At 41.6% G+C, this 72,089-nt stretch overlaps 3 long non-coding RNA genes and 1 pseudogene across 4 annotated transcripts; 2 read left to right on the plus strand and 2 right to left on the minus strand.

Moving 5' to 3' along the window:
* The first annotated feature begins 5,672 nt into the window (after positions 1 to 5,672).
* LOC129843382 (lysozyme G-like) lies at positions 5,673 to 7,764 on the plus strand (annotated as a pseudogene).
* Positions 7,765 to 14,496: 6,732 nt separating this feature from the next.
* On the minus strand, positions 14,497 to 18,050 carry LOC129843375 (uncharacterized). Its single transcript, XR_008757828.1, has 3 exons — positions 17,821 to 18,050; positions 15,135 to 15,353; positions 14,497 to 14,876 (listed from the first exon to the last, which is right to left on the minus strand). It is a non-coding gene; the product is annotated as an uncharacterized LOC129843375 (long non-coding RNA).
* A 250-nt stretch (positions 18,051 to 18,300) lies between these two features.
* On the plus strand, positions 18,301 to 28,442 carry LOC129843374 (uncharacterized). Of its 2 annotated transcripts, none has more exons than XR_008757827.1 (3): positions 18,301 to 18,460; positions 27,561 to 27,779; positions 28,057 to 28,442. It is a non-coding gene; the product is annotated as an uncharacterized LOC129843374 (long non-coding RNA). The 2 variants fall into 2 exon arrangements; XR_008757826.1 differs by lacking the exon at positions 18,301 to 18,460 and adding an exon at positions 24,600 to 24,674.
* Positions 28,443 to 49,163: 20,721 nt separating this feature from the next.
* On the minus strand, positions 49,164 to 52,421 carry LOC129843376 (uncharacterized). Its single transcript, XR_008757829.1, has 3 exons — positions 52,341 to 52,421; positions 49,820 to 50,038; positions 49,164 to 49,542 (listed from the first exon to the last, which is right to left on the minus strand). It is a non-coding gene; the product is annotated as an uncharacterized LOC129843376 (long non-coding RNA).
* Between the last annotated feature and the right edge of the window lie 19,668 nt (positions 52,422 to 72,089).

Here is a 72,089-nt window from a genome sequence, read left to right on the forward strand (position 1 = left end):
TCATAATATTGAGTTGCACCCCCTTTTGCCCTCAGAACAGCGTCAATTTCTCGGGGCATGGACTACAAGGTGTCGAGTGTTCAAGGATGTTGGCCCATGTTGACTCCAATGCTTACCACAGTTGTGTCAAGTTGGCTGGATGTCCTTTGGATTGTGGACCATTCTTGATACACACGGTGAAACTGAGCGTGAAAAACCCAGCAGTGTTGCAATTCTTGACACAAACCGGTGCACCTGGCACCTACTTCCATACCCTGTTCAAAGGCACTTACATCTTTTGTCTTGTCCATTCCCCTTCTGAATGGCACACACACATAATCCATGTCTCAATTGTCTCAAAGCTTGTAAATCCTTCTTTAAAACCTCTTAAGGATCGGACCTTTTTTCCAAATGTTCGCCTAAAATGACATACCCAAATCTAACTGCCTGTAGCTCCAGACCTGAAGCAAGGATATGCATATTCTTGATACTGTTAGCAATTTGTTATTCTTCAATAACACAAACTCCAAAGAAAATCAGGGGGAGAAAAATAGGTTTATTCAGAGGACAAATCCAGATGTTATGCTGGGAGGTAGATGTTCAGTCTCCCCTGTCCTCAGCTTTTCCCCACTGAACAAAGGAACAGGATGCCATTTATAACCCCCCACCCTGGCCTGGTTTGACCAATCAGAAATCCTTGCAGTACAACTGACCAATGGCCGAATAAGTATCCTGCCCCCGACTCAATGTACAGAACGTAGCACATGTCACTGAGTTCAAGAGTGACATTCCACAGATCCCAAACAGACGTTGAACTGAAACCCAACTCCTATTTACAATTCGCTATTGACCATTAGTACTCTAGTACTCTCGTCCACTCATCCTCTGTGTTGTGTATTTATCTTCAAAATATTCTTATATTCCTAGACCATTTAAAAATATATATATACTGTAGATAAAACGTCTTTTTAGAAAACATTAAAAATAGACAGAATAAAAAACATTATCAGCAAGCATAAAATCATTTACATTAAACACCTACTTGCCGTTGCAATAAGAAATAGATTTCACACAAAGTTATAGAAAAGAGGTATTAACAAGTGTGATACCACATCGGAGAGAGCATGGTTCATTACAGCACCGAGGACAGTTACCACGGGCACATTGACCACAATCCTGAGGCTTCGTGCGATGATGAAGACCCTTATGATCCCCACCACATTCTGGTCAACACCACTGACACCCATCTCCAAAAGGACACGGTTGATGAATCTTATGATATCCACTATCACATAATCGTCAGATTTTAGCAGACAAACATCGGGCAATAGCACACTTGATAACCTGAATGAGAATAAGAAAAATAACCACAACTCCCACTATTGGAAGTATCATGCTCACCAAAAAAACTTCCCCATGTACCGAATGTTGAAGACAACCACATGACTAAGCCTAAATCATCTGGATTGGAATCATAATATTTAGCGCCCTCAGTCCTGATCTTTTGGATTAGGTCAGTTATTTCCTCAGAATTATCAGGAATGTAACTACAGCATTCAGCACCAATAACAGCACATGTACCCCATTGAGCTGACAGAAGATAATCAAGTGCCAAACGATTTTGCATCGCCACAGTCTGAATGGCAACCATCTCAGCTGTAATTAACTCAACTATACTATTAGCTACGAGTTCCAAAGGGTTAGCCATATTAATAACTGTTTTAGAAATACCACAAGATAGAAAAGCAATCGCAAAGAATCTCTCCGTTTCTGTAATCACACGTTTATGATGGTGTGATAAAGGAGAATTAACTGAATGCCTTACATATCCCAAATAACACAATCCTTGTAGTAGAGTTCTTAAGCTATCTAGAACAGTATAATTTTGGGGGTGAAGACAAGTGGATGGTTCTATAAGGTTTTCTGGAGAGCACATTTTCAGAAAGTGTCCCACTTTGCCAAAACTCAACCTACTTAAAATGAAAAAATATCCTTCACATATTTAGTGGATGTAGATTCTCGTGTTATACATAGACTAATAAGTGGTCCTTTGGAAATGTGGAATAATACTGAACAAAAATGTACTATGCAACATGCAACAAATTCAAAATAGTTTACTGAGTTACAGTTCATATAAGGAAATCAGTCAATTTAAATTAATTCATTAGGCTCTAATCTATTGATTTAATATGACTGGGAATATAGATATTTTTTATTTTTTATTTTTTATTTCACTTAATTTCATTTTATTCACTTTATTTCATTTAACCAGGTAGGCAAGTTGAGAACACGTTCTCATTTACAATTGCGACCTGGCCAAGATAAAGCAAAGCAGTTCGACACATACAACAACACATAGTTACACATGGAGTCAATAATACAGTAGAAGAATAAGTCTATATACAATGTGAGCAAGTGAGATAAGGGAGGTGAAGGCAAAGAAAATATATATATAAATAAATAAAAATATAAAAAAGGCCATGGTGGCGAAGTAAATACAATATAGCAAGTAAAAACACTGGAATGGTTGGTTTTCAGTGGAAGAATGTGCAAAGTAGAGATAGAAATAATGGGGTGCAAAGGAACAAAATAAATAAATAAATACAGTAGGTAAAGAGGTAGTTGTTTGGGCTAAATTATAGATGGGCTATGTACAGGTGCAGTAATCTATGAGCTGCTCTGACAGCTGGTGCTTAAAGCTAGTAAGGGAGATAAGTGTTTCCAGTTTCAGAGATTTTTGTAGTTCGTTCCAGTCATTGGCAGCAGAGAACTGGAAGGACTGCATCTGTTGGTCAGATTTACCTTTAAAAAAAAGTAGGGGAGTGGATCAGAAAAACAGTCAGTATCTGGTGTGACCACCATTTGCCTCATGCAGCGCAACACATCTCCTTTGCACCGAGTTGATCAGGCTTCTGAATGTGGCCTGTGGAATGGTGTCCCATTCCTCTTCAATGGCTGTTGCTGTATATTGGCGGGAACTAGAACCCGCTTTCGTACACGTCGATCCAGAGCATCCCAAACATGTTCAATGGGTGACATGTCTGGTGAGTATGCAGGCCATGGAAGAACTGGGACATTTTCAACTTCCAGGAATTGAGTACAGATCCTTGCAACATGGGGCCATGCATTATCATGCTGAAACATGAGGTGATGGCGGCGGATGAATGGCACAATAAAATGCGATTGATTCATTGTCTGTAGTTTATGCCTGCTCATACGCAACATGAGGTTAAACAATTTTATTTAAAAATTAACATAAAATACCATAATTACCGCCATCATAGTGCACTTTGTTCACAACATTGACATCAGCAAACTGCTCGTCCCCACACGAGCACGCAGATGACCTTCCCTTAGACCGTTTCTTACAATTTGTGCAGAAATTGTGCAAATTCTCTAAAACAAGGTTGGAGGTGGCTTATGGTAGAGACATGAACAGTCAATTATCTAGCAACAGCTCAGGTGGACATTCCTGCAGTCAGCATGCCAATTGCACGCTCCCTCAAAACGCGAGACATCTTTGGGACTGTGTTGTGACAAAACTGCAATTTTAGACAGGCCTTTTATTGTCCCCAGCACAAGGTGCACCTGTGTAATGATCATAATCAGCTTCTTGATATGTCACACCTGTCAGGTGGATGAAATATTTTCGCAAAGAAGAAATTCTCACCAACAGGGATATGAACACATTTCTGCACAACATTTGAGATAAATAAGCTTTTGTGTATGGAACATTTCTCCGAGCTTTTATTTCAGTTCATGAAACCTGGGACCAACACTTTGCATTTTGCATGTATATTTTTGTTCAGTATATATATATATATTTTAATAGTGGAAGACATCTGAAATCTATGATCATAGTGCCCTCTACTTGTGACAGGCAAAATTGAATCTGATATATTCTATAGTTTTAAGACAATAAGATGATTCTGTAAGGTAATTTCAGAAAGTGTCCCACTTTGTCAATACTCACCCTAGTTAAAATGGAAAAATATCCTTCATATATTCAGTCAGTTTATCTACTGTCTACTCTGTCATCTTGTGGATGTAGATTCTCGTGTTATACGTAGATTAATAGGTGATCATTTGAAAAGGTGGAATTATACTGAACAAAAATGTACTACGCAACATGCAACAATTTCAAAGACTTTACTGAGTTACAGTTCATATAAGGAAATCAGTCAATTGAAATAAATTCATTAGGCCCTAATCTATTGATTTCATATGACTGGGAATATAGATATGCATCTGTTGGTCACAGATACCTAAATAAAAGGTAGGAGCGTGGATCAGAAAAATTTCTGTTTGAAATATTGAGGAAATGAAACAGGGAAATGAAAGACAACAAAAAGCAGAGTGAGACAGTAGCTGTGTAGATTGATACACCTGTCAGAACAAACCCTTTGAGTCATACATACAAACAGCCATGGAATTGAAATAGCCATGGAAAAAGTACACAATTTCCCCTTGTAATAAAGCAAGTCATGCAATACTGTGTTTAGAAACCCTAGAGAACAAGCAAATGATTCTCTACCAAAACATTTTAAAACAGGGGTTCCACCTCACTTTCAACTACTTACTATTTTTGAGCAACTTTGTAATTACTTAGCATGTTAGCTAACCATGCCTCTAACCCTAACCTTAACCCTTTTAGCTAGCCCTCCCCCTAACCCTAACCCTTTTAGCTAACCCTTCTCTTAGCCCTAACCCTTTTAGCTAATCCTTCTCTTAACCCTAACCCTAGCCTAGCTAACGTTAGCCAGCTAGTCAGAATTCGTAACATATGTTTTCCAATTGTAACATATTGTACGTTTTGGAAATTCGTAACATATAATACGACTTGTAATTCATAACATACGAAACGTAACATAGCATACTAAATGGGGACATACATAAATTAATACGTACCATACGAAACGTAACATTTCGTACTAAATGGAGTGTCTCGGAATAACGTACAGAATAATACGAAATGCTCTGAGACCAGGTTGCAAATATTAAAAGTATGCTAATCAGGCAGCCAAGTGAGGCTCTTTTCACCAAAAAGAGCCTTTCAAAAAAGGCTGTTTGTTCGCGAACGACCCATCACTAGCAGCTATCCATGCTTGGTTATTTCTGGACAGAGCTGTGACTTCCTGTAAATCAAGCACACAATAGAGAGAGGAAATCCTTGTACACTATATATATATAAAAAAAACTCTAGCAGAGTTTACATTGCACACTGTCCATGCACAAACAGATTGGTGGATATAATTGAGGCTTCAGTTTCAGGGAGAAAGAAGAGGTGCGACTGTGTGAGGAGGAAGTCATTAACTGTTACATTTTTGCGACAGGTTCTTGCAAAAGCTCCCGGCTGCGCTTAGTATATCATTTTGAGTATCCAGTTTTAAGAATTTCAAGAGAAAACATAAAAATGGATAAGCTTTATTCAGTGCTGTCAAATGGTGCAACTGTGTTTAATATTTGTAAAATAGCTTTAATAAATTTGTTACGTGAAATCTCAATTGGCCCAAGGGGGTCGCTGCATCATTCGTGGGGGATGACATGTTTACTGTTGCCTTGTTACTTTACAATCTCTATTTATATAAAGTGATAGGTTTGGTTTCTGAGCTTTAACTATTATTAATCATTAGTTATAAAAGAGACATGAGGGGTGCCATAATGAAGCTTAGGAGGGGCTGAGTGCAGGGAAAATGATCACATGTGGCACTACTGATAAGGGTAGGAACCGTTTAAGGCCCATATCACTCAACTCCCTGCCTAGCAATAATGATGCAATGTTTGGCGATAACGAGGAGACTCCACCCAAAGTGGGGTATGTATACTACCACGGATGAAACCATGTTTTTGTCTAATACAAAAACATGTTCATATTCCCTCTGCGAAGAATAAACTTGGTTTAAGCTTTCATAGTGTCTGTTGAGTTTTTACTCTGAAAATTAGAACCTAACAAAGGGGTGCATGCATCTGAGAGAATGTCTGATGATGATAAGAATGACGTAATGAAGTACAAGGCCATTATCAAGAAGGTGGGGCAAAAGTATGAAATAGACCCAGCTGTCATCTGTGGCATCATCTCAAGAGAGTCCAGAGGTGGGAGAGCAATATGGGACAAGAATGGTTGGGGGGAACTATGGAAAATCCTTTGGGTTTATGCAGATAGGCACTCAGATTATAATTAATTGATTGGCCAGAGAATTCCAGTCACTTGGGTCGTATTCATAAGGGCAGGCAACACAAAACATTTCAGAAAACAAAATAAAAGGCAGCTTTCTTATTGGACAAATCCAGGTAGTCCCTCTGTTTTCTTCCGCTTGGTGCCTAATGAATACATCCCTGGTGTCCAAGGTATGAATCAGGCCCTCGAAGCCCAGATTCGAGAGCTATGAATGGAATTTATAGGTTAATAAAGTTGTTAATCTTATTTCCGTTCGCTTTTTTGATCCTGAGTGCCATGTTTGAATGAGATTACAGTGGTGGCTGGTGGAGGACCTATAGGAGGACCATTGTAATGGCTAGAATGGAATTAATGGAACAGAGTCAAATGTGGTTTCCAGACGTTTGACACCGTTCCAATAATTCCATTCCAGCCATTACAATGAGCCTGTCCTATAGTTCCTCCCACAATCCTCTTCTGATTACAATGTAAGTGAAGTGCTGTTCATTGATTTCCATCATATTTCCTAGGTTGATGTTACTCCAAACGGTGGCAACCACACTCCAAAGGGAGAATGGGACAATCAGGAACATCTCAAACAAGGCACTGAGATTCTCATAAATTTCATCAAAAAGATCCAGAGAAAGTTTCCTGACTGGACCAAGGAGCAGCAGCTGAAAGGTACGACGTTTGATACTTCCTGGACTAACCAAATTTGTGGCCCTTGTCAAGAACATTTTAGCCTCTTATGGAAAGCATTGCTAAAACCTACCTTGTTTTTACCCTCAGATGACGTGTTATTTTGACTAATATTATTGTACTGCCAAATCTCATGAGAAAATGGACACCTACACTACAAGGAAGGAATTCCATGATGTTGCCTTAATACATTGCATAATGGTTATTAAAAGTAAACTGTGGGACCTACCATCCTTTTCAGCCAGACCATTCTAACGACATGTCCTCTGCTGTCTGTGTAGCCTAAATGTATCTGCAGGTTAGACCATACAGACTTGATTAACAAACAGTTAACAATATGTATTTTTGTTTTTGAGACAGGCAAGCAAATCAAAAAGTTAACTTTGTAAAAATACTATAGCAACCTTAGTACCATATAATGACAGACATTTTAAAGGATCTCTGTTGTCAAGACCCCATGTGTCAATAGGGGCATCCGTTAAACAGTAAATCAACATTGTATGGCCTTAGGTTGCATTGCGTTGTTTTCAGTAGCCCGATCTCATGATCAATGTTAAATTCACAAAATGGTACACACAATGGAATAGGAAGGTTTCATTTAATGCATTTGTCTAACATTCTAGTTGCTTTCAATTGACATGAAGATCATGCAACAAGGAATGTTACCCGCTTTACAAAAAGTACAGCTTTTTCTAATCTATTGGTATTTTATTGGAGTCCTACATCAATATGCTTTGAAAAAAATAATTTAAAAAAGAACATTGAGTCATAAGAGGCATGCAGACTTCAGGCAATAAAGACTCATGTAACACGTCTCCACAACTTTTTGGAAGTTTTCTTTATTTGATTTGTCTCCAAAAAAATCCTGAGGTATTCACAATATAATGGCATTTATTCTGTTTGAAATAGAGGAAATTTAACGGAAAATTAAAGACAGCGAAAATCAGAGGGAGACAGTAGCTGTGTAGATTGATACAACTGTCAGAACAAACCCTTTGAGTCATACATACAAACAGCCATGAAATTGCAATGGCCATGGAAAAAGTATACAATTTCCCCCTTTCAAATCGAGCAAGTCATGCAATACTGCATTTAGAAACCCTAGGGAACAAGCAAATTATTCTTTACCAACATTTTAAAAACAGGGTTTCCACCTCGCTACAGAGTACAGATTAAATACGAGCTAATCAGTCCACTTCGTAATAGAAATCAATTTTTTCCAGTCAGAGTATACGTAAAACTTTGACTGCGAGTATGTTTCAGGAGGATAATTCATTACTTGTGTAAAACCAAACCAAGTTTCAAACAATAGGAGCTAACTTAAATTGGGTATTAGCTTAGCACTCTCTCTCTAATACCACCCATGTTGTAAATGTTAAGGTTTAAACCATAACCTGTTTGGCTTGACTGAGCAGGATTTCAATCAAATGAGTGCACACACTAAAGTATACAAACATGAAGACCGACATCCTACAGCTCAGCCAAGCCAGTACTAAAAAAGCATACACCATCTAGAGTTTAAACCACTCCACTACAATAGCAATGTTTCCTGTGGGTTAGTGTGGTTTGATATTTGGCTTTTGTATCAACGGCAACACCAATGACAGACGATTCTCTTTACCATGTGTCTTGTTTGGCTTTAAAAAACAAAACAAAAACACAACCAATAAATAAATAGTGATAATACATATACATTGTTGAAATCAGTTTTTTTTCTTTCTGCCAGTCGCAGGTCTGTGATTGGTCAAACGGGACATCTGCAACCCAAAAGAGCTCCCAACGACTCCTCCCCACCCGACTCAAAAGCTGCCCAAGTGCAAACGCCACTCATGACAATTTCAGCATAAATAAGACGCTCTCTCATTGGCGCCGTCTCAAATGGCACCCCATTCCTGATGTAGTGCACTACTTTTGGTTCACCATTTAGGGAATAGGGTGCCATTTCAGATGCAGTAAAATTAGTTTGACCATACAGCTTCAGAAAACCACAAAAACAAAGTGAGTCTTCTGGGTAGAGAAAAATAAAATGGCACACAAAAGATTTAAACCGAGAAACAATCAATCATGATATTTTGATCATGGAAAGAAAAAACAAAATTCAGTTAAGAGGATATCGGAGGACCAAAGTTTTACAGCGACACAGGGTGAAGAAGAAGCGGCTAAACGGAGCAGTGAAAGTGATCGCTCCGCTTTGAGAGAAAGAGACACCTTTGACCCAGGCGTTATGGAAGGACAGAAAGAAGACTTCTCTAACTACACTGTCACACACTCTCCATCTCAACCGCTCTCTAGGATCATCCGGAAATGTCTTTATTCAATTTGGTGTCATCTTTTCCCTGAATAAAATACAAATGAATCAAAAAAAAAAAAAAGACGAAAAAGGTAAATGATAATCATAGACAAAACACTTCCAAGACACAGCCCTTGCCCTCCATCCATCCATCCATCCATCCATCCATCCTCAGTCACACAGCTAATTGAACAAAAGACACACAGCACATTCAGGAAAAGAAATGGACAAGAAAAGATCTACACAAATGACAACTCATTCTCGCCATGAAACCAACTAAAAGACAATACAAGTAAAAATGCATATTGCACAAAGGAAAGTGTGTATTTTCCTAAGTATACAGTTCAACATTTTGCAAAAGAATATATAATATGTAAAAATTATAAATAGAGTTGTGCCCCCCCCCCCCCCCCCCCCGTCCCTAATCTAAAATCAATAGCAGTTACATCAGTGACAATAACATGCAATTGATATACGTACAGCATTGGACTAGCAACTCCCAAACTACAAACCCCATTTAACCCACCCCAAAAACTACAACCCAAGGGCCCCACCACAACACAATCCTTAAATAGTCAGCTCATTCAAAAACACGCCTCTCGCTTAAATCATTTCCCCCCTGGACTAGCTGAAGGCATGAATTCAACCGTTCTAGATAGAAGATCTCATATTGTCATCAACTCCAGTTTCATCACCATATGTTTATATACAGGAGTACATCCTAACGTACAGCAAGCTGACTGATTTGAATGACTGCATAGTGAAAATGATATTTGGTTTTACTTACAGATGGGGCGATGACACACCCTCCCACCGCACCCCCAAGGTACAGCGCAGCAGCAGACTACTCTGTGCATCCAAAATTGCACTACATAGGGTGTGATTTGAGGCACCCTACCAGAGTACATCTTTAACAGCGCTGGCTTTGCCACTGCCTGCTAAGAACACACAAAGCACAAAACAGCAGCCAACCAGCACCACTGTGGACATATTGTCTATAGCCTACATTTGGAGTGTGTGTGGCGCGCCACTGCTGTCCTTGGCAATTGGTTAGGATTCAAACTTTTTTCAAATTGTATTAAACATTTTACAAACACACACTAAAACACCCAAGTCATTCAGGTTTTGCACCAGGGGCCCAAAACAGTTCTTGCCGTTTTTAGAAAGGTGAAGAGTGGCACAGTCAACGGTCAGGTGTTTTCCAACCACGTGTGTGTGCTTGTAAAAAGACATCAGCAAAACAAAAGAGAAAGTTGACAGTGGGAGACTGGGTCTGACACAGCACTGGACAGCCAAGACTGGGGGAATAGGGTGCACTTTGAGTAGAGTGCACTTTGTAGTGATTTTTGACAACCCAAGGGGTAGAAAGCATGTAAATTACAAGGGATAGTACTAATAAAAGTAGATATAAAGTCAGTACTTTAGAACTTTGTTTTAGCAAGTGGGCCAGGCAGCCTAGCTTGTATAATAATGTGTCTGTCATTACTACCTGATTGCCTATAGGAGAACCAAAACCAAAGAGCCAACACTGTTCTCTATTCCACAACGATAAGAGAACCATGTATATTCTACCTGCAACACAGCCAATCTCCTGAACTCTCCCAAGACCTGGTGATGGTGAGCAGTGGCTTATTACAGTACCAGTTTACACAGTAAAAAGGTCTGTCTGGCTGAGTGGGTGTGATTGCTGTGCCCAGGCTTTGTCAGAGTACAAGTCTCTATCGTAGTCATAGTAATCAATTAGAATATCAATAACAGTAATAACTTGTTTTCGTTGATGAAACCTTTGGTGTATAATGTCAAGGTCGAGCTTGCAGGAGGCCCACGGACGGACAGACAGACAGACAGGTAGACAGACCATTCTAAATCAGGGTGACCATGGACTACAATGTCTAAGGTCAGGGAGCAAAAGGTCAAGGTTCACAGGTCAGGACGGACAGACGGACACTCCCTCACTAATAACAACTAGACTTTGTGGTGCTGTAGTGCGATATGTGCCTAACAGTATTAAATAGACATAAATCAAGAAACGAAATAAGGGACAGGTGCAACCAATCAGACCAAACGAACAGAAAAGGAAAAAGGGATTGGTGGCAGCTAGTAGACCGGTGACGACGACCGCCGAGCGCCGCCCGAACAGGCAGGGGAGCCACCTTCGGTGGGAGTCGTGACAATGCCAATCATTTTTACCAAGATCTTTTTTTAGATTTTTTGATTACATGTTTAACAAAATCTCTTTAGCTGAACAATTGTATTAGCTACAACAAATTGCTTACAATATACCTCTGTTTTTTGCTCATCTTTATCAAGAATAAGTCGCTCTGGATAAGAGCGTCTGCTAAATGACTTAAATGTAAATGTAAATGTAAGAATACAAAAAATGACGGACCTGGCCGTACAACATCAATCAACTATCAAACTGTGTACCTTTCAACTGCTGCTCCATATAATGTATACAAATAAATATTAATAGCAACTTGGGTGTCAGAGGAAACACTAGGGTGGGATCAGCTCATCTGTAGCTGCAAGGAGTTGAGGAGTGGGGTCCAGTTTCCGTTCAAGGACTGGATTTTGTCTTTGGTGGATGCTGTATTTTCTCCCATTGTGGTCTGTGAGGAGGTTACTCCATTGACAAAATAGACTGTTGGTTTCTGTTTTTCTAGTTGAGTAATATTGTTTTCTTGGATATATTTAAGGCGATTTAAAATGGACTGATGATCTCCAAGAATGCAGAAGATTAGGCAGAGTGGAATGCTGTGACCCAAAAGGGTGGACAGTTTGTGTATGGTTTCTTTCCAGAATTGTAGGGTGGGTGTACAGAGCCATGTGGTGTGAAAGTTGTTGTCTGGAGTGTTGTTTTTTTTCTTTTTCTGATGCACCAAAGAGGTGGACATTATTGTTTCTGCCCTAGCACTAACACACTTGATTCAACTTATACTCATGATGCGTATTAAGAAACACTGTATTTACAGTGCATTCGGAAATTAATCAAACCCCTTGACTTTTTCTACATTTTGTTATGTACAACCTTATTCTAAAATGTACTAAATAGTTTTCCCCCCCTCATCAATCTACACATAATACCCCATAATGACAAAGCATTTTTTTGTTGTAATTTTAGAAAATGTATTACAAAAAAAACACAGAAATATCACATTTACTTAACAAGTATTCAGACCCTTTACTCAGTACTTTACTGAAACACATTTACATTTACATTTACATTTAAGTCATTTAGCAGACGCTCTTATCCAGAGCGACTTACAAATTGGTGCATTCACCTTATGATATCCAGTGGAACAACCACTTTACAATAGTGCATCTAACTCTTTTAAGGGGGGGGGGGGGGGGTTAGAAGAATTACTTTATCCTATCCTAGGTATTCCTTAAAGAGGTGGGGTTTCAGGTGTCTCCGGAAGGTGGTGATTGACTCCGCTGACCTGGCGTCGTGAGGGAGTTTGTTCCACCATTGGGGTGCCAGAGCAGCGAACAGTTTTGACTGGGCTGAGCGGGAACTGTACTTCCTCAGAGGTAGGGAGGCGAGCAGGCCAGAGGTGGATGAACGCAGTGCCCTTGTTTGGGTGTAGGGCCTGATCAGAGCCTGAAGGTACGGAGGTGCCGTTCCCCTCACAGCTCCGTAGGCAAGCACCATGGTCTTGTAGCGGATGCGAGCTTCAACTGGAAGCCAGTGGAGAGAGCGGAGGAGCGGGGTGACGTGAGAGAACTTGGGAAAGTTGAACACCAGACGGGCTGCGGCGTTCTGGAACACCTTTGGCAGTGATTACAGCCTTGAGTCTTCTTGGGTATGACGCTACAAGCTTGGCACACCTGTATTTGGGGAGTTTCTCCCATTCTTCTCTGCATACCCTCTCAAGCACTGTCAGGTTGGATGGGGAGCGTTGCTGCACAGCTATTTTCAGGTCTCTCCAGAAATGTTTGATTGGGTTCAAGTCCGGGCTCTGTCTGGGCCACTCAAGGACATTCATACTTGTCCCGAAGCCACTCCTGCTTTGTCTTGGCTGTGTGCTTGGGGTTGTTCTCCTGTTGGAAGGTGAACCTTCGACCCAGTCTGAGGTCCTCAGCGCTCTGGAGCAGGTTTCCATCAAGGATCTCTCTGTACTTTGCTCCGTTCATCTTTCCCTCAATCGTGACTAGTCTCCCTGTCCCTACCTCTAAAAAACATCTGATGATGTTGATGCTGCCACCACCTTGCTTCACCGTAGGGATGGTGCCAGGTTTCCTCAAGACGTGACGCTTGACTTTCTGCCAAAAAGTTAATTCTTGGTTTCATCAGTCCAGAGAATCTTGTTTCTCATGGTCTGAGAGTCCTTTAGATGCCTTTTAGTGATGAGTGGCTTCTGTCTGGTCACTCTACCATAAAGGCCTGATTGGTGGAGTGCTGCAGAGATGGTTGTCCTTCTGGAAGGTTATCCCATCTCCACAGAGGAACTCTGGAGCTCTGTCAGAGTGACCATCAGGTTCTTGGTCACCTCCCTGACTAAGGCCCTTCTCCCCCGATTGCTCAGTTTGGCCGGGTGGCCAGCTCTAGGAAGAGTCTTGAAGGTTCCAAACTTCTTCAATTTAAGAATGATGGAGGCCACTGTATTCTTGGGAACCTTCAATGCTGCAGAAATGTTTTGGTACCCTTCCCCAAATTTGGGACGTGACACAATCCTGTCTTGGAGCTCTATGGACAATTCCTTTGTCCTCATGGCTTGGTTTTTGCTCTGACATGCACTGTCAACTGTGGGACCTTAAATAGACAGGCGTGTGCCTTTCAAAATCATGTCCAACCAATTGAAGTTACCACAGGTGGACTCCAATCAAGTAGTAGAAACATATCAAGGATGAATAATGGAAACAGGAAGAAGCTGAGCTCAATTATGAGTCTCATAGCAAAGGATCTGAATTCGTATGTAAATAAGTTATTTCAGTGTTTTTAATACATTTACATTTGCAAAAATGTTTTTGCTTTGTCATTATGGGGTATTGTGTGTAGAAAAAGTATTTAATCCATTTTATAAGAAGGCTGTAACGTAACAAAAGGGTTCTGAACACTTTCCGAATGCACTGTATCTAACATTCTAGTTCACATGATCTTCAAATCCAAGGTAATGAGGAAATATGCAGGCTTTTCCTCCGCTATATATATATATATTTGTGCTCCCTGTAAGTATATTGCACCATCACTCTGTATGCTTGAAATAAAATGACTACAACCTTAGAAATAAAACTTTGATTACAGTATTGTGTTGTTGGTCTTTGTTAAAATTAGTATCAGTATGTAGGATATCTGGTGGCAACCCCATTCATGTAATGTAATCACACACACACACACACATGATAACATCTTACAGAACACATACTAACATTCTCAGTTTGGTAACATTTATTTATCAAAAACCTACATTGATTACATTGCTGACCATACAATCAAAGTATATCTTGTAGCACTTTTTCACCTATCTGGGATATATTCTGTCTTTATTTTTTAACAATAATGTGAATGTAGTTTAATCTGTGTGTATTGTCACTTTCTACTTGGAAGCCAGTGGCATAGAGGAGGAAGAGGGGTCTTCTTAAAGGTGTTTTCCAGGATGAGAATGGAGTGGCCCTTCCTGAGTTGACTACCCTCGATGAGGTCACAGAGAGCCATCTTCTCTTCCTTGTAGTAGAGACCCACTTTGCCACCTGTTATGTTGGCTATGGTGATGATGGGTCCGACAGCTTTTCTGGGAGTTGTTTGTTAAGCTAAGAGAACGAGAGAGAATCATTGGACAGTGCTGAAATAAATGTGGTTGTCAGTATTTGGAGTTTGCATTGAACACTGCTATGAGCAACAATAAACCATGTTTTATGCTGGTGCTGGAACTGAGCTGTGAAATGTGTATGTACATGGACATGTAATTGCTTTATGCTTTGAAATGTCTAATGTGTTATATTCCCATGTTGAATGGCCACAAATTTATTTATATGTAGATTCCCTCCCGCTGGATAGGGTTTACATACCAGTATGACTGGTGGTTTTGCCCTGGTTGCCAATGGAAATGTTTCCGCTCACATTGCCTGATACGTTTTGGCCTGATACGTTTTGGCCTGATACGTTTTGGCCTGATATGTTTTGGCCTGATTCAGTAGGACATTTGGCAACACATTGTTTTTTTTTGCAGACGCTTTGACTATTGGTATGTGAAGGGACATCAGTTGAAGCACAATCCATTGCTGCAACTATAGAGAGAGGAGAGAAAGAGAGGGGGAGAGAAAGAGGGCAATTAAGGGTTAAGTTGATTCAATTCAGTGGTGGAAAAATTACCCAATTGTCATTCTTGAGTAAAAGTAAAGATACCTTAATAGAAAATGACTCAAGTTATCCAGTAAAATACTACTTGAGTAAAGGTCTAAAAGTATTTGGTTTTAAATATACTTAAGTATCAAAAGTAAATGTAATTGCTAAAATATACTTATTTATCAAAAGTAAAAGTGTAATTAATTTCAAATTCCTCATATTAAGCAAACCACATGGCACCAATTTGTTATTTTACATATAGCCAGGGGAACACTCCAACACTCAGACAACATTTAAGCAAAGTGTATCTGTGCAATGTATCATTATTAGTCACCATTGCACTAAGTGGCATTGCATGTCTTTTGCGATGTCTTGCTCCTTATGCTCAAGTTCAAGCACAGAACATTCATGAGCAGACGCAGTACTCAATTAGTATCAATGCTCTAGGTTCCACAGTAACAACAAAGTAGTGCCTAGGATAAATTCTATATAACAGTATCACATTATATCACACGTAACAACTCCTCCCTTCCAGCTATCTTGTATTCCGTCAACATCAAAAGAGATATGCATGTAAATTCAACAACTGTAACAATAACTGAAATAAGGCACTATTCAATTATTAAAACTAACAACACATTTGTTTCACAATAAAATCAAATAAAACTAGCTTGAGAACCAGTCAGTAGTTGTAGGACTCTGAGAAATGGTGGCTTCAACAGTCTCTTGAGGTTCCGTTTCATTACAGTGCCTATAATAAGTATCACACCCCTCTGACTATTTCCCATTTTTTGGCTGTTACAAACAGGAACAACATTTGATTTCATAGGGATTTTGACTGATCTACACAAAATACTCCATTATAGCAAAGTGAATAAAAAAAGAATAAACTGTAAACATTTAAAAACAAAACAATTTGCAACATTAGTTTGGTAAAGGACATATTTTCATCGGAAACATTAAGCCCAGTCTACTTGTTGTTTTCAACAAACAGATGTTGTGGCCGTAATTCATCACCATGCAGTGTTCAATGGGAATTGTCCATTTAGAAAATTCCAATGAACAGGCAGATTAAACTAAATCGAACGTCTGTATATTGAAAAGAAGACAGATTTTGGTTTGTAACACTGAAAAAAAGTTGTTCAACTCTGCCAAATGAGCCTGTTTCAAATGATCACTATTTGAGAGTAACTGTTCCAGGCAGGAGACACACATGTCTTCACACTGCCAACTTTTTATTTGGAAAAATATTCTATTATGTTTTTTTAACTTGATATATTTCTGACCTGTGCAAGGAACAAAGGACTATAAAATCCTGGTGTGTCACGTCATTCATAAATGAAATGCCCACTCTGATATTTTCAGCCATTTTGATCATTTAAATGAATAGGCTACCCATTAATTCATGAAGAATATAACTTATAAATGCATACATGGGTCTTCCACTCAGTGTTGAAAAGCAACCTAACATAGGCAATAACATCATTACACTAAAACATATATTTGTAGACATTCTATTAAGAAACGTAGTATCCAAAAATAAGACAAATCTAACAAATGATCAACTGAACAAAAGAAGGCTATGCCATTTCAGTGGAGGCTGCTCTAGATACTGAGATCATAATATTTGGTATCATATTGATACAAGACTGACAGTATCCCCCATTTCTGAGTATCTTGCTGAGGGGAGAACGCTTATAAAAGTGGCGGGAACGGCACAAATGGAATGGCATCAAACACCTGGAAATCATGTATTAGATGTATTTGATGCCATTCCACTGATTCCGCTTCAGTCGTTACCACCAGCCCGTTCTTCCCAATTAAGGTGCCACCAACCTACTGTGGGTTGTACAGCCCTAGGCTTCTACAGTTAAGCGCATGCTGAGGTTACTGCCTTTTTGAAGATTGTGTTCCATGATATAACATATAATATAATATGTTAAGATTATGGTTTCAAATGGCACTTTTTATTGACTGAATATATATGGGTCAATTTAGCAATTAGGATTTGTTATCTGTAATGGTTATAATAAATTAGGCATTGTTTTTGCGAACTGTTGGCATATAGGCCATGATACATTTGCACATATTGTTGTATGTCCTTGTGTTCTAAAAATATATATATTTTTCATTTAAGGACTGGAGTTCATTTTCAGTTATTGTGTCAGAACCTAAGAACAAATAGTTGTGTTCTGTTCATAAATATGGATTCCTCCTGTGAAGAAACTTTGTAGAATTGCACAATTTTTAAAATTCACTTTCAGACAAAGTTAGGCGCCCATGTATGTCACCATAAGGCTGATCTTGTGCCCACACATCTCTCTGTAGCAATTAAGCCTGGGGTCATTAGCATGAGGACAATAGTATGAGGACAACACCTAAAGCATGTATTTTAAATGATGTATTTACCTGTGTGTGTGTTCTTCCTCGGTGCGGTGGCGCGCTTGAAGGTTGTAGTAATCAGGTGTTCTAGTGCAGAGTGGAGAGATGGCTCTGCTTTTATAGGGTAGATCTTACAGAGAGAGGAAGGGTGGGAAGTTCTCAGCCCAATCCATTCCAGGTAAATGTTATTATTCCAGAGAACTGAAGAGGATGACTCAGTTCCAGAGAAGCTAGGTGGGTGTCACAAGATCAATATATTTGTCAAGCGCTAAAACGTATTATATCTCAAAGGGCCATATCTTTAACTACCCCCTTACAGGTAAATCACTGACTATCAAGGGAGTTTGATAACCTAAAATAATAAGACGATCAGCCTGAGAATGCAAAAAATAGCAACCATGTGAGAGTCTCTGAGTTGCTATCTATGTGCAGCAGTTCTCTTGCTCATTAAAACTGATCTCAGGTCAGCTGGTAGCAGGGTCGTAGAATTAAAGTATGTGCAGTGGTTCTTCTGTTTGCGTTGGAAGCCGTAGAGGCAGCGGGGTCAGTGGTAGGGTTGGTTGCCACTGTGCTGATGGCTGCAAGTGATGAGGTTGGAGCTCTGGCTGAAGGCTTTGCCACACACCTGGCACACATTGGGCTTCTCACCTGGCATAGGAAAGCAGAGGTAAAGTTCACTATTTTATAAGTGTTAAAGGGGCAGTGCGGTTGTTAGGGTGCTAAATATCCATATTGACGATGGCCGTATTTTCCACGTGTATGTACAATAAGCCCACTCTCTGTCTCTCCCACTCTGTCTTTCCCGCTCTGATCTGTCCCCACCCCATTCCGTTGTCTACCAAGCCGTCATATCGGTTTTGTCCACCAGGGACCATTCATTGCATTGTGTTAGTAACCAATAGCCAACTATTTGTGTGTTTATGTAATTCTGTGTGATTAGTTAGTTAGTTAGTAAATAAATAATTAAGCCAATTTGTATATCGCTGATTCATCATTTATGCTAGGGTTCGTGCAGATATCTAAGGATTTTGCGACATTCAGAATGAGACTGATAGAAGGTAAACAATTAATTAATGACTGAAATGTAAGAGATATTTATATCTTTAAGAGTTCATTCGGAAAACGGTAACCCGTTAAATAAACTTTTCCGTGGTGTCCTGAGATTGCAAATGAGTTAATTGTTACAGGATTAATGTAATCATCGTAATAATTAAACATAGTTAATCGATTTGATAAAACAATCATCATCACATTAATGATAGCCAAGACATAACATGTGATGTTAACAAGTTATTGATTTCTAAACCTACATACACACTATATATACAAAACTATGTGGACACCCTTTCCAATTAGTGGATTTAGCTATTTCAGCCACACCCGTTGCTGACAGGTGTATAAAATCGAGCACACCTCCATGCAATCTCCATAGACAAACATGGGCATTAGAATGACCTTACTGAAGAGCTCAGTGACTTTCAACGTGGCACCATCGTAGGATGCCACTTTTACAACAAGTCAGTTTGTCCAATTTCTGCCCCTGCCCCGGTCAACTAAGTCAAATCAAACTTTATTTGTCACATATGCCTAATAGAACAAGTGTAGACCTTACCGTGAAATGCTTACTTACAAGCCCTTTTAACCAACAGTGCAGTTCAAGAAGAGTTAAGAAAATATTTACCAAATAAACTAAATGATACGGAGGCATGTTTGTTTTGGATTCCAACCAAATGTAAATCAAAACTAAAGTTGAACTGTCATCTTTTCCCAGTAGGTAGTAATAGCTAGTGATAGTGATGCACAAGCTAGGCCTATTTGAAACATTGGCATCTACTGACAGCATTTACCTGACAGATTCAGAAGCTCGAAAACCCCATTAGACTTTGTCTAAAGTTTAGAGGAAAAAAACTAAAACAAAACATATTTTTGTTTTTCAGTCAAAGACAATCGTTTCAATATTGGTTACATTTTATTTTTCAGTTTACTAAATTGTTTTCAAATTTGAATTTGAATTTTAGTTTCAATTTTCCTTTACTATAATAACCTTGGAATGGTATGGCCTTATGGAAAATGAAAAACACATTTTGACTGTGACCTTGACAAAGACCAGATCTTTATTCCCATAGAATACATGTTGACTCTCGTGTATGAATGATGTATTTCTTCATGTCAGACTTCTGGTGAAATCAGATTAGCAGGTACGCATGAGCGCTTGAACACTTTCCAACACACCTTGCAGCCAAATGTACACCCCTGAAACATGAGAACATAGCATAGTTCTAACCCTATTACAGGGGCTGAGTCACTGGCTTACTGGTGCTCTTTCATGCCGTCCCTAGGAGGGGTGCGTCACTTGAGTGGGTTGAGTTACTGACGTGATCTTCCTGTCTGGGTTGGCGCCCCCCCTTGGTTTGTGCTGTGGTGGAGATCTTTGTGGGCTATACTCGGCCTTGTCTCAGGATTGTAAGTTGGTGGTTGAAGATATCCCTCTAGTGTTGCGGGGGCTGTGCTTTGGCAAAGTGGGTGGGGTTATATCCTTCCTGTTTGGCCCTGTCCGGGGGTATCTTCGGATGGGGCCACAGTGTCTCCTGACCGCTCCTGTCTCAGCCTCCAGTATTTATGCTGCAGTAGTTTATGTGTCAGGGGGCTAGGGTCAGTTGGTTATACCTGGAGTACTTCTCCTGTCTTATCCAGTGTCCCGTGTGAATTTAAGTATGCTCTCTCTAATTCTCTCGTTCTCTCTTTCTTTCTCTCTCTCTGAGAACCTGAGCCCTAGGACCATACGTCAAGACTACCGGGCATGATGACTCCTTGCTGTCCCCAGTCCGCCTGGCCTTGCTGCTATTCCAGTTTCAACTGTTCTGCCTGCGGTTACGGAACCCCTACCTGTCCCAGACCTGCTGATTTCAACTCTTAATGATCGGCTATGAAAAGCCAACTGAGATTTATTCCTGATTATTATTTGACCATGCTTGTCATTTATGAACATTTTGAAAATATTGTCTCTCTCTAATTTTCTCCTTCTCTCTTTCTTTCTCTCGGAGGACCTGAGCCCTAGGACCATACGTCGGGACTACCGGGCGTGGTGACTCCTTGCTGTCCCCAGTCCGCCTGGCCTTGCTGCTATTCCAGTTTCAACTGTTCTGCCTGCGGTTATGGAACCGCCACCTGTCCCAGGCCTGTTGTTTTTCAACTCTTAATGATCGGCTATGAAAAGCCAACTGAAAATTATTCATGATTATTATTTGACCATGCTTGTCACTTATGAACATTTTTGAACATCTTGGCATAGTTCTGTTATAATCTCCACCCGGCACAGCCAGAAGAGGACTGGCCACCCCTCATAGCTTGGTTCCTCTCTAGGTTTCTTCCTAGGTTTTGGCCTTTCTAGGGAGTTTTTCCTAGCCACCGTGCTTCTACATCTGCATTACTAGCTGTTTGGGGTTTTAGGCTGGGTTTCTGTACAGCACTTTGAGATATTAGCTGATGTACGAAGGGCTATATAAAATAAACTTGATTGATTGATTGATACTATATTGGCTTCATATTTTGTGGGACATTTTATTTATTGGGTTATCACATCCCAAAAGGATGGAATGTTTATATATAGTTTCTTTCCAGAATTGTAGGGTGGGTGGACAGAACCAGGTGGCGTGAAAGTAGTTGTCTGGAGTGTCGTTTAATTATTTAATATTTTATTGAAATATTTTGTATCTGTAATAATTGTTATGTAGCTTCATCTGTAATTAATAAAGAGTGTTAAGATACAGGAGGTTCCCTGGTGGCGTTTCGTTTTGGGGCTGTGATCCACCCCGTCCTCATCCACCCAGATCTTTCCTGTTTCAGCTAACTTCACTTCTTTGTCGACAGTGAGGATGTAGGACTTGGGCTGACCCTCAGCATACTCTGCCAGGAGGTTGTCCAGCCCATGAAGTGGGGATTCCTCAGGGCAGCTATGTGTATTGTCACTTTACAGTATCATAGATGCTCTTAGAGAGAAGGCTCTTCTTAAAGGTGCCTTCCAGGATGAGTATGGAGTGGCCCTTCAGGAGTTGAGGGGTCAATGAGGGGTCAATGAGGGGTCAATGAGGGGTCAATGAGGTCAATGAGAGCCATCTTCTCAGAGAGAGAGAGAGAGAGACAGAGAGAGAGAGAGAGATTTGACAGTGCTGAAAGGAGTGTGGTTGTCAGTATTAAGAGTTTGCTGGGAACACTGCTTTGAGCCTCATAATTGTTTATTTTTTATTTATTTTTACGCTGGTGCTGGAACTGATTATAATATCAATGTGTCTTATAATCCCATGTGGGATGGCCACATGGCACTACAATAAAATACACTATATACAAAAGTATGTGGACACCCCTTCAAATGAGTGGATTCGGCTATTTCATTCACACCCGTTGCTGACGGGTGTATAAAATCGAGAAAACAGCCATGCAATCTCCATATACAAACATTGGAAGTAGAATAGCCTTACTGAAAAGCTCAGTGACTTTCAACGTGGCACTGTCATAGGATGCCACCTTTCCAGCAAGTCAGTTCGTCAAATTTCTGACCTGCTAGAGCTTCCCAGGTCAACTGCAAGTGCTGTTATTGTGAAGTGGAAACGTCTAGGAGCAACAATTGTTCAGCCACAAAATGGTAGGCCACACAAGCTCACAGAACGGGACCGCCAAAGTGCTGAAGCATGTAAAAATCATCTTTCCCCAGTTGCAACACTCACTACAGAGTTCCAAACTACCTCCTGGAAGCCACGTCAGCACAATAACTGTTCGTCGGGAGCTTCATAAAATGTGTTTCCATGGCCTGTCTTTCCACTAGATGTTAGAACATTGCTGCAGAGACTTGTTTCCATTCAGCCACAAGAGCATTAGTGAGGTCGAGTACTGATGTTGGGCGATTAGTCCTAGCTTGCAGTCGGAGTTCCAATTCATCCCAAAGCTGTTCGATGGGGTTGAGGTCAGGGCTCTGTGCAGGCCAGTCAAGTTCTTCCACACCGATCTCGACAAACCATTTCTGTATGGACCTCACTTTGTGCACAGAGTCATTGTCATGCTGAAACAGGAAAGGGCCTTACCCAAACTGTTACCAAAAAGTTGGAAGCAGAGAATCGTCTCCAATGTCATTGATTGCTGTAGCGTAAAGATTTCCTTTCAGTGGAACTAAGGGGCCTAGCCCGAACCATGGAAAGCAGCACCAGACCATTATTCCTCCACCACCAAACTTTACAGTTGGCATTATGGCATTGGGGAAGGTAGCGTTTTCCTGGCATCTGCCAAACCCAGATTCGTCCATTGGACTGCCAGATGGTGAAGTGTGATTCATCACTCCAGAGAACGTGTTTTCACTGCTCCAGAGTCCAATGGTGTCGAGATTTAAACCTCTATGGCAGACGCTTGGCATTGCGATTGGTGGTCTTAGGCTTGTGTGCGGCTGCTTGACCATGGAAACCCATTTCATGAAGCTCCGGACAAACAGTTCCCTTGCTGTCATTGCTTCCAAAGGAAGTTTGGAACTCAGTAGTTCCGTTGTTGCTCCTAGACGTTTTAACATGGACGACCCATGTTAAAAAACTTGTAGGCGTCTATTTACCACCACAGACAGATGCTGGCACAAAGACCACACTCAACCAAATCAATAAGGCCTTAAGCAAACAAGAAAATGCTCACCCAGAAGCGGCGCTCCTAGTGGCCAGGGACTTTAATGCAGGCAAACTTAAATCAGTTTTTCCTAATTTTTACCAGCATGTCACATGTGCATTTACAATGATTACATTAATCCTGTAACAATTAACTCATTTGCAATCTCAGGACACCTATCTCTTACATTTCAGTCATTAATTAATTGTTTACCTTCTATCAGTCTCATTCTGAATGTCGCAAAATCCTTAGATATCTGCACGAACCCTAGCATAAATGATGAATCAGCGATATACAAATTGGCTTAATTATTTATTTACTAACTAACTAATCACACAGAATTACATAAACACACAAATAGTTGGTTATTGGTTACTAACACAATGCAATGAATGGTCCCTGGTGGACTAAACCGATATGACGGCTTGGTAGACAACGGAATGGGGTGGGGACAGATCAGAGCGGGAAAGACAGAGTGGGAGAGACAGAGAGTGGGCTTATTGTACATACACGTGGAAAATACAGCCATCGTCAATATGGATATTTAGCACCCTAACAACCGCACTGCCCCTTTAACACTTATAAAATAGTGAACTTTACCTCTGCTTTCCTATGCCAGGTGAGAAGCCCAATGTGTGCCAGGTGTGTGGCAAAGCCTTCAGCCAGAGCTCCAACCTCATCACTTGCAGCCATCAGCACAGTGGCAACCAACCCTACCACTGACCCCGCTGCCTCTTCGGCTTCCAACGCAAACAGAAGAACCACTGCACATACTTTAATTCTACGACCCTGCTACCAGCTGACCTGAGATCAGTTTTAATGAGCAAGAGAACTGCTGCACATAGATAGCAACTCAGAGACTCTCACATGGTTGCTATTTTTTGCATTCTCGGGCTGATCGTCTTATTATTTTAGGTTATCAAACTCCCTTGATAGTCAGTGATTTACCTTATAAGGGGGTAGTTAAAGATATGGCCCTTTGAGATATAATACGTTTTAGCGCTTGACAAATATATTGATCTTGTGACACCCACCTAGCTTCTCTGGAACTGAGTCATCCTCTTCAGTTCTCTGGAATAATAACATTTACCTGGAATGGATTGGGCTGAGAACTTCCCACCCTCCCTCTCTCTGTAAGATCTACCCTATAAAAGCAGAGCCATCTCTCCACTCTGCACTAGAACACCTGATTACTACAACCTTCAAGCGCGCCACCGCACCGAGGAAGAACACACACACAGGTAAATACATCATTTAAAATACATGCTTTAGGTGTTGTCCTCATACTATTGTCCTCATGCTAATGACCCCAGGCTTAATTGCTACAGAGAGATGTGTGGGAACAAGATCAGCCTTATGGTGACATACATGGGCGCCTAACTTTGTCTGAAAGTGAATTTTAAAAATTGTGTAATTCTACAAAGTTTCTTCACAGGAGGAATCCATATTTATGAACAGAACACAACTATTTGTTCTTAGGTTCTGACACAATAACTGAAAATGAACTCCAGTCCTTAAATGAAAAAAAGATATATTTTTAGAACACAAGGACATACAACAATATGTGCAAATTTATCTAGGCCTATATGCCAACAGTTCGCAAAAACAATGCCTAATTTATTATAACCATTACAGATAACAAATCCTAATTGCTAAATTGACCCATATATATTCAGTCAATAAAAAGTGCCATTTGAAACCATAATCTTAACATATTATATTTTATGTTATATCATGGAACACAATCTTCAAAAGGGCAGTAACCTCAGCATGCGCTTAACTGTAGAAGCCTAGGGCTGTACAACGCACAGTAGGTTGGTGGCACCTTAATTGGGAAGAACGGGCTGGTGGTAACGACTGAAGCGGAATCAGTGGAATGGCATCAAATACATCTAATACATGATTTCCAGGTGTTTGATGCCATTCCATTTGTGCCGTTCCCGCCACTTTTATAAGCGTTCTCCCCTCAGCAAGATACTCAGAAATGGGGGATACTGTCAGTCTTGTATCAATATGATACCAAATATTATGATCTCAGTATCTAGAGCAGCCTCCACTGAAATGGCATAGCCTTCTTTTGTTCATTTGATCATTTGTTAGATTTGTCTTAGTTTTGGATACTACGTTTCTTAATAGAATGTCTACAAATATATGTTTTAGTGTAATGATGTTATTGCCTATGTTAGGTTGCTTTTCAACACTGAGTGGAAGACCCATGTATGCATCTATAAGTTATATTCTTCATGAATTAATGGGTAGCCTATTCATTTAAATGATCAAAATGGCTGAAAATATCAGAGTGGGCATTTCAATTATGAATTTTTATTTATTTATTTTATTTTACCGTTATTTTACCAGGTAAGTTGACTGAGAACACGTTCTCATTTGCAGCAACGACCTGGGGAATAGTTACAGGGGAGAGGAGGGGGATGAATGAGCCAATTGTAAACTGGGGATTATTAGGTGACCATGATGGTTTGAGGGCCAGATTGGGAATTTAGCCAGGACACCGGGGTTAACACCCCTACTCTTACGATAAGTGCCATGGGATCTTTAATGACCTCAGAGAGTCAGGGCACCCGTTTAACGTCCCATCCGAAAGACGGCACCCTACACAGGGCAGTGTCCCCAATCACTGCCCTGGGGCATTGGGATATTTTTTAGACCAGAGGAAAGAGTGCCTCCTACTGGCCCTCCAACACCACTTCCAGCAGCATCTGGTCTCCCATCCATGAATGACGTGACACACCAGGATTTTATAGTCCTTTGTTACTTGCACAGGTCAGAAATATATCAAGTTAAAAAAACATAATAGAATATTTTTCCAAATAAAAAGTTGGCAGTGTGAAGACATGTGTGTCTCCTGCCTGGAACAGTTACTCTCAAATAGTGATCATTTGAAACAGGCTCATTTGGCAGAGTTGAACAACTTTTTTCAGTGTTCCAAACCAAAATCTGTCTTCTTTTCAATATACAGACGTTCGATTTAGTTTAATCTGCCTGTTCATTGGAATTTTCTAAATGGACAATTCCCACTGAACACTGCATGGTGATGAATTACGGCCACAACATCTGTTTGTTGAAAACAACAAGTAGACTGGGCTTAATGTTTCTGATGAAAATATGTCCTTTACCAAACTAATGTTGTTGCAAATTGTTTTGTTTTTAAATGTTTACAGTTTATTATTTTTTTATTCACTTTGCCATAATGGAGTATTTTGTGTAGATCAGTCAAAATCCCTATGAAATCAAATGTTGTTCCTGTTTGTAACAGCCAAAAAATGGGAAATAGTCAGAGGGGTGTGATACTTATTATAGGCACTGTAATGAAACGGAACCTCAAGAGACTGTTGAAGCCACCATTTCTCAGAGTCCTACAACTACTGACTGGTTCTCAAGCTAGTTTTATTTGATTTTATTGTGAAACAAATGTGTTGTTAGTTTTAATAATTGAATAGTGCCTTATTTCAGTTATTGTTACAGTTGTTGAATTTACATGCATATCTCTTTTGATGTTGACGGAATACAAGATAGCTGGAAGGGAGGAGTTGTTACGTGTGATATAATGTGATACTGTTATATAGAATTTATCCTAGGCACTACTTTGTTGTTACTGTGGAACCTAGAGCATTGATACTAATTGAGTACTGCGTCTGCTCATGAATGTTCTGTGCTTGAACTTGAGCATAAGGAGCAAGACATCGCAAAAGACATGCAATGCCACTTAGTGCAATGCTGACTAATAATGATACATTGCACAGATACACTTTGCTTAAATGTTGTCTGAGTGTTGGAGTGTTCCCCTGGCTATATGTAAAATAACAAATTGGTGCCATCTGGTTTGCTTAATATGAGGAATTTGAAATTAATTACACTTTTACTTTTGATAAATAAGTATATTTTAGCAAATACATTTACTTTTGATACTTAAGTATATTTTAAACCAAATACTTTTAGACTTTTACTCAAGTAGTATTTTACTGGATAACTTGAGTCATTTTCTATTAAGGTATCTTTACTTTTACTCAAGAATGACAATTGGGTAAATTTTCCACCACTGAATTGAATCAACTTAACCCTTAATTACCCTCTTTCTCTCCCCCTCTCTTTCTCTCCTCTCTCTATAGTTGCAGCAATGGATTGTGCTTCAACTGATGTCCCTTCACATACCAATAGTCAAAGCGTCTGCAAAAAAAAACAATGTGTTGCCAAATGTCCTACGGAATCAGGCCAAAACATATCAGGCCAAAACGTATCAGGCCAAAACGTATCAGGCCAAAACGTATCAGGCAATGTGAGCGGAAACATTTCCATTGGCAACCAGGGCAATACCACCGGTCATACTGGTATGTAAACCCTATCCAGCGGGAGGGAATCTACATAGAAATAAATACATTCAAATTTTATTGTTTTGTGGCCATTCAACATTGGAATATAACACATTAGACATTTCAAAGCATAAAGCAATTACATGTCCATATACATACACATTTCACAGCTCAGTTCCAGCAACAGCATAAAACATGGTTTATTGTTGCTCATAGCAGTGTTCAATGCAAACTCCAAATACTGACAACCACATTTATTTCAGCACTGTCCAATGACTCTCTCTCGTTCTCTTAGCTTAACAAACAACTCCCAGAAAAGCTGTCGCACCCAGCATCACCATAGCCAACATAACAGGTGGCAAAGTGGGTCTCTACTACAAGGCAGAGAAGATGGCTCTCTGTGACCTCATCGAGTGGAGTCAACTCAGGAAGGGCCACTCCATTCTCATCCTGGAAAACACCTTTAAGAAGACCCCTCTTCCTCCTCTATGTCACTGGCTTCCAAGTAGAAAGTGACAATACACACAGATTAAACTACATACACATTATTGATAAAAAATAAAGACAGAATATATCCCAGATAGGTGAAAAAGTGCTACAAGATATACTTTGATTGTATGGTTGAATTCAGCAATGTAATCAATGTAGGTTTTTGATAAATAAATGTTACCAAACTGAGAATGTTAGTATGTGTTCTGTAAGATGTTATCATGTGTGTGTGTGTGTGTGTGTGTGTGTGTGTGTGTGTGTGTGTGTGTGTGTGTGTGTGATTACATTACATGATTGGGGTTGCCACCAGATATCCTACATACTGATACTAATTTTAACAAAGGTCAACAACACAATATTGTAATCAAAGTTTTATTTCTGAGGTTGTAGTCATTTTATTTCAAGCACAGAGTGATGGTGCAATATACTTACAGGGAGCACAAATATATACAGCAGTGATAAAATCTGCACATTTACTCATTACATTCGATTTGAAAATCATGTGAACTGGAATGTTAGATGAATGCAGTGTTGCCCAAGTGTGTTAGTGCTAAGGAAAAAACTAAAATAGAACCACTTTCACACCACATGGCTCTGTCCCCCCACCCTACAATTCTGGAAAGAAGCCATACACAAACTGTCCACCCTTTTGGGTCACAGCATTCCACTCTCCCCAAGCTTTTGCCTTCTTGGATTCACCTCATCAGGCATTAAGATTCATCAGAGAACACACACAGGAGAGAAACGTTATATCTGTGATCAATGTGGGAAGAGTTTTACTCAGTCAACCAGCCTGACATCACACCAGAGAATACACACAGAAATAACCAGTCAACCAGCCTGACATCACACCAGAGAATACACACAGAAATATAAATCAGTCCATTTCTATTGCCTTAAATATATCCAAGAAAACAATGTTTCTCAACTACAAAAACAGATTCCAACCGTCTATTTTGTCAATGGATTAATCTCCTCACAGACCACATCACAATGGGAAAAAATACAGCATCCACCAAAGACAAAATCCAGTCCTTGAACGGAAACTGGACCCCACTCCTCAACTCCTTGCAGCTACAGATGAGCTGATCCCACCCTAGTGTTTCCTCTTACACCCAAGTTGCTATTAATATTTATTTGTATACATTATATGGAGCAGCAGTTGAAAGGTACAACGTTTGATAGTTGATTGATGTTGTATAATTAATTATAATTATTATGTCCATAATTATTGGTACTCTTGAAAAAGGTTAGCAGAAAATACTGAGCTATATTGAAAGCAATTTTGGGGGGGAAATTGTTTTCTTTTAAACTACCTGTTTTGAATACTCCCCTTGCGAGGTTAAATACACTGAGCCTTTAAAGAGAGAACACGTTGGGAGGAATTCTAGACTATTTCTCCAAATATAATCTTTCCAGATCCTTTATGTCCTTTGTCTACTCTTATGGACTGACCTCTTCAATTCAAACCACAGGTGTTTAGGGGCTCAAGTCCAGAAACTGAGACGGCCATTGCAAAATGTTGATTTTGTGGTCAATTCACCATTTCTTTGTGGATTTTGATTAGTGCTTGGGGTTACTGTCTCGCTGGAAGATCCACTTGCTGCCAAGTGTCATTCTCCTGGCAGTGACAACCAGGTTCTTGGCTAAAATGTCATGGTACTTGGTAAATTGCATAATGCCGTTGACCTTAACTGGGCCCCCTGGACTTTTTTTTAGTTTGAAGCGCTGTCACAATGCCACAATTAAGATGTTTAAAACTTGTCTCAGCAGCATACTGTCATGACATTGGCCTGGGGGTAGGTTTATGACAGTCATAAATACCTCTTCCCCCCTTTTTCCTCTCTCTCCACCCTACTGATGTGACATTAGAAAACCCCTTAGTTGACATAGAGATTCTGGGAACATCAGAAGGTGGGGGGAAATTAACTATATTCTGGTAATCCGACCAATTGAACATATGCAGTTGTACTTAATGAATATGATGTCAGTTCGGTTGTCATCTGAGACATTCTCATCAATGATAAGATGACAAACTCTACAGTGTAAAGTCTACACATCAGAGTTATCGGATTCACATGGAATTGTTGTTCAATTTAAATGTTTGAATATGAAATTATTTGTGATGGGATGAAATGTGGTTTTAGCTTCTAAAATGTGAGAATTGGGTTTTCATGAGTGAATTAGGCCCGACTCAGTGGCCCGCCCACATGAAGAGACATAGGTTGTAAACTATGAAACACACCCCTTTTCTCCATTCCTATATAAAGCCTTGACGACAATTTAACCTCCTGTTCCGAGGATGTGAGGACGACGATCCGATGTCAGAACGGTTCAGATAATAACTACAGAACGAAGCCAACATCAGCGTGAGCTTTGGTTGCGAATGGTATGAACTTTGAACTCTTATTCACTACAGAAGTGATACCTCCTAGCCGTTGAGTTAGCAACAGCGGCTGCAAACGAGGGTTAGGAAGGAACAGACAGAGTATCCCGTCTATCACACAACGACGTTACTACAACTATCCAATTGTCCACCAGAGACATTCTTCAAAGGACAAAGGACTCGGTTTGGCAACACAGCCTTCCATCTACCACCAACCTACTGAAGCACAGCGCAGAGTAAATATTTATTGCATTTTCCTTTTCCAAATGGGCGGTAATTTAGAATGCATAAGATATTGTATTTACGATAGCGCAGCTTCGCCCTTTGTTCCTCAGTCGTCCCGTTCATTAACTCAAACCCAGCCCCTTTTCTTTTGTGTAACAAGCTGTCATATCTGTTCCGCCCGCTAGGGACGTTTTCTTTTATGACGTAATTTGTAATCAAGTTATGATTAATTATGTGTAATTCTGTGTGATAGTTAGGTATTTAGTAAATAAATAATTAAGCCCAATTTTGTATTGCTGATTCAACTTGTTAGCCAGGGTTCGTGAAGATAACCAAGAATTTTCAACTTTCAGATGAGACTGAATTAAGGTGACGATTAATATTGACTGCTATTGATGTAAAATATTACTAGGTCTTTAAGAGTTTATTCGGAAGATAATAGCTCTATAAATATTATGGTGGTGCCCCGACTCTCTAGTTAATTACATTTACATGATTAGCTCAATCAGGTAATATTAATTACGGAGAAATTATTTTATAGAATAACATGTCATCAATTAATCCGGCATAGCTAAAGACATGACAATACATTTTAGATTTTTTGATGCAATGAAGGTAGAAATTGCTTATTTGGTCGATATTACTTACCAAGCAAAGCAGAGCTGTTTTATTGAGGTACAAATATCCTGTGCTTTTCATTTTGCGCATAAGTGTCTACAAACTCAGCCTGTCTACATTGTAACTGCAAAGCATATATGGCTCAGCCAGGACTGTTACAATTGTAAAATGTTTTACACAAATTATGTGTAACAACACCCTGAGTGCATTGGACATGAAACAACGACACAAATGTAACAGCACAAGAAAATATATATATATATATATATATATATATATATAGTTTTACATTAGCAGGTGACTACACATTTTCTAATTTCAGTCACTAGTTAGCACAACCACAGTCATAAACCCCAGCCTCATTGTAAAGGTTGTCAATGTCGTTCTCCTCCTCAGACGAGGAGGAGCATGGATCGGACCAAGATGCGGAGTAGGAGGTATTCATGATTTTAATGGCAAACCAACAAACACTACAAATTAACAAAAACCACAAACTTGACTAACCTGCAACAGTCCTGTGTGGCCCAAACGCTAACACAGGAAACAAACACCCACAAAACACCAGTGAAACCCTGGCTGCCTTAGTATGACTCTCAATCAGAGACAAACGATACACACCTGTCTCTAATTGAGAATCATACCAGGCCGAACACAAAACCCCACATAGAAATAGAAAACATAGACTGCCCACCCAAAACTCACGCCCTGACCAAACTAAAACAAATACATAACAAAGGAAAACAGGGCAGGAACGTGACAGAACCCCCCCCTTAAGGTGCGAACTCCGAGCGCACCAGCACAAAGTCTAGGGGAGGGTCTGGGTGGGCGTCTGTCCACGGTGGCGGCTCTGGCGCTGGGCGAGGTCCCCACCCCACCATTGTCACTCCCCGCTTCCGTATCCCCCTCCCAATGACCACCCTCCAACTAAACCCACCTAAATGAAGGGGCAGCATCGGGATAAGGGGCAGCACCGGGATAAGGGACTCTGGCAGGTCCTGGCTGAGGGACTCTGGCAGGTCCTGGCTGAGGGACTCTGGCAGGTCCTGGCTGAGGGACTCTGGCAGGTCCTGGCTGAGGGACTCTGGCAGGTCCTGGCTGAGGGACTCTGGCAGGTCCTGGCTGAGGGACTCTGGCAGGTCCTGGCTGAGGGACTCTGGCAGGTCCTGGCTGAGGGGCTCTGGCAGGTCCTGGCTGAGGGGCTCTGGCTGGTCCTGGCTGAGGGGCTCTGGCTGGTCCTGGCTGAGGGGCTCTGGCTGGTCCTGGCTGAGGGGCTCTGGCTGGTCCTGGCTGAGGGGCTCTGGCTGGTCCTGGCTGAGGGGCTCTGGCTGGTCCTGGCTGAGGGGCTCTGGCTGGTCCTGGCTGAGGGGCTCTGGCTGGTCCTGGCTGAGGGGCTCTGGCTGGTCCTGGCTGAGGGGCCCTGGCTGGTCCTGGCTGGACGGCCCTGGCTGGTCCTGGCTGGACGGCCCTGGCTGGTCCTGGCTGGACGGCCCTGGCTGGTCCTGGCTGGACGGCCCTGGCTGGTCCTGGCTGGACGGCCCTGAAGGCTCGGGACAGACGGGCAGCGCTGGGCAGGCAGACAGTTCAGACAGCGCTGGGAAGGCAGACAGTTCGGGCAGCGCTGAGCAGGCAAGCAGCGCAGGCGGCGTTGGGCAGACGGCCGACTCTGACCTGCTGAGGCGCACAGTAGGCCTGGTGCGTGGTGCCGGAACTGGAGGTACCGGGCTGAGGGCACGCACCTCAGGGCGAGTGCGGGGAGGAGGAACAGGGCTCTGGTGATGCACTGGAAGCCTGGTGCGTGGTGTAGGCACTGGTGGTACTGGGCTGGGGCGGGAAGGTGGCGCCGGATATACCGGACCGTGAAGGAGGACACGCGCTCTTGAGCACCGAGCCTCTCCAACCTTACCAGGTTGAATGGTCCCCGTAGCCCTGCCAGTGCGGCGAGGTGGAATAGCCCGCACTGGGCTATGCAGGCGAACCGGGGACACCACCTGTAAGGCTGGTGCCATGTACGCCGGCCCGAGGAGACGTACTGGAGGCCAGATACGTTGGGCCGGCTTCATGACATCCGACTCGATGCCCAACCTAGCCCTCCCAGTGCGGCAAGGTGGAATAGCCCGCACTGGGCTAAGCACGCGTACTGGGGACACCGTGCGCTTTACCGCATAACACGGTGTCTGACCAGTACGACGCCCTCTCACTCCACGGTAAGCCCGGGGAGTTGGCTCAGGTAACCAACCCGGCTTCGCCACACTCCCCTTTAGCCCCCCCCTCAAGAAATTTTTGGGTGAGCCTCTCGGGCTTCCAGACTCTCTTACGTGCTGCCTCCTCATACCAGCGCTCCTGGGCTGTGGCTGCCTCCTTCTCCTCCCGAGAGCGGCGATTCTCTCCCACCTTAGCCCAGGGTCCATCTCCGTTGAATATTTGTTCCCATGTCCATTCCTCTTCTCTCCATTGCTTTTGTTCTTGCCGTTCTTCTCCAATCCGCTTGGTCCTGGTTTGGTGGGTGTTTCTGTAAAGGTTGTCAATGTCGTTCTCCTCCTCAGACGAGGAGGAGCATGGATCGGACCAAGATGCGGAGTAGGAGGTATTCATGATTTTAATGGCAAACCAACAAACACTACAAATTAACAAAAACCACATACTTGACTAACCTGCAACAGTCCTGTGTGGCCGAAACGCTAACACAGGAAACAAACACCCACAAAACACCAGTGAAACCCTGGCTGCCTTAGTATGACTCTCAATCAGAGACAAACGATACACACCTGTCTCTAATTGAGAATCATACCAGGCCGAACACAAAACCCCACATAGAAATAGAAAACATAGACTGCCCACCCAAAACTCACGCCCTGACCAAACTAAAACAAATACATAACAAAGGAAAACAGGTCAGGAACGTGACACTCATTCTATAATTTCTTAAAATCTGATTTTAAATCTCAACCCAAACCTTAACCACACTGCTAACCTTATGCCTAACCCGTACCCTAACCTTAAATTAGGACCTGAAAGATAATTTTTGTTTTAAGAAATGTTTACATTATAACCAATTTTGACTTTGTGGCTGTGGTAGTGCGCACTGGAGGGAAGCAAAACCTCCCAGTGGGCAAAACCATTAATCTTGAGGCAACGGGAAGGGGTTGTAAAAAATATATATAAATTATTATATAATATATAACATTTACATATCTCTTTTAATACAGACTAGCTCAAAACATTGCTAATCACTGAAAATGACAACTTACCCAATGGGGATCATGATCCTTTTCTGGTAAGGAACTGGTGATGCAAAAACATACGTTTGCACCCCTATTTCGAATGTGGGGATGCAGCTGCTCCACTTGCTCCCTTGCTCAGGCGCCTATAGTGACATAGTTGAGCAAGATGACTAAGGGACCTTACAGATATGTTGTGTGTATGGGGTACAGTACAGAGATGGGGTAGTTGTTTAACAAATCATATTGAACACTATTATTTCAAACAGAGTGAGTCAATGCAACCTATTATTAGATTTTTGAAGTCACTGTTTTCCCCTGAACTAAGCTTGCAAAGGGGTTGAACACTTATCTAACATTTTGTCTTATATTTTTTGTTTTTAAATGTTTACATTTTATTCTTTTTTTTATCACTTTGACATTTTTGTGTAGATCAGTCAAAACCCCTAATAAATCAAATGTTGTTCTTGTTTGTAACACATAAACAAATTGAAAAACGTCAGATGGGCATGAATACTTTTTATAGGCACTGTAATGAAACTGAACCTCAAGAGACTGTTGAAGCCACCAGCAATCATAGTCTCACAACTGCTGACTCTGGTTCTCAAACTAGTTTTATTTTATTATAAAACAAAAGTGTTGTTACTTTGAATATTTGAGTAGTGTCTTATTTCAGTTATTGTTACAGTTGTTGAACTTAAATGCATATCTCTTTTGATGTTGACGGAATACAACATAGCTGGTAAGGGAGGAGATGTTATGCATGATATAATGTGATACTGTTATATAGCATTTATCCTAGGCACTACTTGGTTGTTACTGTGGAACCTAGAACATTGATACTTATTGAGTAGCCTACTTTGCATGCACATGTTCTGCACTTGAACTTAAGTTTGATCGAAAAAGTAAAGTTAACATTACCTCCGTTTCAAGTATCATTATTACTGTTTGTATGGAAGTAAGAACACAACACCTAATGCCAATATAAAAATAAAAAAACAGTAACAGAGAGCAAAGTACAATATGGAGAATTTAGCAAACTAGACATTTGTGGTAAGTACTTTGGGTCTGCCAACTTCATGAACCTTCACCATTCTCAAATAAATTCTGATTAACACCAACCCTTGTCTCGTTTAAAAATGTTCAATTAGCAGATGGAACCAAGACATCACAGAAGACATGCAATGCCACTTAATGCAATGGTTAATAATGATAAATTGCACAGTTAAACTTTGCATATCGAGATCTGTGCTTTATGTGGACAGTTTGGATGAGGAAAATGATTTAATTTAGTCAGTGGTGTAAAGTACTTTAAGTAAAAATGCTTTACAGTACTACATAAGACGTTTTTGGAGTATCTGTACTCTACTATTTCTCTTTTTTGTCAACTTTTACTTGACTACATTCCTAAAGAAAATAATGACATTTTACTCCATCCATTTTCACTGACACCCAAAAGTACTCGTTACATTTTGAATGCTTAGCAGGACAGGAAAATTGTCCAATTCATGCACTTGTCAAGAGAACATCCCTGGTCATCCTACTGCCTCTGATCTGGTGGACTCACTAAACATATGCTTTGTTTGTAAATGTTGGAGTGTGCCCGTGGCTATCTGTAAATGGAAGTAAGAAAAGATGCCATTTGGTTTACTTAATATAAGGACATTGAAATGATTTATACGTTTACTTTTAATTAAAAAGTATGTTTAAAACCCAAATATTTTTAGACATTACTCAAGTAGTATGTTACTGGGTGACTTTTACTTGAGTCATTTTCTATTAAGGTTTCTTTACTTTTACTCAAGTTTGACACTTAGCTACTCTTTCCACCACTGAATTTAATCAACTTAAGCCTTAATTACCCTCTTTCTCTCCCCCTTTCTTTCTCTCCTCTCTCTATCGTAGCAGCAATGGGAGGGAATACTTCACATGATGGTGCTACTTCACATACCGACAACCATAATGACAGCCATGACGACAACCGTGTTGACAAAAGTCAACACATATCAGGCCAAAGCATATCAGGCCAAAAACAATCAGGCGATATGAAAGGCAATTTTTCCATTGGCAACCAGACCAACACCATAATTTGCAAATAAATTAATAAAAAATCCTACAATGAGCCTCCCGGGTGGCGCAGTGGTCTAGGGCACTGCATTGCAGTGCTAACTGCGCCACCAGAGTCTCTGGGTTCGACCCCAGGCTCTGTCGCAGCCGGCCGCGGCCGGGAGGTCCGTGGGGCGATGCACAATTGGGCTTGCGTCGTCCGGGTTAGGGAGGGTTTGGCCGGTAGGGATTTCCTTGTCTCATCGCGCTCCAGTGACTCCTGTGGCGGGCTGGGCGCAGTGCGCGCTAACCAAGGGGGCCAGGTGCACGGTGTTTCCTCCGACACATTGGTGCGGCTGGCTTCCGGGTTGGAGGCGCGCTGTGTTAAAGAAGCAATGCGGCTTGGTTGGGTTGTGCCTCGGAGGACGCATGGCTTTCGACCTTCGTCTCTCCCGAGCCCGTACGGGAGTTGTAGCGATGAGACAAGATAGTAATTACTAGCGATTGGATACCACGAAAATTAGGGTGAAAAGGGGAGAAAATAAAAATTAAAACATTTTTAAAAAATTAAAAAATCCTACAATGTGATTTTCTGGATTTTTTTTTCTCATTTTGTCTGTCATAGTTAAAGTGTACCTATGATGCAAATTACAGGCCTCTCTCATCTTTTTAAGTGGGAGAACTTGCACAATTGGTGGCTGACTAAATTTTTTGCCCCAGTGTATACATACACATTTCACAGCTCAGTTCCAACACCATCAAGGAACCCACCAGGTACCACCCTAAATCCTTAAACATGGGCACCCTCATAGACATTATCCTGACCAACTTGCCCTCGAAATACACCTCTGCTGTCTTCAATCAAGATCTCAGCGACCATTGCCTCATTGCCTGTATCCGCTACGGGTCCGCGGTCAATCGACCACCCCTCATTACTGTCAAACGCTCCCTAAAACACTTTTGCGAGCAGGCCTTTCTAATTGACCTGGCCCGGGTATCCTGGAAAGATATTGACCTCATCCCGTCAGTTGAGGATGCCTGGTCATTCTTTAAAAGTAACTTCCTCACTATCTTAGATAAGCATGCCCCGTTCAAAAAACGCAGAACTAAGAACAGATATAGCCCTTGGTTCACTCCAGACCTGACTGCCCTCGACCAGCACAAAAACATCCTGTGGCGGACTGCAATAGCATCGAATAGTCCCCGCGATATGCAACTGTTCAGGGAAGTCAGGCACCAATACACGCGGTCAGTCAGGAAAGCAAAGGCTAGCTTTTTCAAGCAGAAATTTGCATCCTGTAGCTCTGACTCCAAAAAGTTCTGGGACACTGTAAAGTCCATGGAGAACAAGAGCACCTCCTCCCAGCTTCCCACTGCACTGAGGCTAGGTAACACGGTCACCACTGATAAATACATGATAATCGAAAACTTCAACAAGCATTTCTCAACGGCTGGCCATGCCTTCCACCTGGCTACTCCAACCTCGGCCAACAGCTCCGCCCCCCCCCGCAGCTACTCGCCCAAGCGTCCCCAGCTTCTCCTTTACCCAAATCCAGATAGCAGATGTGCTGAAAGAGCTGCAAAACCTGGACCCATACAAATCAGCTGGGCTTAACAATCTAGACCCTCTATTTCTGAAACTATCCGCCGCCATTGTCGCAACCCCTATTACCAGCCTGTTCAACCTCTCTTTCATATCGTCTGAGATCCCCAAGGATGGGAAAGCTGCCGCGGTCATCCCCCTCTTCAAAGGGGGAGACACCCTGGACCCAAACTGTTACAGACCTATATCTATCCTGCCCTGCCTATCTAAGGTCTTCGAAAGCCAAGGTAATAAACAGATCACTGACCATCTCGAATCCCACCGTACCTTCTCCGCTGTGCAATCCGGTTTCCGAGCCGGTCACGGGTGCACCTCAGCCACGCTCAAGGTACTAAACGATATCATAACCGCCATCGATAAAAGACAGTACTGTGCAGCCGTCTTCATCGACCTGGCCAAGGCTTTCGATTCTGTCAATCACCATATTCTTAACGGCAGACTCAGTAGCCTCTGTTTTTCTGATGACTGCCTTGCCTGGTTCACCAACTTTGCAGACAGAGTTCAGTGTGTCAAATCGGAGGGCATGTTGTCCGGTCCTCTGGCAGTCTCTATGGGGGTACCACAGGGTTCAATTCTCGGGCCGACTCTTTTCTCTGTATATATCAATGATGTTGCTCTTGCTGCGGGCGATTCCCTGATCCACCTCTACGCAGACGACACCATTCTGTATACTTCTGGCCCTTCCTTGCACACTGTGCTATCTAAGCTCCAAACGAGCTTCAATGCCATACAACACTCCTTCCGTGGCCTCCAACTGCTCTTAAACGCTAGTAAAACCAAATGCATGCTGCACCCGCCCGCCCGACTAGCATCACCACCCTGGACGGTTCCGACCTAGAATATGTGGACATCGATAAATACCTAGGTGTCTGGCTAGACTGTAAACTCTCCTTCCAGACTCATATTAAACATCTCCAATCCAAAATCAAATCAAGAATCGGCTTTCTATTTCGCAACAAAGCCTCCTTCACTCATGCCGCCAAACTCACCCTAGTAAAATTGACTATCCTACCGATCCTCGACTTCGGCGATGTCATCTACAAAATAGCTTCCAATACTCTACTCAGCAAACTAGATGCAGTTTATCATAGTGCCATCCGTTTTGTTACTAAAACACCTTATACCACCCACCACTGCGACCTGTATGCTCTAGTCGGCTGGCCCTCGCTACATATTCGTCGCCAGACCCACTGGCTCCAGGTCATCTATAAGTCCATGCTAGGCAAAGCTCCGCCTTATCTCAGTTCACTGGTCACGATAACAACACCCACCTGTAGCATGCGCTCCAGCAGGTATATCTCACTGATCATCCCAAAAGCCAACACCTCATTTGGCCGCGTTTCCTTCCAGTTCTCTGCTGCCTGTGACTGGAACGAATTTCAAAAATCGCTGAAGTTGGAGACTTTTATTTCCCTCACCAACTTTAAACATCTGCTACCTGAGCAGCTAACCGATCGCTGCAGCTGTACATAGTCCATCGGTATATAGCCCACCCAATTTACCTACCTAGTCCCCTTACTGTTTTTATTTATTTACTTTTCTGCTCTTTTGAACACCAGTATCTCTACTTGCACATGATCATCTGATGATTTATCACTCCAGTGTTAATCTGCCAAATTGTAATTATTCGCTCGTATTTCCTATTTATTGCCTACCTCGTCATGCCTTTTGCACATATATATATATAGACTCTTTTTTTTCTCCTACTGTGTTATTGACTTGTTTATTGTTTACTCCATGTGTAACTCTGTGTTGTTGTCTGTTCACACTGCTATGCTTTATCTTGGACAGGTCGCAGTTGTAAATGAGAACTTGTTCTCAACTAGCCTACCTGGTAAAATAAAGGTGAAAAAAAAGAATAATAATAAATAAAACCAGTGTAAAAATACATCAAAATAAACAATGGTTTATTGTTGCTCATAGCAGTGTTCTCAGCAAACTCCTAATACTGACAATCACATTTATTGTAGTACTGTCCAATGACTCTCTCTCGTTCTCTTAGCTCCACCAAAAACTCCCCCAAAAACTGTCGTAGCCAGCATCACCTTTGCCAACGTTACAGGCGGCAAAGTGCGTCTCTACTACAAGTCAGAGGACTTGGCTCTCAGTGACCTCGTCGAGGGGTGTAAACTCAAGAAGGGTGACTCCATGCTCATCCTGGACGGCACCGTTAAGAAGACCGACCTCCCTCTGAGCCTCTATGTCACTTGCTTCCAAGTAGAAGATGACAATACTCAATCATGCCCTGAGGAAGGCCCAATTTATGGTCTGGACAACCTCCTGGCAGAGTATGCTGAGGCTCAGCCCAAGTCCTACGTCCTCACTGCCGACAAAGAGGTGAAGATAGCTGAAACAGGAAAGATCTGGGTGGATGAGGACGGGGTGGATCACAACCCCAAAAAGTAACGCCACCAGGGAACCTCCTGTATCTTAACACCCTTTATTAATCACAGATTAAACTACATGCAAATTATTGATGAAAAAATAAAGACAGCATGCATCACAGATAAGTTAAATAGTTTTTCAAGATACACTCTGTGTACGGTAGAAATCAGCAATGTTATCACTGTAGTTTTGTGACAAATAAATAAATGTTACCAAACTGAGAAAACGTTAGTATGTGTTCTGTAAGATGTTATCGTGTGTGTGTGTGTGTCTGTGTGTGTGTGTGTGTGTCTGTGTGTCTGTGTGTGTGTGTGATTACATTACATGATTGAGGTTGCCACCAGATATCCTACATACTGATACTAATTTTAACAAAGGTCAACAACACAATATTGTAATCTAAGTTTTATTTCTAAGATTGTAGTCATTTTCTTCAAGCACACAGTGTGATGGTGCAATATACTTACAGGGAGCAAAAATATACATATATATATAGCGGAGGAAAAGCCTGCATATTTCCTCATTACCTTGGATTTGAAGATCATGTGAACTAGAATGTTAGATACAGTGCATTTGGAAAGTGTTCAGAACCCTTGAGTTTATCCACATTTTGTTACGTTACAGCCTTCTTCTAAAATGGATTAAATACTTTTTTCTACACACAATAACCCATAATGACAAAGCAAAAACATTTTGAATTCAGATCCTTTGCTATGAGACTCAAAATTGAGCTCAGGTGCATCCTGTTTCCATTAATCATTCTTGATATGTTTCTACTACTTGATTGGAGTCCACCTGTGGTAACTTCAATTGATTGGACATGATTTGGAAAGGCACACACCTGTCTATATAAAGTCCCACAGTTGACAGTGCATGTCAGAGCAAAAACCAAGCCATGAGTACAAAGAATTGTCCTTTGGACGCCTGTATCTTTGTAGTAACTGGTATATTTATACACCAGCCAAAGTGTAATTCATAACTTTTGTTCACCCATCTACCAATAGATGCCCTTCTCTGCGATGCATTGTTAAACCTTTTTTATTTATTTATTTCACCTTTATTTAACCAGGTAGGCAAATTGAGAACACGTTCTCATTTACAATTGCGACCTGGCCAAGATAAAGCAAAGCAGTTCGACACATACAACAACACATAGTTACACATGGAGTAAAACAAACATACAGTCAATAATACAGTGAAAAATAAGTCTATATACAATATGAGCAAGTGAGGTGAGATAAGGGAGGTGAAGGCAAACAAAATATATATATATAAATAAATAAAAATATAAAAAGGCCATGGTGGCGAAGTAAATACAATATAGCAAGTAAAAAAATAACACTGGAATGGTTGGTTTGCAGTGGAAGAAGGTGCAAAATAAATAAATACAGTAGGTAAAGAGGTAGTTGTTTGGGCTAAATTATAGATGGGCTATGTACAGGTGCAGTAATCTATGAGCTGCTCTGACAGCTGGTGCTTAAAGCTAGTGAGGGAGATAAGTGTTTCCAGTTTCAGAGATTTTTGTAGTTCGTTCCAGTCATTGGCAGCAGAGAACTGGAAGGAGAGGCGGCCAAAGGAAGAATTGGTTTTGGGGGTGACCAGAGAGATATACCTGCTGGAGCGCGTGCTACGGGTGGGCGTTGCTATGGTGACCAGCGAGCTGAGATAAGGGGGGACTTTACCTAGCAGGGTCTTGTAGATGACCTGGAGCCAGTGGGTTTGGCGACGAATGTGAAGCGAGGGCCAGCCAACGAGAGCGTACAGGTCGCAGTGGTGGGTAGTATATGGGGCTTTGGTGACAAAACGGATGGCACTGTGATAGACTGCATCCAATTTATTGAGTAGGGTTTTGGAGGCTATTTTGTAAATGACATCACCGAAGTCGAGGATTGGTAGGATGGTCAGTTTTACCAGGGTATGTTTGGCAGCATGAGTGAAGGATGCTTTGTTGCGGAATAGGAAGCCGATTCTAGATTTAACTTTGGATTGGAGATGCTTGATGTGAGTCTGGAAGGAGAGTTTACAGTCTAACCAGACACCTAGGTATTTGTAGTTGTCCACATATTCTAAGTCAGAGCCGTCCAGAGTAGTGATGCTGGACAGGCGGGCAGGTGCAGGCAGCGATCGGTTGAAGAGCATGCATTTAGTTTTACTTGTATTTAAGAGCAATTGGAGGCCACGGAAGGAGAGTTGTATGGCATTGAAGCTCGCCTGGAGGGTTGTTAACACAGTGTCAAGAGAAGGGCCAGAAGTATACAGAATAGTGTCGTCTGCGTAGAGGTGGATCAGAGACTCACCAGCAGCAAGAGCGACATCATTGATGTATACAGAGAAGAGAGTCGGTCCAAGAACTGAACCCTGTGGCACCCCCATAGAGACTGCCAAAGGTCCGGACAACAGACCCTCCGATTTGACACACTGAACTCGATCAGAGAAGTAGTTGGTGAACCAGGCGAGGCAATCATTAGAGAAACCAAGGCTGTCGAGTCTGCCGATGAGGATGTGGTGATTGACAGAGTCAAAAGCCTTGGCCAGGTCAATGAATATGGCTGCACAGTACTGTTTCCTATCGATAGCGGTTAAGATATCGTTTATGACCTTGAGCGTGGCTGAGGTGCACCCATGACCAGCTCTGAAACCAGATTGCATAGCGGAGAAGGTATGGTGGGATTCGAGATGGTCGGTAATCTGTTTGTTGACTTGGCTTTCGAAGACCTTAGAAAGGCAGGGTAGGATAGATATAGGTCTGTAGCAGTTTGGGTCTAGAGTGTCTCCCCCTTTGAAGAGGGGGATAACCGCAGCTGCTTTCCAATCTTTGGGAATCTCAGACGACACGAAAGAGAGGTTGAACAGGCTGGTAATAGGGGTGGCAACAATTTCAGCAGATAGTTTTAGAAAGAAAGGGTCCAGATTATCTAGCCCGGCTGATTTGTAAGGGTCCAGATTTTGCAGCTCTTTCAGAACATCAGCTGACTGTATTTGGGAGAAAGAGAAATGGGGAAGGCTTGGGCGAGTAGCAGAGGGGAGGGCAGTGCTGTTGACCGGGGTAGGGGTAGCCAGGTGGAAAGCATGGCCAGCCGTAGAAAAATGCTTATTGAAATTCTCAATTATAATGGATTTGTCGGTGGTGACAGTATTTCCTATCTTCAGTGCAGTTGGAAGCTGGGAGGAGGTGTTCTTATTCTCCATGGACTTTACAGTGTCCCAGAACTTTTTTGAGTTTGTGTTGCAGGAAGCAAATTTCTGCTTGAAAAAGCTAGCCTTGGCTTTTCTAACTGCCTGTGTATACTGGTTTCTAGCTTCCCTGAAAAGTTGCATATCACGGGGGCTGTTCGATGCTAATGCAGAACGCCATAGGATGTTTTTCTGTTGGTTAAGGGCAGTCAGGTCAGGAGAAAACCAAGGGCTATATCTGTTCCTGGTTCTAAATTTCTTGAATGGGGCATGCTTATTCAAGATGGTGAGGAAGGCATTTTTAAAAAATATCCAGGCATCCTCTACTGACAGGATGAGATCAATATCCTTCCAGGATACCTCGGCCAGGTCGATTAGAAAGGCCTGCTCGCTGAAGTGTTTCAGGGAGCGTTTGACAGTGATGAGTGGAGGTCGTTTGATCGCTGACCCATTACAGATACAGGCAATGAGGCAGTGATCGCTGAGATCTTGGTTGAAAACAGCAGAGGTGTATTTGGAGGGCAAGTTGGTTAGGATGATGTCTATGAGCGTACCCGTGTTTACGGAATTGGGGTGATACCTGGTAGGTTCATTGATAATTTGTGTGAGATTGAGGGCATCAAGCTTAGATTGTAGGATGGCTGGGGTGTTAACCATGTTCCAATTTAGGTTGCCTAGCAGCACAAGCTCTGAAGATAGATGGGGGGAAATCAGTTCACATATGGTGTCCAGAGCACAGCTGGGGGCAGAGGGTGGTCTATAGCAGGCGGCAACAGTGAGAGACTTGTTTTTAGAGAGGTGGATTTTTAAAAGTAGGAGTTCAAATTGTTTCGGAACAGACCTGGATAGTAAAACAGAACTCTGCAGGCAATCCTTGCAGTAGATTGCAACACCGCCCCCTTTGGCCGTTCTATCTTGTCTGAAAATCTTGTAGTTAGGGATGAAAATGTCAGAATTTTTGGTGGTCTTCCTAAGCCAGGATTCAGACACGGCTAAAACATCTGGGTTGGCAGAGTGTGCTAAAGCAGTGAGCAAAACAAACTTAGGGAGGAGGCTTCTAATGTTAACATGCATGAAACCAAGGCTATTACGGTTACAGAAGTCATCAAAAGAGATCGCCTGGGGAATAGGAGTGGAGCTAGGTACTGCAGGGCCTGGATTCACCTCTACATCACCAGAGGAACAGAGGAGGAGTAGGATAAGGGTACGGCTAAAAGCTATGAGAATTGGTCGTTTAGAACGTCTAGAACAGAGAGTAAAAGGAAGTTTCTGGGGGCGATAAAATAGCTTCAAGGAATAATGTACAGACAAAGGTATGGTAGGATGTGAATACAGTGGAGGTAAACCTATGTAATGGGTGATGATGAGAGAGATATAGTCTCTAGAAACATCATTGAAACCAGGTGATGTCATCGCATATGTGGGTGGTGGAACTGAGAGGTTGGATATATAGTGAGCAGGGCTAGAGGCTCTACAGTGAAATAAGCCAATAAACACTAACCAGAACAGCAATGGACAAGGCATATTTACATTAAGGAGAGGCATGCTTAATCGAGTGATCATAAGGGTCCAGTGAGTAGAGGTTGGTTGGGGTCACGGCGATCCAGACAGCTGGCCGGGTAGCTGGCTATCGGTAGCAAGATAACATAGGATGGAGGTCTGTTTTTTTTTTTTTTTTTTTTTTGTCACCTCGTTCGTTTCCGTCGGTAGATTAGTGGGGTTCCGTGTGGTAGAGGGGATCGATCCAATTAGCAAAATAGATATAGTGACCCAGGAAAAAAAGAAAAAAAAATTGTCCGGTATATTTATTTAGATAGCAGCCGATAAGACAGCTAATAATTAGCAGATGGGTATTCAGAAACGTCGCAATGGAAAAGCCTGTTGAAACCACCTCGGACAATTACGTCGGCAGACCAGTCGTGATGGATCGGCGGGGCTCCGTGTCGGCAATAAAGGGTCCAGTCCAATTGGCAAAAGAGGTATTGTAGCCCAAGAATTCGCTGGTAGGCCTCTTTGGCTAGCCGGCAGATAGGCCTAGCTCGAGGCTAGCTCAAGGCTAACTGGTGCTTGTTTCGGGACAGAGGTATTAGCCAGTAGTAGCCACTTGGTTGCAGCTAGCTAGCGACGATGATCCGGTGTAATTGTCCAGAGCTTGCGTCAGGAATCCGGTGATGTGGTAGAGAAAAAGCAGTCCTATATTCTCTGGGTTGATATCGCGCCTGCAGACTGGCAGGTATTGGCCTGAGCTGAAGCTGGCTGGTGTCCGAGTTAAGGGTGAAGACCGCAGCAGTGGCTAACTGACTACTAGCTAGTAGCTAGTTATCTGGCTAGCTTCTGATTGGGGTTACGGTTCTAAAGTATAAAAAATAGCAGATCCGTACCACATTGGGTGAGGCGGGTTGCGGGAATGTATATTCAGTTCCAAGATGGAAAGTGAAATTAAAATATATACGAAATGTATATAAAAAATACGAGGACTATTTACGCGGGACAAGACAAGACAAACACACGTCCGACTGCTACGCCATCTTGGGTCTCAAGATGCAATATGACCTCCCTGGTCTTTGTGGTTGAATCTGTGTTGAAATTCACTGCTCGACTGAGAGACCTTACAAATAATTGTATGGGTTACAGAGATGGCTTAATCATTTAAAATTCATGTTAAACACTAATGTTGCACACAGTGTGAGTCCATGCAACTTATTATGTGAAAATGTTCAGCAAATTTTTTACTCCTGAGCTTATTGAGGCGTACCATAACAAAGGGGTTGAATATTTATTGACTCAAGACAGCTTTTTGTTTTTAATTAATTTGTAAACATTTCCAAAAAACATAATTTCACTTTGACATATGGGATATTGTGTGTAGGCCAGTAACAAAAAATCTCAAATGAATCAATTTCATATTTAGGCTGTAACACAACAAACTGTGGGAAAAGTCAAGGGATGTGAATATTTCAGGTCCAGACACAAGATCAGAAATTTGAGGAAAAAAGCATTGTATATTTCACAGAGTACAAAACACAGATGCAGAATCTAAACAAAACAAAACTGTTTGTGACCTGGCTGCTGGAAGAAATCATACAATAGTTGTGTACAAATTTAATTGTAATGTTCTGGTTTATTTACCTTCAGCCTTGCTGTTCCACTTAGCCCTGGCAACAACATCATTGGACTAGTCCTCTCCAGTGGTGTTCTCGTCCACTTCCTCATATTTCCATCCCCCATGTTGTAGGCCGGTATTAACATGTAGCAATGTAATCTATTGTAAATACCCTTGCTTATGTAGGCTTGTTAGAATCTCCCCTAAGTGGGTTAACCCTATTGGTGCAGGGGTTATCTTACGGGCTGGAAAACCTGGATTTAATACCCACAAGGGTATATGCAGAAAAGATCCTCATACCTACGGTAAAAAATAGTGGTGGATCTTTGATGTTATGGGGATATTTTGCTTCCTGTGGTCCAGGAGCCCTTGTTAAGGTCAACGGATCATGATATTTGCCAAGTACCAGGACATTTTAAACAAAAACCTGGTTTGCACTGCCAGGAGGCTGACACTTGGCCACAAGTGGATCTTCCAGCAAGACAATTGTGCGCTCCTGAGTGCCGCAGCGATCTAAGGCACTGCATTTCAGTGGTAGCGACGTCATTACGGACCCTGGTTCGATTCCAGGCTATATCACAACTGGCTGTGATTGGGAGTCTCATAGGGCAGTGCACAATTGGCCCAGCGTTGTCTGGGTTAGGGTTTGGCCGGGGTAGGCTGTCATTGTAAATAACAATGTGTTCTTTTAATTTTTTTACCTTTATTTAACTAGGCAAGTCAGTTAAGAACAAATTCTTATTTTCAATGACGGCCTAGGAACAGTGAGTTAACTGCCTTTTTCAGGGGCAGAACGACAGATTTGTACCTTGTCAGCTCGGGGATTTGCAACCTTTTGGTTACTAGTCCAATGCTCTAACCACTAGGCTACGCTGCCGCCCCAAGTCAGTTCTTAACTGACTTGCCTAGATAAATAAAGGTTAAATAAAAAATAACCCCAAGCCCTAATCAAAATCGAGAAAGAAATGGTGAATTGACCACAAAATCAAAGTTTTGCAATAGCCATCGAAGTCTCCGGACTTGAACCTCTGAAAACCTGTGGTTTGAATTGAAGAGGGCAGTCCATAACAGCAGACGAAGGATATATCTGGAAAAATGTCCTCTTTTTTTAAAGGCTCTGTGTCATTAACCTTGCAGGGGGAGTGTGCTGGAGTGTTCAAAACAGGGATGGCAATCATTTTCACCAATATCTTTAACGTGTTTAACAAAATCTCTTAAGCTGAACAATTGTATTAGCTACAACAAATTGCTTAGAATATACCTCTGTTTTTTGCTCATCTTTATCAAGAATACAAAAAATGATGGACCTGGCCGTACAACATCAATCAACTATCAAACTGTGTACCTTTCAACTGCTGCTCCATATAATGTATACAAATAAATATTAATAGCAACTTGGGTGTCAGAGGAAACACTAGGGTGGGATCAGCTCATCTGTAGCTGCAAGGAGTTGAGGAGTGGGGTCCAGTTTCCGTTCAAGGACTGGATTTTGTCTTTGGTGGATGCTGTATTTTTTCCCATTGTGATGTGGTCTGTGAGGAGGTTAATCCATTGACAAAATAGACTGTTGGAATCTGTTTTTGTAGTTGAGTAATATTGTTTTCTTGAATATATTTAAGGCAATAGAAATGGACTGATGATATCCAAGAAGGCAAAAGATTGGGGAGAGTGGAATGCTGTGACCCAAAAGGGTGGACAGTTTGTGTATGGTTTCTTTCCAGAATTGTAGGTTGGGGGGACAGAGCCATGTGGCGTGAAAGTGGTTCTATTTTAGTTTTTTCCTTAGCACTAACACACTTGATTCAACTAATCATCAAACCTTTAGTTGGGGAAACACTGCATTCATCTAACATTCCAGTTAAAATGATTTTCAAATCGAATGTAATGAGTAAATGTGCAGATTTGATCACTGCTGTATATATTTGTGCTCCCTGTAAGTATATTGCACCATCACTCTGTGCTTGAAATAAAATGACTACAACCTCAGAAATAAAACTTTGATTACAATATTGTGTTGTTGACCTTTGTTAAAATTAGTATCAGTATGTAGGATATCTGGTGGCAACCCCAATCATGTAATGTAATCACACACACACACACACACACACACACACACACACACACATGATAACATCTTACAGAACACATACTAACATTCTCAGTTTGGTAACATTTATTTATCAAAAACCTACATTGATTACATTGCTGACCATACAATCAAAGTATATCTTGTAGCACTTTTTCACCTATCTGGGATATATTCTGTCTTTATTTTTTATCAATAATGTGTATGTAGTTTAATCTGTGTGTATTGTCACTTTCTACTTGGAAGCCAGTGACATAGAGGAGGAAGAGGGGTCTTCTTAAAGGTGTTTTCCAGGATGAGAATGGAGTGGCCCTTCCTGAGTTGACTCCCCTCGATAAGGTCACAGAGAGCCATCTTCTCTGCCTTGTAGTAGAGACCCACTTGCCACCTGGTATGTTGGCTATGGTGATGCTGGGTCCGACAGCTTTTCTGTGAGTTGTTTGTTAAGCTAAGAGAACGAGAGAGAGTCATTGGACAGTGCTGAAATAAATGTGGTTGTCAGTATTTGGAGTTTGCATTGAACACTGCTATGAGCAACAATAAACCATGTTTTATGCTGGTTCTGGAACTGAGCTGTGAAATGTGTATGTATATGGACATGTAATTACTTTATGCTTTGAAATGTCTAATGTGTTATATTCCCATGTTGAATGGCCACAAAACAATAAAATATGAATTTATTTATTTATATGTAGATTCCCTCCCGCTGGATAGGGTTTACATACCAGTATGACTGGTGGTATTGCCCTGGTTGCCAATGGAAATGTTTCCGCTCACATTGCCTGATACGTTTTGGCCTGATACGTTTTGGCCTGATACGTTTTGGCCTGATATGTTTTGGCCTGATTCAGTAGGACATTTGGCAACACATTGGTTTTTTTTGCAGACGCTTTGGCTGTTGGTATGTGAAGGGACATCAGTTGAAGCACAATCCATTGCTGCAACTATAGAGAGAGGAGAGAAAGAGAAGGGGAGAGAAAGAGGGTAATTAAGGGTTAAGTTGATTCAATTCAGTGGTGGAAAAATTACCCAATTGTCATTCTTGAGTAAAAGTAAAGATACCTTAATAGAAAATGACTCAAGTTATCCAGTAAAATACTACTTGAGTAAAAGTCTAAAAGTATTTGGTTTAAAATATACTTAAGTATCAAAAGTAAATGTAATTGCTAAAATATACTTATTTATCAAAAGTAAAAGTGTAATTAATTTCAAATTCCTCATATTAAGCAAACCACATGGCACCAATTTGTTATTTTACAGATAGCCAGGGGAACACTCCAACACTCAGACAACATTTAAGCAAAGTGTATCTGTGCAATGTATCATTATTAGTCACCATTGCACTAAGTGGCATTGCATGTCTTTTGCGATGTCTTGCTCCTTATGCTCAAGTTCAAGCACAGAACATTCATGAGCAGACGCAGTACTCAATTAGTATCAATGCTCTAGGTTCCACAGTAACAACAAAGTAGTGCCTAGAATAAATTCTATATAACAGTATCACATTATATCACACGTAACAACTCCTCCCTTCCAGCTATCTTGTATTCCGTCAACATCAAAAGAGATATGCATGTAAATTCAACAACTGTAACAATAACTGAAATAAGGCACTATTCAATTATTAAAACTAACAACACATTTGTTTCACAATAAAATCAAATAAAACTAGCTTGAGAACCAGTCAGTAGTTGTAGGACTCTGAGAAATGGCAGCTTCAACAGTCTCTTGAGGTTCCGTTTCATTACAGTGCCTATAATAAGTATCACACCCCTCTGACTATTTCCCATTTTTTGGCTGTTACAAACAGGAACAACATTTGATTTCATAGGGATTTTGACTGATCTACACAAAATACTCCATTATGGCAAAGTGAATAAAAAAAGAATAAACTGTAAACATTTAAAAACAAAACAATTTGCAACATTAGTTTGGTAAAGGACATATTTTCATCGGAAACACTAAGCCCAGTCTACTTGTTGTTTTCAACAAACAGATGTTGTGGCCGTAATTCATCACCATGCAGTGTTCAATGGGAATTGTCCATTTAGAAAATCCATTTAGAAAATTCCAATGAACAGGCAGATTAAACTAAATCGAACGTCTGTACCTGTGACCTGTGCAAGGAACAAAGGACTATAAAACAAAGGACTATAAAATCCTGGTGTGTCACGTCATTCATAAATGAAATGCCCACTCTGATATTTTCAGCCATTTTGATCATTTAAATTAATAGGCTACCCATTAATTCATGAAGAATATAACTTATAAATGCATACATGGGTCTTCCACTCAGTGTTGAAAAGCAACCTAACATAGGCAATAACATCATTACACTAAAACATATATTTGTAGACATTTTATTAAGAAACGTAGTATCCAAAAATAAGACAAATCTAACAAATGATCAAATGAACAAAAGAAGGCTATGCCATTTCAGTGGAGGCTGCTCTAGATACTGAGATCATAATATTTGGTATCATATTGATACAAGACTGACAGTATCCCCCATTTCTGAGTATCTTGCTGAGGGGAGAACGCTTATAAAAGAGGCGGGAACGGCACAAATGGAATGGCATCAAACACCTGGAAATCATGTATTTGATGCCATTCCACTGATTCCGCTTCAGTCGTTACCACCAGCCCGTTCTTCCCAATTAAGGTGCCACCAACCTACTGTGGGTTGTACAGCCCTAGGCTTCTACAGTTAAGCGCATGCTGAGGTTACTGCCTTTTTGAAGATTGTGTTCCATGATATAACATATAATATAATATGTTAAGATTATGGTTTCAAATGGCACTTTTTATTGACTGAATATATATGGGTCAATTTAGCAATTAGGATTTGTTATCTGTAATGGTTATAATAAATTAGGCATTGTTTTTGCGAACTGTTGGCATATAGGCCTAGATAAATTTGCACATATTGTTGTATGTCCTTGTGTTCTAAAAATATATATTTTTTTCATTTAAGGACTGGAGTTCATTTTCAGTTATTGTGTCAGAACCTAAGAACAAATAGTTGTGTTCTGTTCATAAATATGGATTCCTCCTGTGAAGAAACTTTGTAGAATTGCACAATTTTTAAAATTCACTTTCAGACAAAGTTAGGCGCCCATGTATGTCACCATAAGGCTGATCTTGTGCCCACACATCTCTCTGTAGCAATTAAGCCTGGGGTCATTAGCATGAGGACAATAGTATGAGGACAACACCTAAAGCATGTATTTTAAATGATGTATTTACCTGTGTGTGTGTTCTTCCTCGGTGCGGTGGCGCGCTTGAAGGTTGTAGTAATCAGGTGTTCTAGTGCAGAGTGGAGAGATGGCTCTGCTTTTATAGGGTAACGCTGACAGAGTGAGGGAGGGTGGGAAGTTCTCAGCCCAATCCATTCCAGGTAAATGTTATTATTCCAGAGAACTGAAGAGGATGACTCAGTTCCAGAGAAGCTAGGTGGGTGTCACAAGATCAATATATTTGTCAAGCGCTAAAACGTATTACATCTCAGGGCCATATCTTTAACTACCCCCTTACAGGTAAATCACTGACTATCAAGGGAGTTTGATAACCTAAAATAATAAGACGATCAGCCTGAGAATGCAAAAAATAGCAACCATGTGAGAGTCTCTGAGTTGCTATCTATGTGCAGCAGTTCTCTTGCTCATTAAAACTGATCTCAGGTCAGCTGGTAGCAGGGTCGTAGAATTAAAGTATGTGCAGTGGTTCTCCTGTTTGCGTTGGAAGCCGAAGAGGCAGCGGGGTCAGTGGCAGGGTTGGTTGCCACTGTGCTGATGGCTGCAAGTGATGAGGTTGGAGCTCTGGCTGAAGGCTTTGCCACACACCTGGCACACATTGGGCTTCTCACCTGGCATAGGAAAGCAGAGGTAAAGTTCACTATTTTATAAGTGTTAAAGGGGCAGTGCGGTTGTTAGGGTGCTAAATATCCATATTGACGATGGCCGTATTTTCCACATGTATGTACAATAAGCCCACTCTCTGTCTCTCCCACTCTGTCTTTCCCGCTCTGATCTGTCCCCACCCCATTCCGTTGTCTACCAAGCCGTCATATCGGTTTTGTCCACCAGGGACCATTCATTGCATTGTGTTAGTAACCAATAACCAACTATTTGTGTGTTTATGTAATTCTGTGTGATTATTTAGTTAGTTAGTAAATAAATAATTAAGCCAATTTGTATATCGCTGATTCATCATTTATGCTAGGGTTCGTGCAGATATCTAAGGATTTTGCGACATTCAGAATGAGACTGATAGAAGGTAAACAATTAATTAATGACTGAAATGTAAGAGATATTTATATCTTTAAGAGTTAATTCGGAAAACGGTAACCCGTTAAATAAACTTTTCCGTGGTGTCCTGAGATTGCAAATGAGTTAATTGTTACAGGATTAATGTAATCATCGTAATAATTAAACATAGTTAATCGATTTGATAAAACAATCATCATCACATTAATGATAGCCAAGACACGACATGATGTTAGCAAGTTATTGATTTCTAAACCTACATACACACTATATATACAAAACTATGTGGACACCCTTTCCAATTAGTGGATTTAGCTATTTCAGCCACACCCGTTGCTGACAGGTGTATAAAATCGAGTACACCTCCATGCAATCTCCATAGACAAACATGGGCAGTAGAATGACCTTACTGAAGAGCTCAGTGACTTTCAACGTGGCACCATCGTAGGATGCCACTTTTACAACAAGTCAGTTTGTCCAATTTCTGCCCCTGCCCCGGTCAACTAAGTCAAATCAAACTTTATTTGTCACATATGCCTAATAGAACAAGTGTAGACCTTACCGTGAAATGCTTACTTACAAGCCCTTTTAACCAACAGTGCAGTTCAAGAAGAGTTAAGAAAATATTTACCAAATAAACTAAAGTAGCACAATAACATAACAATACCGAGACTATATACAGGGGGTACCGGTACTGAGTCAGTGTGTGGGGGTACAGGTTCGAGGTAATTTGTACATGTAGGTAGGGGTGAAGTGACTGCATAGATAATAGACAGCGAGTAACAGCAGTGTCTAAAATAAAAGGAGGGGGAAATGTTAAAGTCCGTTCTTCGATTTGATTAATTGTTCAGCAGTCTTATGGCTTGGGGGTAGAAGCTGGTAAAGGAGCCTTTTGGTCCTAAACTTGGCGCTCCGGTACCGCTTGCCGTGCGGTAGCAGAGAAAACAGTCTATGACTTGGGTGACTGGAGTCTCTGACAATTGTATGGGCTTTCCTCTGACACCTCCTATTATATAGGTCCTGGATTGCAGGAAGCTTGGCCCGGGCCATACGCTCTACCCTCAACCGGTCAGGATGCTCTCGATGGTGTAGCTGTCTGTGCTAGCAAAACAGTCCTGGAGCGTAGCATCCACGCCATCTGACAACTTCCATATTGAGCAAGTCACTGGTACTCCCTGCTTTAGTTTTTGCTTATAAGCAGGAATCAGGAGGATATAATTATGGTCAGATTTGACAAATGGAGGGCGGGGGAGAGCTTTGTATGCATCTCTGTGTGTGGAGTAAAAATATTTTCCTCTGGTTGCACATGTGACATGCTGGTAAAAATTAGGAAAAACTGATTTAAGTTTGCCCGCATTAAAGTCCCTGGCCACTAGGAGCGCCGCTTCTGGGTGAGCATTTTCTTGTTTGCTTAAGGCCTTATTGAGTTGGTTGAGTGTGGTCTTTGTGCCAGCAACTGTCTGTGGTGGTAAATAGACGCCTACGAGTTTTTTAACATGGGTCGTCCATGTTAAAACGTCTAGGAGCAACAACGGAACTACTGAGTTCCAAACTTCCTTTGGAAGCAATGACAGCAAGGGAACTGTTTGTCCGGAGCTTCATGAAATGGGTTTCCATGGTCAAGCAGCCGCACACAAGCCTAAGACCACCAATCGCAATGCCAAGCGTCTGCCGTAGAGGTTTAAATCTCGACACCATTGGACTCTGGAGCAGTGAAAACGTTCTCTGGAGTGATGAATCACACGTCACCATCTGGCAGTCCAATGGACGAATCTGGGTTTGGCAGATGCCAGGAAAACGCTACCTTCCCCAATGCCATAATGCCAACTGTAAAGTTTGGTGGTGGAGGAATAATGGTCTGGTGCTGCTTTCCATGGTTCGGGCTAGGCCCCTTAGTTCCACTGAAAGGAAATCTTTACGCTACAGCAATCAATGACATTGGAGACGATTCTCTGCTTCCAACTTTTTGGTAACAGTTTGGGTAAGGCCCTTTCCTGTTTCAGCATGACAATGACTCTGTGCACAAAGTGAGGTCCATACAGAAATGGTTTGTCGAGATCGGTGTGGAAGAACTTGACTGGCCTGCACAGAGCCCTGACCTCAACCCCATCGAACAGCTTTGGGATGAATTGGAACTCCGACTGCAAGCTAGGACTAATCGCCCAACATCAGTACTCGACCTCACTAATGCTCTTGTGGCTGAATGGAAACAAGTCTCTGCAGCAATGTTCTAACATCTAGTGGAAAGACAGGCCATGGAAACACATTTTATGAAGCTCCCGACGAACAGTTATTGTGCTGACGTGGCTTCCAGGAGGTAGTTTGGAACTCTGTAGTGAGTGTTGCAACTGGGGAAAGATGATTTTTACATGCTTCAGCACTTTGGCGGTCCCGTTCTGTGAGCTTGTGTGGCCTACCATTTTGTGGCTGAACAATTGTTGCTCCTAGACGTTTCCACTTCACAATAACAGCACTTGCAGTTGACCTGGGAAGCTCTAGCAGGTCAGAAATTTGACGAACTGACTTGCTGGAAAGGTGGCATCCTATGACAGTGCCACGTTGAAAGTCACTGAGCTTTTCAGTAAGGCTATTCTACTTCCAATGTTTGTATATGGAGATTGCATGGCTGTTTTCTCGATTTTATACACCCGTCAGCAACGGGTATGAATGAAATAGCCGAATCCACTCATTTGAAGGGGTGTCCACATACTTTTGTATATAGTGTATTTTATTGTAGTGCCATGTGGCCATCCCACATGGGATTATAAGACACATTGATATTATAATCAGTTCCAGCACCAGCGTAAAAATAAATAAAAAATAAACAATTATGAGGCTCAAAGCAGTGTTCCCAGCAAACTCTTAATACTGACAACCACACTCCTTTCAGCACTGTCAAATCTCTCTCTCTCTCTGTCTCTCTCTCTCTCTCTCTGAGAAGATGGCTCTCATTGACCTCATTGACCCCTCATTGACCCCTCAACTCCTGAAGGGCCACTCTATACTCATCCTGGAAGGCACCTTTAAGAAGAGCCTTCTCTCTAAGAGCATCTATGTTACTGTAAAGTGACAATACACATAATTGCCCTGAGGAATCCCCACTTCATGGGCTGGACAACCTCCTGGCAGAGTATGCTGAGGGTCAGCCCAAGTCCTACATCCTCACTGTCGACAAAGAAGTGAAGTTAGCTGAAACAGGAAAGATCTGGGTGGATGAGGACGGGGTGGATCACAGCCCCAAAACGAAACGCCACCAGGGAACCTCCTGTATCTTAACACTCTTTATTAATTACAGATGAAGCTACATAACAATTATTACAGATACAAAATATTTCAATAAAATATGAAATAATTAGACGACACTCCAGACAACTACTTTCCGCCACCGGGTCCTGTCCACCCACCCTACAATTCTGGAAAGAAACTATATATAAACATTCCATCCTTTTGGGATGTGATAACCCAATAAATAAAATGTCCCACAAAATATGAAGCCAATATAGTATCAATCAATCAAGTTTATTTTATATAGCCCTTCGTACATCAGCTAATATCTTGAAGTGCTGTACAGAAACCCAGCCTAAAACTCCAAACAGCTAGTAATGCAGGTGTAGAAGCACGGTGGCTAGGAAAAACTCCCTAGAAAGGCCAAAACCTAGGAAGAAACCTAGAGAGGAACCAGGCTATGAGGGGTGGCCAGTCCTCTTCTGGCTGTGCCGGGTGGAGATTATAACAGAACTATGCCAAGATGTTCAAAAATGTTCATAAGTGACAAGCATGGTCAAATAATAATCATGAATAATTTTCAGTTGGCTTTTCATAGCCGATCATTAAGAGTTGAAAAACAACAGGCCTGGGACAGGTGGCGGTTCCATAACCGCAGGCAGAACAGTTGAAACTGGAATAGCAGCAAGGCCAGGCGGACTGAGGACAGCAAGGAGTCACCACACCCGGTAGTCCCGACGTATGGTCCTAGGGCTCAGGTCCTCCGAGAGAAAGAAAGAGAGAAGGAGAAAATTAGAGAGAGACAATATTTTCAAAATGTTCATAAATGACAAGCATGGTCAAATAATAATCAGGAATAAATCTCAGTTGGCTTTTCATAGCCATTAAGAGTTGAAAACAGCAGGTCTGGGACAGGTAGGGGTTCCGTAACCGCAGGCAGAACAGTTGAAACTGGAATAGCAGCAAGGCCAGGCGGACTGGGGACTGCAAGGAGTCATCATGCCCGGTAGTCTTGACGTATGGTCCTAGGGCTCAGGTTCTCAGAGAGAGAGAAAGAAAGAGAGAACGAGAGAATTAGAGAGAGCATACTTAAATTCACACGGGACACTGGATAAGACAGGAGAAGTACTCCAGGTATAACCAACTGACCCTAGCCCCCCGACACATAAACTACTGCAGCATAAATACTGGAGGCTGAGACAGGAGCGGTCAGGAGACACTGTGGCCCCATCCGAAGATACCCCCGGACAGGGCCAAACAGGAAGGATATAACCCCACCCACTTTGCCAAAGCACAGCCCCCGCACCACTAGAGGGATATCTTCAACCACCAACTTACAATCCTGAGACAAGGCCGAGTATAGCCCACAAAGATCTCCACCACAGCACAAACCAAGGGGGGGGGGGCGCCAACCCAGACAGGAAGATCACGTCAGTAACTCAACCCACTCAAGTGACGCACCCCTCCTAGGGACGGCATGAAAGAGCACCAGTAAGCCAGTGACTCAGCCCCTGTAATAGGGTTAGAACTATGCTATGTTCTCATGTTTCAGGAGTGTACATTTGGCTGCAAGGTGTGTTGGAAAGTGTTCAAGCGCTCATGCGTACCTGCTAATCTGATTTCACCAGAAGTCTGACATGAAGAAATACATCATTCATACACGAGAGTTAACATGTATTCTATGGGAATAAAGATCTGGTCTTTGTCAAGGTCACAGTCAAAATGTGTTTTTCATTTTCCATAAGGCCATACCATTCCAAGGTTATTATAGTAAAGGAAAATTGAAACTAAAATTCAAATTCAAATTTGAAAACAATTTAGTAAACTGAAAAATAAAATGTAACCAATATTGAAACGATTGTCTTTGACTGAAAAACAAAAATATGTTTCGTTTTAGTTTTTTTCCTCTAAACTTTAGACAAAGTCTAATGGGGTTTTCGAGCTTCTGAATCTGTCAGGTAAATGCTGTCAGTAGATGCCAATGTTTCAAATAGGCCTAGCTTGTGCATCACTATCACTAGCTATTACTACCTACTGGGAAAAGATGACAGTTCAACTTTAGTTTTGATTTACATTTGGTTGGAATCCCAAAAAAACATGCCTCCGTATCATTTAGTTTATTTGGTAAATATTTTCTTAACTCTTCTTGAACTGCACTGTTGGTTAAAAGGGCTTGTAAGTAAGCATTTCACGGTAAGGTCTACACTTGTTCTATTAGGCATATGTGACAAATAAAGTTTGATTTGACTTAGTTGACCGGGGCAGGGGCAGAAATTGGACAAACTGACTTGTTGTAAAAGTGGCATCCTACGATGGTGCCACGTTGAAAGTCACTGAGCTCTTCAGTAAGGTCATTCTACTGCCCATGTTTGTCTATGGAGATTGCATGGAGGTGTGCTCGATTTTATACACCTGTCAGCAACGGGTGTGGCTGAAATAGCTAAATCCACTAATTGGAAAGGGTGTCCACATAGTTTTGTATATATAGTGTGTATGTAGGTTTAGAAATCAATAACTTGCTAACATCATGTCGTGTCTTGGCTATCATTAATGTGATGATGATTGTTTTATCAAATCGATTAACTATGTTTAATTATTACGATGATTACATTAATCCTGTAACAATTAACTCATTTGCAATCTCAGGACACCACGGAAAAGTTTATTTAACGGGTTACCGTTTTCCGAATTAACTCTTAAAGATATAAATATCTCTTACATTTCAGTCATTAATTAATTGTTACCTTCTATCAGTCTCATTCTGAATGTCACAAAATCCTTAGATATCTGCACGAACCCTAGCATAAATGATGAATCAGCGATATACAAATTGGCTTAATTATTTATTTACTAACTAACTAAATGATCACACAGAATTACATAAACACACAAATAGTTGGTTATTGGTTACTAACACAATGCAATGAATGGTCCCTGGTGGACTAAACCGATATGACGGCTTGGTAGACAACGGAATGGGGTGGGGACAGATCAGAGCGGGAAAGACAGAGTGGGAGAGACAGAGAGTGGGCTTATTGTACATACATGTGGAAAATACGGCCATCGTCAATATGGATATTTAGCACCCTAACAACCGCACTGCCCCTTTAACACTTATAAAATAGTGAACTTTACCTCTGCTTTCCTATGCCAGGTGAGAAGCCCAATGTGTGCCAGGTGTGTGGCAAAGCCTTCAGCCAGAGCTCCAACCTCATCACTTGCAGCCATCAGCACAGTGGCAACCAACCCTACCACTGACCCCGCTGCCTCTTCGGCTTCCAACGCAAACAGAAGAACCACTGCACATACTTTAATTCTACGACCCTGCTACCAGCTGACCTGAGATCAGTTTTAATGAGCAAGAGAACTGCTGCACATAGATAGCAACTCAGAGACTCTCACATGGTTGCTATTTTTTGCATTCTCAGGCTGATCGTCTTATTATTTTAGGTTATCAAACTCCCTTGATAGTCAGTGATTTACCTGTAAGGGGGTAGTTAAAGATATGGCCCTTTGAGATATAATACGTTTTAGCGCTTGACAAATATATTGATCTTGTGACACCCACCTAGCTTCTCTGGAACTGAGTCATCCTCTTCAGTTCTCTGGAATAATAACATTTACCTGGAATGGATTGGGCTGAGAACTTCCCACCCTCCCTCTCTCTGTAAGATCTACCCTATAAAAGCAGAGCCATCTCTCCACTCTCCACTCTGCACCTGATTACTACAACCTTCAAGCGCGCCACCGCACCGAGGAAGAACACACACACAGGTAAATACATCATTTAAAATACATGCTTTAGGTGTTGTCCTCATACTATTGTCCTCATGCTAATGACCCCAGGCTTAATTGCTACAGAGAGATGTGTGGGCACAAGATCAGCCTTTTGGTGACATACATGGGCGCCTAACTTTGTCTGAAAGTGAATTTTAAAAATTGTGCAATTCTACAAAGTTTCTTACATTTACATTACATTTAAGTCATTTAGCAGACGCTCTTATCCAGAGCGACTTACAAATTGGTGCATTCACCTTATGATATCCAGTGGAACAACCACTTTACAATAGTGCATCTAACTCTTTTAAGGGGGGGGGGGGTTAGAAGGATTACTTTATCCTATCCTAGGTATTCCTTAAAGAGGTGGGGTTTCAGGTGTCTCCGGAAGGTGGTGATTGACTCCGCTGACCTGGCGTCGTGAGGGAGTTTGTTCCACCATTGGGGTGCCAGAGCAGCGAACAGTTTTGACTGGGCTGAGCGGGAACTGTACTTCCTCAGAGGTAGGGAGGCGAGCAGGCCAGAGGTGGATGAACGCAGTGCCCTTGTTTGGGTGTAGGGCCTGATCAGAGCCTGAAGGTAGGGAGGTGCCGTTCCCCTCACAGCTCCGTAGGCAAGCACCATGGTCTTGTAACGGATGCGAGCTTCAACTGGAAGCCAGTGGAGAGAGCGGAGGAGCGGGGTGACGTGAGAGAACTTGGGAAAGTTGAACACCAGACGGGCTGCGGCGTTCTGGATGAGTTGTAGGGGTTTAATGGCACAGGCAGGGAGCCCAGCCAACAGCGAGTTGCAGTAATCCAGACGGGAGATGACAAGTGCCTGGATTAGGACCTGCGCCGCTTCCTGCGTGAGGCAGGGTCGTACTCTGCGAATGTTGTAGAGCATGAACCTACAGGAACGGGTCACCGCCTTGATGTTAGTTGAGAACGACAGGGTGTTGTCCAGGATCACGCCAAGGTTCTTAGCACTCTGGGAGGAGGACACAATGGAGTTGTCAACCGTGATGGCGAGATCATGGAACGGGCAGTCCTTCCCCGGGAGGAAGAGCAGCTCCGTCTTGCCGAGGTTCAGCTTGAGGTGGTGATCCGTCATCCACACTGATATGTCTGCCAGACATGCAGAGATGCGATTCACCACCTGGTTATCAGAGGGGGGAAAGGAGAAGATTAATTGTGTGTCGTCTGCATAGCAATGATAGGAGAGACCATGTGAGGATATGACAGAGCCAAGTGACTTGGTGTATAGCGAGAATAGGAGAGGGCCTAGAACAGAGCCCTGGGGGACACCAGTGGTGAGAGCACGTGGTGCGGAGACAGATTCTCGCCACGCCACCTGGTAGGAGCGACCTGTCAGGTAGGACGCAATCCAAGCGTGGGACGCGCCGGAGATGCCCAGCTCGGAGAGGGTGGAGAGGAGGATCTGATGGTTCACAGTATCAAAGGCAGCCGATAGGTCTAGAAGGATGAGAGCAGAGGAGAGAGAGTTAGCTTTAGCAGTGCGGAGCGCCTCCGTGACACAGAGAAGAGCAGTCTCAGTTGAATGACTAGTCTTGAAACCTGACTGATTTGGATCAAGAAGGTCATTCTGAGAGAGATAGCAGGAGAGCTGGCCAAGGACGGCACGTTCAAGAGTTTTGGAGAGAAAAGAAAGAAGGGATACTGGTCTGTAGTTGTTGACATCGGAGGGATCGAGTGTAGGTTTTTTCAGAAGGGGTGCAACTCTCGCTCTCTTGAAGACGGAAGGGACGTAGCCAGCGGTCAAGGATGAGTTGATGAGCGAGGTGAGGTAAGGGAGAAGGTCTCCGGAAATGGTCTGGAGAAGAGAGGAGGGGATAGGGTCAAGCGGGCAGGTTGTTGGGCGGCCGGGCCGTCACAAGACGCGAGATTTCATCTGGAGAGAGAGGGGAGAAAGAGGTCAAAGCACAGGGTAGGGCAGTGTGAGCAGAACCAGCGGTGTCGTTTGACTTAGCAAACGAGGATCGGATGTCGTCGACCTTCTTTTCAAAATGGTTGACGAAGTCATCAGCAGAGAGGGAGGAGGGGGGAGGAGGGGGAGGAGGATTCAGGAGGGAGGAGAAGGTGGCAAAGAGCTTCCTAGGGTTAGAGGCAGATGCTTGGAATTTAGAGTGGTAGAAATTGGCTTTAGCAGCAGAGACAGAAGAGGAGAATGTAGAGAGGAGGGAGTGAAAGGATGCCAGGTCCGCAGGGAGGCGAGTTTTCCTCCATTTCCGCTCGGCTGCCCGGAGCCCTGTTCTGTGAGCTCGCAATGAGTCGTCGAGCCACGGAGCAGGAGGGGAGGACCGAGCCGGCCTGGAGGATAGGGGACATAGAGAGTCAAAGGATGCAGAAAGGGAGGAGAGGAGGGTTGAGGAGGCAGAATCAGGAGATAGGTTGGAGAAGGTTTGAGCAAAGGGAAGAGATGATAGGATGGAAGAGGAGAGAGTAGCGGGGGAGAGAGAGCGAAGGTTGGGACGGCGCGATACCATCCGAGTAGGGGCAGTGTGGGAAGTGTTGGATGAGAGCGAGAGGTAAAAGGATACAAGGTAGTGGTCGGAGACTTGGAGGGGAGTTGCAATGAGATTAGTGGAAGAACAGCATCTAGTAAAGATGAGGTCAAGCGTATTGCCTGCCTTGTGAGTAGGGGGGAAGGTGAGAGGGTGAGGTCAAAAGAGGAGAGGAGTGGAAAGAAGGAGGCAGAGAGGAATGAGTCAAAGGTAGACGTGGGGAGGTTAAAGTCACCCAGAACTGTGAGAGGTGAGCCATCCTCAGGAAAGGAACTTATCAGGGCGTCAAGCTCATTGATGAACTCTCCAAGGGAACCTGGAGGGCGATAAATGATAAGGATGTTAAGCTTGAAAGGGCTGGTAACTGTGACAGCATGGAATTCAAAGGAGGCGATAGACAGATGGGTCAGGGGAGAAAGAGAGAATGTCCACTTGGGAGAGATGAGGATCCCAGTGCCACCACCCCGCTGACCAGAAGCTCTCGGGGTGTGCGAGAACACGTGGGCAGACGAGGAGAGAGCAGTAGGAGTAGCAGTGTTATCAGTGGTAATCCATGTTTCCGTCAGTGCCAAGAAGTCGAGGGACTGGAGGGAAGCATAGGCTGAGATGAACTCTGCCTTGTTGGCCGCAGATCGGCAGTTCCAGAGGCTGCCTGAGACCTGGAACTCCACGTGGGTCGTGCGCGCTGGGACCACCAGGTTAGAGTAGCAGCGGCCACGCGGTGTGAAGCGTTTGTATGGTCTGTGCAGAGAGGAGATTCTTCACAGGAGGAATCCATATTTATGAACAGAACACAACTATTTGTTCTTAGGTTCTGACACAATAACTGAAAATGAACTCCAGTCCTTAAATGAAAAAAATATATATTTTTAGAACACAAGGACATACAACAATATGTGCAAATTTATCTAGGCCTATATGCCAACAGTTCGCAAAAACAATGCCTAATTTATTATAAGCATTACAGATAACAAATCCTAATTGCTAAATTGACCAATATATATTCAGTCAATAAAAAGTGCCATTTGAAACCATAATCTAAACATATTATATTATATATTATATCATGGAACACAATCTTCAAAAGGGCAGTAACCTCAGCATGCGCTTAACTGTAGAAGCCTAGGGCTGTACAACCCACAGTAGGTTGGTGGCACCTTAATTGGGAAGAACGGGCTGGTGGTAACGACTGAAGCGGAATCAGTGGAATGGCATCAAATACATCTAATACATGATTTCCAGATGTTTGATGCCATTCCATTTGTGCCGTTCCCGCCACTTTTATAAGTGTTCTCCCCTCAGCAAGATACTCAGAAATGGGGGATACTGTCAGTCTTGTATCAATATGATACCAAATATTATGATCTCAGTATCTAGAGCAGCCTCCACTGAAATGGCATAGCCTTCTTTTGTTCATTTGATCATTTGTTAGATTTGTCTTATTTTTGGATACTACGTTTCTTAATAGAATGTCTACAAATATATGTTTTAGTGTAATGATGTTATTGCCTATGTTAGGTTGCTTTTCAACACTGAGTGGAAGACCCATGTATGCATTTATAAGTTATATTCTTCATGAATTAATGGGTAGCCTATTAATTTAAATGATCAAAATGGCTGAAAATATCAGAGTGGGCATTTCATTTATGAATGACGTGACACACCAGGATTTTATAGTCCTTTGTTCCTTGCACAGGTCAGAAATATATCAAGTTAAAAAAACATAATAGAATATTTTTCCAAATAAAAAGTTGGCAGTGTGAAGACATGTGTGTCTCCTGCCTGGAACAGTTACTCTCAAATAGTGATCATTTGAAACAGGCTCATTTGGCAGAGTTGAACAACTTTTTTCAGTGTTACAAACCAAAATCTGTCTTCTTTTCAATATACAGACGTTCGATTTAGTTTAATCTGTCTGTTCATTGGAATTTTCTAATTGGACAATTCCCATTGAACACTGCATGGTGATGAATTACGGCCACAACATCTGTTTGTTGAAAACAACAAGTAGACTGGGCTTAGTGTTTCCGATGAAAATATGTCCTTTACCAAACTAATGTTGTTGCAAATTGTTTTGTTTTTAAATGTTTACAGTTTATTATTTTTTTATTCACTTTGCCATAATGGAGTATTTTGTGTAGATCAGTCAAAATCCCTATGAAATCAAATGTTGTTCCTGTTTGTAACAGCCAAAAAATGGGAAATAGTCAGAGGGGTGTGATACTTATTATAGGCACTGTAATGAAACGGAACCTCAAGAGACTGTTGAAGCTTCCATTTCTCAGAGTCCTACAACTACTGACTGGTTCTCAAGCTAGTTTTATTTGATTTTATTGTGAAACAAATGTGTTGTTAGTTTTAATAATTGCATAGTGCCTTATTTCAGTTATTGTTACAGTTGTTGAATTTAAATGCATATCTCTTTTGATGTTGACGGAATACAAGATAGCTGGAAGGGAGGAGTTGTTACGTGTGATATAATGTGATACTGTTATATAGAATTTATCCTAGGCACTACTTTGTTGTTACTGTGGAACCTAGAGAATTGATACTAATTGAGTACTGCGTCTGCTCATGAATGTTCTGTGCTTGAACTTGAGCATAAGGAGCAAGACATCGCAAAAGACATGCAATGCCACTTAGTGCAATGGTGACTAATAATGATACATTGCACAGATACACTTTGCTTAAATGTTGTCTGAGTGTTGGAGTGTTCCCCTGGCTATCTGTAAAATAACAATTGGTGCCATGTGGTTTGCTTAATATGAAGAATTTGAAATTAATTACACTTTTACTTTTGATAAATAAGTATATTTTAGCAATTACATTTACTTTTGATACTTAAGTATATTTAAAACCAAATACTTTTAGACTTTTACTCAAGTAGTATTTTACTGGATAACTTGAGTAATTTTCTATTAAGGTATCTTTACTTTTACTCAAGAATGACAATTGGGTAATTTTTCCACCACTGAATTGAATCAACTTAACCCTTAATTACCCTCTTTCTCTCCCCCTCTCTTTCTCTCCTCTCTCTATAGTTGCAGCAATGGATTGTGCTTCAACTGATGTCCCTTCACATACCAACAGCCAAAGCGTCTGCAAAAAAAAACTATGTGTTGCCAAATGTCCTACTGAATCAGGCCAAAACATATCAGGCCAAAACGTATCAGGCCAAAACGTATCAGGCCAAAACGTATCAGGCAATGTGAGCGGAAACATTTCCATTGGCAACCAGGGCAATACCACCAGTCATACTGGTATGTAAACCCTATCCAGCGGGAGGGAATCTACATATAAATAAATTAATTTATATTTTATTGTTTTGTGGCCATTCAACATGGGAATATAACACATAAAGTAATTACATGTCCATATACATACACATTTCACAGCTCAGTTCCAGCACCAGCATAAAACATGGTTTATTGTTGCTCATAGCAGTGTTCAATGCAAACTCCAAATACTGACAACCACATTTATTTCAGCACTGTCCAATGACTCTCTCTCGTTCTCTTAGCTTAGCAAACAACTCCCAGAAAAGCTGTCGCAACCAGCATCACCATAGCCAACATAACAGGTGGCAAAGTGGGTCTCTACTACAAGGCAGAGAAGATGGCTCTCTGTGACCTCATCGAGGGGAGTCAACTCAGGAAGGGCCACTCCATTCTCATCCTGGAAAACACCTTTAAGAAGACCCCTCTTCCTCCTCTATGTCACTGGCTTCCAAGTAGAAAGTGACAATACACACAGATTAAACTACATACACATTATTGATAAAAAATAAAGACAGAATATATCCCAGATAGGTGAAAAAGTGCTACAAGATATACTTTGATTGTATGGTCAGCAATGTAATCAATGTAGGTTTTTGATAAATAAATGTTACCAAACTGAGAATGTTAGTATGTGTTCTGTAAGATGTTATCATGTGTGTGTGTGTGTGTGTGTGTGTGTGATTACATTACATGATTGGGGTTGCCACCAGATATCCTACATACTGATACTAATTTTAACAAAGGTCAACAACACAATATTGTAATCAAAGTTTTATTTCTGAGGTTGTAGTCATTTTATTTCAAGCACAGAGTGATGGTGCAATATACTTACAGGGAGCACAAATATATACAGCAGTGATCAAATCTGCACATTTACTCATTACATTCGATTTGAAAATCATTTTAACTGGAATGTTAGATGAATGCAGTGTTTCCCCAACTAAAGGTTTGATGATTAGTTGAATCAAGTGTGTTAGTGCTAAGGAAAAAACTAAAATAGAACCACTTTCACGCCACATGGCTCTGTCCCCCCACCCTACAATTCTGGAAAGAAACCATACACAAACTGTCCACCCTTTTGGGTCACAGCATTCCACTCTCCCCAATCTTCTGTCTTCTTGGATAGCTTGGATATCATCAGTCCATTTCTATTGCCTTAAATATATTCAAGAAAACAATATTACTCAACTACAAAAACAGATTCCAACAGTCTATTTTGTCAATGGATTAACCTCCTCACAGACCACAATGGGAAAAAATACAGCATCCACCAAAGACAAAATCCAGTCCTTGAACGGAAACTGGACCCCACTCCTCAACTCCTTGCAGCTACAGATGAGCTGATCCCACCCTAGTGTTTCCTCTGACACCCAAGTTGCTATTAATATTTATTTGTATACATTATATGGAGCAGCAGTTGAAAGGTACAACATTTGATAGTTGATTGATGTTGTACAGTCAGGTCCATAATTATTGGTACTCTTGAAAAAGGTTAGCAAAAAATACTGAGCTATATTGAAAGCAATTTTGGGGGGGAAATTGTATTCTTTTAAACTACCTGTTTTGAATACTCCCCTTGCGAGGTTAAATACACTGAGCCTTTAAAGAGAGAACACGTTGGGAGGAATTCTAGACTATTTCTCCAAATATAATCTTTCCAGATCCTTTATGTCCTTTGTCTACTCTTATGGACTGCCCTCTTCAATTCAAACCACAGGTTTTTAGGGGCTCATGTCCAGAAACCATTGCAAAATGTTGATTTTGTGGTCAATTCACCATTTCTGTCAGGACCCGGTGCGAGAAACAGTCACTAATAATCAGCAGAACCCAGAAGATGAGACAGACACAGCAGTACTAAAGATGGTGGTTTAATAAAAGAACAAGATCTTCAGGCAAAGAATATATATCCACAATGTCCAAAATAAAGCCAAAAGGCAAAAAATGGATATCTTCCAAAATACAAAGAAAATCCACAAAGTGGTAAGAACAGCAAGGGAAAAAACAAACCTCAAAAGACTAATCCAAAAAACACAAGAACAAAACCAGAGAACCTCTGGAAAATCCAACAAGAGAAAATATATGTTCACAACAAGGCTTGGGCTGGGGCTGGGTGCTAACATACAAACACTGAGCAAAGAACTGAGGAACACACAGGGTTTAAATACTAACAAGGGAACGACATACAGGTGCAAACAATAATTAGAGCAAGGAAAAAACAAAAGGTTCAAAAAAGGTGCAATGGGGACATCTAGTGACCAAAACTAGAACAGTCCTGGCCAAAACCTAACAATTTCTTTGTGGATTTTGATTAGTGCTTGGGGTTACTGTCTCGCTGGAAGATCCACTTGCTGCCAAGTGTCATTGCTTCAACCGGCAAGGGTTGTTTCATGTCCCCACGCTTCACTCTACCAAGTCCCTCACGTATACACACCTCTCCAATAGCCTCACAGACACCATCCCACTCTGACACCAACGTAGCGAACAACAATGTAACGCCCCTTGTGGGTGTTAAATCCAAGTTTTCCAGCCAGTAAGCAAACCCCTGCACCAATAGGGTTAACCAACTAAGGGAAGATTCTAACAAGTCAGGAAGTTAAAGCTTGGTTGCAAATGAGTCTTCCAAATGGACAATGACCCAAAGCATACTTCCAAAGTTGTGACAAAATGGCTTAAGGACAACAAAGTCAAGGTATTGGCGTGGCCATCACAAAGGCCTGACCTCAATCCAATAGAAAATGTGTGGGCAGAACTGAAAAAGCGTGTGTGAGCAAGGAGGCCTACAAACCTGCCTCAGTTACTCCAGCTCTGTCAGGAGGAATGGGCCAAAATTCACCCAACTTATTGTGGGAAGCTTGTGGAAGGCTACCCAAAATGTTTGACCCAAGTTAAACAATTTAAAGGCAATGCTACCAAATCCTAATTGAGTGTTTGTAAACTTCTGACCCACTGGGAATGTGATGAAACAAAGAAAAACTTAAATAAATAATTCTCTCTACTATTATTCTGACATTTCACCATCTTAAAATAAAGTGGTGATCCTAACAGACCTAAGACCTCAAATTGTGACAATTTGATTTATGGTGTGCATAGGCATGCACAAATCTAAGTTTTAGAACGTATAACTTTAATGTATAGGGAGTTTATTGTTGATTTATGAAGAGATTCTTGCATATTTTAATAACATTTGCATAGTGTATAATACTGACCCTAGATCGGCACCCGTACTCTGAGAAACCTGATAACTTCTATGGCTATTAAATATTAAATCCTACTCTTGTGATTCAAGCTAATCTGGGCATGTAGTTTTCAAGCTTCTCAGAGTACAGGTGCTGATCTAGGGTCAGTTTTGCTATCTAGCAAAGAATAAGGATAGAATGTAGACAGGGGAAATGTGATCATAGATCTGCACCATAGTGCAAGAAGCTGGACAGCTGGCCCGCTGGCCCAGATATCACACCATTTTGAAGGTCCTGTCAGTTAGAGATGTACACTCACCGGCCACTTTAATAGGTACCACTGCGTGTTAACGCAAATAGCCTGCTCCTTTGAACAGCGAATAATGTGGCTGCCTGCAACTCAATATATAGAGTATATAGAGTAGAGAGCTTTAGTTGTTGTTAGAATGGGAAATATGGGAAATGGGAAAGATGCGTAATCTAAGCAACTTTGACCGTGGTATGATTGTTGGTGCCACACATGGTGGTTCCAGCATCTCAGAAACAGCCCCATTTTTACCCACTAGTGTCTAGAATTTACAGAGAATGGTGCGATAAATTAGTGGAAGTTCTGTGGGCAAAAACACCTTTTTAATGAGAGAGGTCAGTTGGAAGGAACCAAGTGTCACGCCCTGACCACAGTAAGCTGTTTATTCTCTGTGTTGGTTGGGGCGTGATAGTGACTAGGGTGGGTCATCTAGGGTTTTTGTATGTCTATGTTGGCCTGATATGGTTCCCAATCAGAGACAGCTGTTTATCGTTGTCTCTGATTGTCGATCATATTTAGGTAGCCATTTCCTCATTTGTGTTTGTGGGATCTTGTCTATGTTTAGTTCCCTGTCAGCGATAGTTGTATAGCGTCACCGTTCGTTCGTTCGTTCGTTTGTTTGTTTGTTGTTTTGTTCAGTTCAGTGAGTTTCAGTTTATTAAAATGATGTGGAACTCTAAGCACGCTGCGCCTTGGTCTACTCTTTTCAACGATCGTGACACCAAGGAACTTTCAATGGACGAGAAACCGCGAGTTCTCTCTGTGACCCTGCCCTGGGACCTTCCAGGCTTCATGTAAGAGTCCAAACATTTTAATTAAGAAAATTATAGTCTAGTGTGAAAGAGTCAGAGTGAAAAGGGAGAGGCCCAGTTATATGCATTAGTGCGCCCTACCAAGGTGACTGGATCCTGTTTGAGGCCCCTGGTCACATTCCATCCCTGGCTCTCCACCCTGTGATGTGATCTCGTTCTGTGGCCTGGCTCAAATTGAAATCACAAGTTGCTCCAGAGGCCGTTGCCTCTGTGTTCTGGGGGTCTGTGGAGAGCTGGCTGTGTCGGCAAGCCTTTCCTCACTATTGCAGTGTTCGCCCCAGATTATTATAGCATAGATAGCACTGAGGAATAGAAAGACCACAATGGTCCTTATGGTCGTGGTGAGGGTGGTATTTTGAGTTTGCTTGTCTCAGGAGGGGCATGATTGATAGACGTACATCACCAGAAATGAATGTAATGTATTTTTTAAACAGTCATGAAGAAAACATTCAGCTGAAGTTGAAGTGACACTTTTCGTTCTACTCTTTAGTTGAACTGCTCAGACGGTCTGTCTGCTCACTGGTGTAAAGACAGCAGCATGTCTTATTATTGACCGTTTCTCGCCGCAGTTTTACTGAGACAGTCAAACTGTACAAATTTGAATTAAAGAATAGAATTGTGCAGTTATTGAACACCCTTTCTAAATGCTCCACAAGTAAACATCAGTAATTTTTGTTTACCATGCTTCCTCCTTTCAGCTAGGTAAGCAAACACTCTCAAATATCTGGCTATCTCTTGCATGTGTCTAACCATATTGCGTAGTGTCCATGTCATAGCAACCAGGCATGTGAAGTCGATCTTCGTACTCTGATACGGATCAACCAATGGGATTAAGGTCACAGTGACATAGTTTGAATGACAGCCTCGTCATTTGCATAGGGATGAAGAAATACAGAAATAAATAAATATCGAAATATATAAAATAAATAAATAAATAAATAGGGAAATAAAATAAATACAGCAATAAATGGTGCAAAAATACTAATTTATATCAAATTGTGTTTATGTATTGATTGATATTCGTGTACATGCATTTATTTTTACATTTACGTTAATATATATATATTTATTTATGTATTCATTTATTTATTTTTATTTTGGCCGTCTTGGTCCTCCATCCATACCAGTGTTTTTTTCTATTGTACACATACAGGCCAATAAATGAACTAGCTCCACTATCACAGATCTAATTCAAATGCAATTGTTTATTATATTATTATACGTTATAAAGAGTAATATATGCAGCACAATAGTTTTGATGGGAATACAACATAACTAAGTTGATTCATTATATGGTCAGTACTACAGAATCATGGGAGATTGAGCTTCACAGTCCGTGACTTAAGTCATGAGTCTCAAATAAATAATTCACGAAAGTATTTCCATGTGCTTACACGATTGATATTATGGATTGTCTTTTTGAATAATGAAAACAAGTAGATTTTTAAACAGCTTGCTAAAAGGCCTACACGCTCACGGGAACCAACAAGCTAACATTACGTTACAATAAAAATGTTGGCCAGGGCAAATAAAGATCACTACCAGTATACAAGATAATAAAGCAATACACATAACTGATTAAAATAATATAATAGTCTAAAATTATGCCGGCCGAAATAGAGAAAATACTAGATTGTTGGTCATTTATTGTC

The sequence above is a fragment of the Salvelinus fontinalis genome, unplaced genomic scaffold (assembly GCF_029448725.1).
Source record: "Salvelinus fontinalis isolate EN_2023a unplaced genomic scaffold, ASM2944872v1 scaffold_0127, whole genome shotgun sequence".
Taxonomy (NCBI): Eukaryota; Metazoa; Chordata; class Actinopteri; order Salmoniformes; family Salmonidae; genus Salvelinus; species Salvelinus fontinalis.